Here is a 72,089-nt window from a genome sequence, read left to right as displayed (position 1 = left end):
TTGTGTGTAGATAGATCCGCTAGACAACAATTGGTGCATGCATGGCGAAATATTGCGACGAATTCAACATGAGTGTTCAAATAACCAAACAGTTCCTCTACTCTGAGAGAGTAAACCTATTAAGTCATATCATGGTCTACATGAATTTTTTGATGGTAGCCATCAGGAATAACCTCTTTCCTCAAAACAAATGAGTTAATTTGAGTGCGTCATATTCATGATCTCCGTTTCTTTGGGTACAACCATGACTTAAATGGCCTAATCATTACAACATCAGCTCAATGTTTTGCCTAATTTAATTCCTAGATAACAGCTTGGTCACGTAATACTAGCCTTTATGACATAGAGAGAGGTTACATAGCTTGCCATTGGACATTCAATGGCCATCTCGCCTATAAATAAACAAAATGGTAGAAAGTACAAACTCTTACACTCCTTGTTACTCTCATACTAGCACTTGCTACCCACCTTGGCACCTTGACTCTCCAGGTTACCTTAGTTTACTTAATCGTCAAAAGTCTTTTCCTCCAAGGCCACACCCTAGAGCCTCTAACATTCTTTTGTGATTTTAGGTGGGACCCATAGCTTGTTTCAGCTTCTAAGTTCCTAGTGTACCTTCGTTGCTAAACTCGGTAGCAACACAATGTATTATATATATTATATGCATTAATAATTTTATTTATAGTTTGTCCGATTTTTAAAATTTAGAAAATTAAGCCAAACAAAAAATAAAAATATATATATATACAATTTGAGATTTTCCCATATCAAACCAAAACTATTTTAAGGCCACATAGACCAAACCACCAATTTCAGTTTGGTGGTTTAGAACATATAATGAACACCCTTATCAAATGCACTGGCCATCAAAGCACCCCATAGCGTTGCTTTCTAGCGTAGCATGGCTCTTGATTAGAATTTTTTGTAAGATTTTTGTAAGAGCAGCTCAATGCAACATGCTCAACCGGTGCATGCAATCCCATCTAGGTTGAATCAAGTTGTGTCGAAAACTATGATGGAAGATTTCGGCAACAAGTCAAATCAAAGCGATTGGAAAAAAAAAAAGAGAAAAATAAGATGATATCGAAAGAAATCTTCAAAAATGATAAAACATATATATAATGGGGAAGGTTGCCCCCTATCCTTCAAAGATAAAACAGTCCTTTAATCCTCTTAGCGGATCATATAGGAAGAAGACAGTTGTACAAACTTTCTTGTTTCTTGATTTCTTGATTTCACCACGTGTTCTTGAAGTCAGTTAGAGCACATATGTTAAATAGAAAATATTCGACACTCTTCTTACATTTTATATGGTATCAGAGCACCTCAGGTGTTCAAGATCCCTCGTTTCCTACTATCATTCTTTGTTTTTTTCTTCCAGTTCTTTTCCCGCTTCCCATGGCGCCCGATGCAATTTCCGGCAACTCTGTTGTTGATTCAATGATCCTGCATCACCTTATTATCTTCATCCCTCCGACAATCCTTGTGTTGTTCTTGTTTCATCTCCTCTGAACGATGACAATTACTCCACTGGAAAAGAGCAATGAAGAATGCTCTATACACCAAAAACAAATATGGTTTTGTTGATGGCTCGATAGTGAAACTTGATGAGTCTTTAGTCAATCTGACTGCCTGGCTGAAATTTAACTCGATGGTTAATAAGCCATTAACCCAGAATCGAAGTTCAAATGCGAGCATTGCAAACGCAATGGTCACACCAAGGATCATTGTTTTGAATTGAACGGGTATCCACCCAATTGGCTTGGAAAACGATTTACAAATAATATCAAGGCAACAACCAAAACTAGTGGTGCAAAATCTACTTCTCCAATTATTGGATCAACACTTGAACAATATCAACAGTTATTGGATCTCCTTACACCACCAGCTTCGGCTAATATCGCTGGTATGTATGCTTCATGTTTCCATTTGAATTTGCAGTCCTGGATTTTAGATAGTGGGGCTATAGGCCACATGTCTATGGTTGATTCCTTTAGGACTCAATCTACCAGCAGAATAACTATGTCAAAGGCCAGTTCGATTTCCGAATGGTGATATCTTGTCAGTATCTTCACAATGCATCGTTTCACTAAACCCTGATCTGGAATTACAAGATGTCTTGTGTCTACCTAATTTATTTTACTTGCAATCTCATATCCATTAGAAAGATTACCAAATAGTTGAATTGTGATGCTATTTTCTTTCCTTCTGTCTCCTTCAGGACCTTCAAACGAAGAGGGTGATCTGTTTGGGTGAACAAAGAGGCGATCTATATTACTTTACTATAGTACAAACCTCAACTACTCTACATACAGTAGTTGCAGATTCACAGCTATGGGGCCCTTATCCTTTTACTAGTCTTGGACAATGAACCTGTTACTACTACAAATCCAATCGACTCTTCTTTGGTCCATGACTCTGTGACTAAATCTGGCATAAATCCTACTGTGACTGAATCCATAATACACACAAATGAACTTACTAATCCATCTGACTACTCGGTTTAGACATGAAGTTAGACCTCCTTCCCATTTGAGTGATTACATATGCCCCACCATTAAAACTTCCAGACCCACTTCAAACCCAGGATCAACCTTGTCTTCTACACTCTTGGATCATACTGAACCAAAGAATTATGCTAATGTTGCTGCACATCCACACTGACAAAAGGCTATGAAAGAAGAGCTCTCTGCCCTTGAGCGTCACAACACTTGGGTGCTGACTCCCTTACCTACTGATAAAGAACCCATTGGCTTTAAATGGGTATTCAAGTTAAAGTTGAAGCCTGATGAAACAATAAATAGATACAAAGCCCAATTAGTAGCCAAAGGCTACACACAAGAAGAAGGTATTGACTACCATGAAACATTTTCCCTAGTTGCCAAGCTCACAACTATACAATGTTTGCTCTCTATAGTCGTAGCTCGGCAATGAGATGTTTAGTAAATCGACGTCAACAACGCCTTTCTTCATGGTGATTTACATGAAGTATATATGATTCCACCACCAGGTCTCGTACCAGTTGGTGATAATTGGGTTTGTCATCTATGAAAGCCCTTATACGGTCTTAAGCAGGCCTTGCGCAATTGGTTTGAGAAATTAGCCCAAGCAGTGAGAAACAATGGCTTTCAACAGTCAACGATAGACTCTACACTCTTCACTTCAGCAAGGCCTAATAGTTTTCTTACATGCTTATATATGTTGACGACCTTCTTATTGTTGATAATGATCCAAGTCAAATTGTTGGTCTAAAAGCATACCTCAACAAATGTTTCAACATAAAAGACCTAGGGTCTCTACATTATTTTCTTGGGATGGAGTTCACAAGGTCAGATTCCGGCATATTCATGCATCAGCGCAAGTATATTCTCAAGATCCTTAAAGGTGCTGGTATAATAGGATGTAGACCCAATCCACATTCAGTGACTCAACAACAACACTTGACAACAAATAAGGGACCTACACTTGCACATTCAGATTCCTATGGACGTCTTGTTGGAATACTCATCTATCTAACTGTCACACGCACAGACATTAATTATGTCGTGCATACGTTAAGTCAATTCATGAACAAGCCAATTCAGGCTCATGTGGATGCTACTTTGCACATATTTCTTTATCTTAAGGGAACCTTACATCATGGACTGTTGTTGTTATCCACTAATGACCTCGTGATTAGAGGTTTCTGTAACTCCGATTGGGTTGGCTGTCCACTTACAAGACGGTCCACAATAGGCTACATCACCTGCCTTGGCAATTCACCCTCTCGTGGAAAACAAGAAAGCATTCGATTGTAGTGCGTTCAACTACTGAAGTTAAATACAGGTCAATGACTGCTGTAATCGGTGAACTGATATGGTTAAAACATCTATTCACTGATCTTGGCCTCTATCATACCAGACCAATGCTTCTCTTTTACGACAATAAAGCCGCTCTACATATTGCAGCCAATCCAATCTTTCAAGAGTATACAAAACATATTGACATTGACTGTCATTTTGTGTGCCAACACGTTCAAGTCGGAACTATTTCTACACAGCACATCTCTTCTTTTGCTCAACCAACTGGCTTATTCGCCGAAGCTCTCAGCCGAGACCAATTTCACCACGTGTTCTTAAAGTCAGTTAGAACACATGTGTTCTGCGTTTATCTATACAAGTAAATAGAAACTATTTGACACTCTTCTCACACTTTATAGATCAAATGGAGAACAGAGATTATGCTTCCTCCTCCTCTCAAGGGAATTCGAGCAAGGTAAAAAAATTGCTTTCTGCTTCTTTCATGAAGAAAGTTCTATCGATGATAAATAAGAAGAGAAAGGAGGTGGCCGATTGCCCGGTGAACATGGATGAGAGAAAGAAATTTACCAAGGTGGATGACAGATGGGCTCTTTGTCTCTTTGCAAAGTTCAAAGGGGAACCTGAACCCATCAAGGTCATCACGGAAAAAGCCAAAGACTGGAAAATCAAATGCAAAACTGATATCCAAATAATTGGAAATGAGTATTATCTTCTCACTACACCAAAGACTAATTATGAAGGAGTTCTTAACGATAGTCCATGGATTACAAATGGGAAATATTTCATGATTACTCTATGGAAATTTGGTTTTAATTCGGTCAAAGCAAAGATAGAATTCGTTGATATTTGGATCAAACTTCTAGCTCTTCCCCTAGAGTTCCGGTTCAAAGACAACCTTGAGTTCGTCTTGCGTGATGTTGGCATAGTGTTAAAGCTTGACATAGATACAGTAAAGATGTGTACGATGAGCTACCACTCACCTATGATGGTGAGGAGCAAAACATAAGAGTATTTAATGAAAATGTATTCGACCTTTACACTGAATGTGGTTGGAGGGGTTTCAAAGTGTTCAAATGTGTTAAGTTGGAAAAGAAAATTAATAAGAACGAATAGACCGGTTAGATATGGGAAAATGGAGGGAAAAGAGAGTGTTTGGGAAACAATATATATAAGTGGAATGGATTTAAAATCCATAGATTTGAATGTGCCAGGGGCCTAACCCGAACTCATTTCCTGAATGCAAGCCAGAAACCATCTTCCTAATACAAACAACAGTGGGTTCTAAAGCTTAAATTGGCCAACAACCAATTAAGTGGATGAATTAAATGATGGAGAGAGGAAGGAGAACTCATTGACATATCCAAAGCCTATAGTGGAGTTAACTCGCACTCAGACCTTTTATTTGTTGCATTCTTGAGACTAGAGTTAACCAATGGTTAAGAATATTATTAAATCCTTTTCTTTTTTTCAATGGGTACTTTGTAGTTGATTCTATTGGCTTTTTAGGAGGCTTAGGGATTTTATTGGACGAGAACACTTGTAAAATTTATGTCATTTTGTTAAATGATCGTCTTGTGCATACTCTTATCACTGATTCTGATTTTCTTGGTGATAAAACTTGGTAATGCACCTTTCTTTATGCCGCTCCAAATAAAAAATGAGCAAAAAATATTTAAGACTGGATAAGAAACATTTCTGAAAACACTATTGGAGTGTGGTATTTATTGGGTGACTTTAATGCTACGAGGACAAGTGAAAACAACATAGGTGGAAGAATTGTGCTCCCCTCCCAAACTAGGGATTTTAACAGTCTAATTAGTGCTTGTAATCTTATTGATTTGACCATGACAAGAAACTAATTCACTTGAAAATTTTAATTTACTTGGGAAAATCTCGATTGGGTCCTCATAAATGATGACTGGGGCAGAGAGTTTGCTAATAAAGTTTTGGAGAATCTTCCCTTTCTCTCATCCTATTACTCCCCTATTCTATTAAACATGAATTGCTCTTCCCCTATAGGATCCAAGCCTTTTAGATTCGAGGCCATTTGGTGTGCATGATTCAAAATTTGAGGATCTAGTTTCTCAATCTTGGACCCTTGAGATGTTAGGGGTTCAATAGCAATGCAATTTATAAACAAAAGGAATTGTTTAATCCTAAATATAAGAAAGTGGAATAAGGAGCATTTTGGAAATATTTTTGTAAAAAAGAAAAAACTTGCTTCGTAGAATTAGTGAAGTCCAAAGATAGATTGTAGAAAACCCGAACAATAGAGCTCTTAGGCGGTGTTTGGCATTGATGTCGTTGCTCCAAAAAATGGTGACACATCAGCACCATGTTGGAAAAATTGGTGCTCCAGAGAAAATGATAATATGTTTGGAACCATTTTTCCATAAAAAAAAAATAGTGTTCCAAACCACACATTGAATACCGAGAAGGTGTGGTCTATGGAAACACCGAATTTGACATTTTTTTTCAATTTGGAGCTTGATGGTGCGCAATCTGACTGGTCTTAACTGTCAACGACCTTTCCACCGACTGGAGCAACAAGGAGCCTGAAACGGAGAAGATGAGGAATCTCCGGGGAGGAACCCGGTGAGATTGCTCCGAAGCTCAAGTTAGTATTCTCTTGAAGGCAAGCCAGATGGCGCAAAGTTCACATACCTTGTTCTTGGGGGGGGGGGGGCAGGGAGCCTTTTATAACCACCTCGCACACTCACTCCAAGGCTTCTGTCAGGTCGGGTATGACTACTTCTATGCTTCTATCAGTTCGGGTGTCATCCCCTCTGCTGGGACAGAACCACCACTGCTCCTTGTCGGAGCCATCTCTATAACTGGAAATGGCGGTGACAGGTGGTCGTTGGAATGCGGCTATCAAGCGTCAGATCCCGAGTCAGTCAGGTGCGCCGCCCCTGGATACGGACTCCTTCGGTGTCAGGTACGGTTTGTTCAGTTCGGTGTCTTGGGCGAGGTGCTGGAGTGGTGTGCGAAGCGAAGTCTTGAGTTCGGAGAGAGGTGTGGCTTGAACTGCCATGGGGCAGACTAGTTTGGGTTGTTACCCTTTGTGTTCATAAGGCCTGGGGCCTAAGGGAGAGCTCGAGCTCCATACTGGGAGTTCGGGCCCCTTGCGGAGAGTTCAGACTGCTGGTTCCTCCCTTCGGAGCTTGCGCCTTGGCGAGCTGTTATGCCGAACTGTTGCTTTTGCCACGTGTTGAGTGATTATGAGGTCGGACCAAATCTCCCTTCATCAATTGCCCCCCACTCCCCATGCTAAGGGTCTTTCCTTGGCGCAGAGAGTTCGCGAGGTGGCGGGTGGATTTGTCTCGTACTTCGAATTGGTTGAGTGATAACGCGAGGTGCGTTGCCAGGATTCTTTTGGGTTTCTCAAGTGCCCAAAAGACGGGAGATGTGCTGATCTTCCTACAAATGCTGACTGACGTGACAGTGCGTGCCTTATTTCAAAATTCAAAAAATGTGCCATTGGGAGATGTGACAGTGCGTGCCTTATTTCAAAATTCAAAAAATGTGCCATTGGGAGATGTGACAGCGCGCGCCTTATTTCAAAATTCAAAAAGCGCGCTGTTGGAAAATGTGAGCGGGCGTCTTTTCAAATTTGAAAACTTGTCGCCGCCGCCTTTAATGTGAGGAGACGTGCAGTCAGTTCCGAGAGACGTGTGACGAGTCACGTCTTGGTCTCAGGAGACGTGCGGTCAGTGCGGTTGCAGGCCGTCGAATTGGCTTTGATCTGAGCCGTTGATTCTTGGTTACTACGGGTATAAATAGTGGGGGACCCCAGTTGCTTTTGTCACTTCTGCGTTTTGCTTCTTGAGCTCGTGTCCAAGCTTTTAGTTCGCATTCAAGGTTTTTTGCTCATGCTTCAGTTCCCGTAGTCTGTTCAAGCCTTTTTCCAGGTGAGTACTTTCCTGGAATCCATCTTTTCTCCTTGATGTCTAGCTCGGATAGCTCAGACGGTTCTTCAAGTGGGTCAGATGTAGGTTCTACGAACCGAGTTGCATCCCCTGGTGGTCCTAGCGAACCGGAGGTAGAGCTCGAGGAAGAGTTTGAACCCGTAGGCTGAGTCACCTTGGGTAGTTTGGCGTCCACCTCTCGTCGAGGTTGGATGTTAAACAAGTTTGGTCCCTTGACCATGACACCTGAGGGACTTCAATCCCTTATTACCTATTACAACTTGCCTGGGGAGTATGCCTACTTCGTACCTTCGGGTAGCTTTCCTTGGGAACACGGTCCTGAAGAGATCATGATATTCCGAAAGTAGCTCATTGTGGGGATGCGACTACCTTTCCACTCCCTTCTTGTCGATGTCATGAACCACTTCGGCGTTACTGTCGGCCAGCTTCACCTGAACTTCATTTGTAACTTGGTGGGGACAATCTCCCTATTTTAAGAACAGGGCTTTCCTTTAGACTTGGAGATATTCTCTTCATTTTAATGCTTAAGAAGCAAGCGGGTCCCCTTGCCCGGGTTTTAAGCTCTTACACGAACTTCCCAACAAGGTCCCTGTGTGGAAGCGGGACTACTTCGGGGTGCAAAGTGTACTAGGGTGGCCATTTTAGACCGGGTGGGGAATGGCCGCCCCTAACTCCGGTATTACGCTTGATAAAGAGATGGTGAAGGGCCTCCAGCAATGGGTACCGCTTGGGCTAAAATTCCATCAGTATCTGACGGAGGCCAAGCTCATTGCGGTCAGCCTGAGTTCGGGTAGGTTCCTTGCTCAAAGGTTTCTTGTTTTGCTTTGTTCTTTTTTTTATGCCGAACTCTTTTTTGCAGGTGTGATGGACTTAGAAAGGACTCGTGGTGGGCACCTATTTCAAGGCATGAAGAGGAGGAAGCGAGTCACCAAGCAAACTCGTGCCGAGTTGCCCTAAGACACAGAGCCCGAGGTACCAGACTACCCGTCAGAGGATCCACCCAGGGAGCCCGAGGTGGCTCCTCCATTGCAAGAAACGGCAAGGGCCCCTTATGCCGAGACTACTTACATGGGGGCTCCCACCTACTCTGGGTCCGCTTATACACAAGCTAGGCCCTCAAGCTCGGGAGCCCAAGGGGAATTCAGGAGCATGTTTCCGCGGAACTATGCTCTTCAGAAGAGTAGGGAGGCCACCTTCCTTGAGGAGGTCACGGCGTGGACTGATCTTCCTTTGAACCAGGTGGCCTGTCGTGTTGCCACTCATGCCATGGTGGTGAGTCAGATTTCTTGTCGAGCTCTTTTGCTTTTATCCCTCTTGGTGTCGTTCTTCTGATCACTTGTTCTTTCCTTTTGGTAGGTGAACTCTTCTATCCATGCCTTGGCGGCCCAGGTGGAAAGGAGCTCGAGGCAGGCGTGAGCTGCCGAAGAGGCTCTTCATGCTGACAACACGACATCTCAAGCTACTGAGGTAGCTGCTCACGCTGTTGAGGCGACTGCTCGCGCTGCTGAGGCGGCTGCTCGCGTTGCACAGACCAAGTAGGCGAGGTCTCAGAGAGATGCCGAGGCCATGGGAGTTGTGGTGAAGCACATGGCGGACCTGAGGCTGGATCTGCAGCATCAGGTTGAATGCCTTCATGAGGATATTAGGGAGAGGACGCAGATCTTTTCTAAAGGCACCGGAGATGCCAAGAAGAAGGTCGTCGATGAGTATACCGCCTCGCTGCGCTTTGATGACTTGATGGTGGACTTGTACAAAAGGGGTTTTAAACTGAGCCGGTGGATGATCCATAACACGTACCCCGAGCTTGATATCAGTGCCATATCCACTTCGCACATAACTCAGGAGATGGCCAACGCTGCTGATGGTGAGCCAGAATCCGAGGGCGAGGCAGGACCTTCAGGTATCGTTGAAGTGCCTTCTGATAATGAAGAAGTAGCTCCGGGCTTGTGAAATGTAAATTTTTTTCGAAATGTACACTCCCTTATTTTGAAATGGAATGACTTTTCTTTTGGTTAACTGTTGGTTGTTCTTCCTCCCAAACTGACCGTATTTTCCGAACTGACCAAATGTCCGATCTGTTTCTTGCCCAAGTTACTGCATCGCATGGCCTTTTTTGATGTTTAATACTTAGTCTCTAAGATGTCGATGTCCCTATTAGTTCGTTGTTTTCGCTTCGCCTAAGCCTTTGGCCGACACTTTTCTTTGCTTGCCTATGCCGAGGTTCCTTCATTAGCTCGATATCCAAGTCCTTAGGCTCTGGTAGCAGTTTTGTCTACTTTGCTTGGTGGTATATAGGTAGCTCAACTCTGCTTCAAGGACGGGAGCGACCTCCTCTGCCCCACCGAGAATGCTAGGTCGAGGTAAGTCCTCTATGTACATGGTTCTCATGGTGTTGTGACTCGTGCTGGCTAACTGGGACAGGGCGTCGGCCTCAGTGTTCTCTGACCTCGGGATTTGCCTGATGAAGTGTTACTGGAAGTTGAGTAATGCCTCCTTTACTTTTGCCAAGTATGCGACCATAGAGAGCTCGCGTGCTTTGTATTCGCCTGTAACCTGGTTGACCACGAGCTGGGAATCACTGTAGATAACTATGTACTTTGCTCTAACCTTTTGCGCTAGGTTCAGCCCGACTATCAGTGCCTCGTACTCCGCCTCGTTGTTGGATGCCACGGACTCAAAGCGTAGTGTGTATTACAATTTCGTGCCACCCGGGCCGCATAGGACTATTCTAGCCCCGCTGCCCTACTGGTTCGAGGAGTCATCTACGTGAAGGATCTAGGGCTCCGAATCCCAGTTTGTGTTTGGCCTAACTAGGAGAGATGTCACACTGGCTACTACTTCACGGGGTTCAGGCTCTATTGGCTTGGGAGCTCCGGGCTCACCCAAACTAGGGATCTCGGGCTCAACCGGCCCAGGGGCTTCGAGGCTGAACGTGCACTCGATGATAAAATCCACTAAGGCTTGGGCCTTAATAGCAGTTTGTGGCTTATACTGGAGGTCGTACTCGCTGAGCTCGATGGCCCACTTCGTCAGCCAACCGGAAACCTCGGGCTTGAGTAAGACTTGCCTCAGAGGTTTGTCAGTCAAGACGATGGCAGTGTGAGCCTGGAAATATGGGCGAAGTTTCCAAGCTGCAATTACCAGTGTGTACGCTAGCTTTTCTATCTGCAGGCATCTCATCTCTATTCCCTGTAGAATTTTAATAACATAATAGACGGTTCGCTGGACCCGATCTACTTCTTTTATTAGTACCAAACTGACCACCTCGTTGCTTGCCGAGAGGTACAGTTCTAAGACCACGCCCTCCTCGGGCCTGGCTAAGGTTGGCATAGTAGCGAGGTAGTTCTTTAGCTTGTTGAAAGCGAGCTGGCAGTCTCGGGTCCATTTGAACCCTTTGCCTTTGATCACCTTAAAGAAAGGCAAACAACAGTCTGCCGATTTGGACATGAAGCGGCTCAGAGTGGCTATGCGGCCGTTTAGCCTCTGAACTTCTTTTACTTTTCAGGGTGGTCTCATATCTAGGATGGCCTTTATCTTGTCCGGGCTGGCCTCAATACCGCACTGGTTGACAATGTACCCTAGGGACTTACCCGAGGTGACACCGAAGACACATTTGTTGGGGTTCAGTTTCATGCTAAATTGACGCAGAATTTGGAAGACAGAATCTAAGTCTTGTATTAGTTCATGTGAGAACTGCATCTTGACGACCATGTCGTCTACATAACATTCTATTTTCGTGCCAATTAAGGGCTGAAACAGCTTATTTACAAGTCTTTGGAAGGTTGCCCCAGCATTCTTTAGTCCAAAGGGCATGACCTTGTAGCAGTACAGGCCGAACTTGGTTATGAAGCTGGTTTTTTCCTCATCGGACCGGTCCATCCTAATTTCGTTGTAGCCTGAGTAGGCGTCCAAGAAGCTTAGCAACTCATGTCCCGAGGTCGCGTCCACTAGGCGATCAATTCTAGGGAGGGGGAAGCAGTCTTTTGGGCAAGCTCGGTTCTGGTCGGTGTAATCGATGCACATGCGCCACTTGCCGTTTGCCTTTTTCACCAGTACTGGGTTGGCTACCCAGCTCGGGTAATGAACTTCCCCTATAAAGTCTACTGCGAGGAGCTTTTCAAACTCCTCATCGACCGCCCTCCAGTGCTCTAGGGCTAAGTTGCGTTTCTTCTATCTAATGAGTCTGACTACAGGGTCAGTGTTAAGTTTGTGAGTTATAAGGCCAGGGTCAATACCGGGCATATCGGCCGCAGACCATGCAAAAATATCTAAGTTTTGAAGTAAGAAACTCACCAGTTCGGTTCGTAGAGGCTCCTTGATGGAAGCACCGATCTGTAGCGTTCGAGCCGGATCTGTTGCTGAGATCGGGATCGCGACCGTTTCCTCTATGCGTGAAGCTCGTTCCTCACCCTGCTCCATAGGCGGCTCCAACTCGAGGTCGTCGGCTGCCTTGGTTTTTTCCTTCAGGGCGGTAACATAACACTTGCGGAACTCAAGCTGGTCGCCCCGCGCTATCCCCACACCGAAGTCTATGGGGAACTTCATTCCAGATAGTAGGTGGAGACCACTGCCTGCAAAATATGCGTAATTGGCCGCCCTATTATGGCATTGTATGGGGAGGGGGTCGCGACCACTAGGAAATCGAGGTTGAGTCTGGCCGTGCAAGGCCATGTGCCAACTTCCACATGTATTGTAATCTATCCGAGGGACCTGACTTCCTCCCCATTGAAGCCCACCAGAGGAGTGTTTGCAGGCTTCAACTCGCTTCTCTGCAACTGTAGCTGGTCAAATTCCGGCTTGAAGAAGATGTCTGCCAAACTACCTGAATCCACAAGTACGCGCCTGACTTCGAAGTCGATGATCCTTAGTTTTATGACAAGCGCGTCATCGTGGGGGTAGTGGACACCTCGCACATCGTCTTCCGTGAAGATCGGTTCTTCTGTCTTCGACCTCTTTAGAGGGTTCTGTTCTTCTCGGGCTACCTCGCGAACTGACGTCCGGGCTGCTGTTGAAGTACACCTAGCTACCACCGAACCTCCCACTATCACATGGATGGTTCCCCGAACTGGCCTCTCTTCCGGAGGCTGTCATTGCAACGCTTTGGCTGGTCTGCTACTAGACTCGGGGGCATCCTTTCCATGCTCTCCTTGCTGACCTACCTTATTATTATTATCATTATGCTGTACAAAATTTCTCAAGTATCAGCGACGGATGAGTCCCTCTATCTCATCCTGGAGATTATTACACTGTTTGGTACTATGACCGTGATCTCTATGAAAACTACAATACAGATTTTTATTTCTCTCGTTTGGATTCTCCTTTAGGCGAGGTGGCCACTTTACGTACGAGGCGTCTTTGATCATCATCAAGATCTTGGTCCGCCTCGTGTTTAATAGCGTGTAATCCATCCGAGCTGCTAAGGGAGTTCGGGACGGCTGGCTTGGCTTCGCCTCCCGGGCCGGGTTTCTTCTGTTGCCTGGGTTGGAGGGCTCACCTTCTCTTTTCCTTTTCTTGACCCCGCCTTCGGTCCTTTGGTTTATCTCTTCCTTTGTTCTCATGAACTTGTCCGCAAGCTTGAGGAATTTGGTCACGGTCGCGGGCTGGCTGGCTACCATGTGCCATTTGAACTCCTTGTGCATTACTCTTCTCTTGGCCGCTGCGAGCTATATCACGGGGTCTAATCGCAGTATCTGCAAGCCTGCTTCATTGAACCACTTGATGTAACCCCGGATGGATTCTCCTTCTCTCTGGACTACTCCGAAGATGCTTTCCTTGGTTTTGGGGCACCATTTGCTGGTAATGAAGTGTGCGGTGAAGACCTGCACGAACTGGGTCCAGCTTCTTACTGACCCGAGGGCTAGGTTCCTGTACTAGGTGCGGGCCACCCCCTAAAGGTGGTGGTGAAGGCCACACACATGTATGATTCACTGGCCCTAGCGAGGTGCATTTGGGACTGGAAAGCATCGACGTGGTCGTTGGGGTCAAAGGACCCATCATACTTGTCCAAAGGTGGGAGCTTGAAGTCTCTGGGCATGGGGACTGCCAAGAGTTCTGATGCAAGGGGGGAAGGAACTGAGAGAATTGGGGCAGCTTTTACCTCGTCCGAGCTTGTCTCTTCCTTACCTCCGAGCTCGGGCAGGACACGGGTGGCAGTTCGGCGACTACGTCGGCGCCTTCGTTGTTAAGCGGGCCTGGTACTGGCGTTGCTGGCCTTTGTGTTGCCGAGCTCAATGGGCCCAGAATGTTGGTAGTCTGTGCTAGGGTATTGAATCGGTTCTCTATGAGCGGGAACTCAGGCTTGGAACACCGAGGTGCTGACTTTGCGGGCGAGGTTCCCGACCCACCTGCGAGCTACGAGGCGGGGGTGATTCTCCTTTCCCTTTGGCCTGGGGATGAGGCCTAGCTGTTAGGGGGGTTCTAGAGTTGGGAGGCTTCTCCTTGGCGAGGGTGTCCACCCTAAGGGGAGGCCTTAACCGGCTTCGGAGCAGGGTGCCGAGGTGGAAGCAGTGACTGGTTCAGGGGTAGTTGGGGGAACTGCTACTGATAGTGATGTTGAGAGAGACGGTGTAGTACTTGGTGCTACTGGAGTTGATGTTGCTGGAATTGTTGCATTTGGGCTTGCATTTCCCGCATGCATTGCATCAAGTCGTCAAACTGGTTCTAGCGGGTCGCTAGGGGGACAACAGTTGGTTTACCAAAGTTGTTTCGATAGGGAGTGGAAGAGGGACGTTCATGGCAGGAAGGTTTACGGGCACCACTGTTTATGGCGCATTCAAGCTGGGGATCCCATCCACCGGAAGGGGGATGGTGAACTGTCTGATGCACACCACGGGGACTTGGAGTTGTTCCCTGGTGGTGTTCATCTCTGTGCCACGTCCGGCATTGCTAGAAGAAGCCATGAGTGTTGGAGTTTTTGAAAGAAGAGGAGGTTATGAGAGTTTTAGAGGGAGGCTTTTAGAAGTGTATTTCCCACAGACGGCGCCAACTAATGGTGTGCAATCCGGCTGGTCTTAACTGTCAACGACCTTGCCTCTGACTAGAGCAACAGGGAGCCTGAAACGGAGAAGATGAGGAATCTCCGAGGAGGAACCCTGTGAGATTGCTCCAAAGCTCAAGTTAGTATTCTCTTGAAGGCAAGATAAACCAGATGGAGCAAAGTTCACATACCTTGTTCTTGGGGGGGCAGAGAGCCTTTTATAACCACCTTGCGCACTCACTCCAAGGCTTCTGTCAGGTCGGGTATGATTACTTCTATGCTTCTGCCAGTTCGGGTGTCATCCCCTCTGCTGGGACAAAACCACCACTGCTCCTTGTAAGAGTCGTCTCTGTAACTGGAAATGGCGGGGTCAGGTGGCGGTGGTAGGTGGCCGTTGGAATGCGGCTGTCAAGCGTCAGATCCTGAGTCATTCAGGTGCACCGCCCCTGGATATGGACTCCTTCGGTGTCAGGTACGATTTGTTCAGTTCGATGTCTTGGGCGAGGTGCTGGAGTGGTGTGCGAGGCGAAGTCTTGAGTTCGGAGAGAGGTGTGGCCTGAACTGCCATGGGGCAGGCCAGTTCGAGTTGTTCCCTTTGTGTTCATAAGGCACGGGGCCTAAGGGAGAGCTTGGGCTCCGTACTGGGAGTTCGGGCCCCTTGCGAAGAGTTAGGACTGCTGGTTCCTCCCTTCGGAGCTCACGCCTTGGCGAGCTGTTGCTTTTGCCACGTGTTGAGTGATTATGAGGTCGGGCCAAATCTCCCTTCATCAGAGCTCATTGCTGCCAACAAGAACATGATGTGGCAGTGCCGTGGACTTCCTATAATGTGTACCAATGCAGAAACAGATATGGAGAATTGTTACCAAACAGAAGGTATTGTTGTTGCCCCTAGAAATGTCTTACATGACAATAACATTTTGAAACAAAAAAAGACACCGTTTTCTTAGAAAACGGTGCTTCCAACTCACACATATACAACACCATAGAAAATGGTGGTGCTGTATATGCAGCATCAATGCCAAACATATACTTAGTAATCTTGATTGTGCTCTCCAAATCCAGCTAGACACTATCTTCAAAAGAGGAGTTTTTTTATAATAATTTTTTCAAAGTACAGTGTCAGTTAGAAGAAGAAAGAATAAAGTTTACAGAATTTAAAAGGATGATGGGGTATGGATTTCCTTGCAAACAAATTTGAGGAGAAATTCAAATCCGAAGGTGTCTTAGGGGTTGAAGATTGTATACAAAACATAACTCCTTGCATTATGGATGATCAAAATAAGATTATCTACAAAATAAGATGATCAAAATAAGATTATCTCACAAATAAGGAGATTTGAGAGGCTGTCAAATCTATGAAGGATTTGAAGGCTTCCGGTTTAGACAGACTTAATGTTCAATGCTTTAAAAACTATTGGAATATCATTGGGGACTTTGTATGCAATGATGTGAAAGCCTCTTTTGTTTTGGAAAAATTAAATAAGACTAATAATGAAACTTTTATCACTTTGATCCCCCAAAGTTAAAAACTTGGAGTTTGTTAATAATTGCAAATCTATAAGCATCTGCAATGTCATATATAAAATTTTAACAAAATAAAATCTTTTCTCAGTTCTATCATCTTCCCTTTCCAAAGTGCCTTTGTCCCCAATTGACAAATCAATGATAATATTTTGATTGATCATGAGATGTTGTGCACTATGAAAAAGAAAAAGGGAAGCTCAGAAATGACAACCTATAAAATAGATATGGAGAAAGTATATGATAGGCTTGAATGGAAGTTCATTGAAAAAGTGGTCAGTAAATTTGGATTTCCCCAAAAAAATGGACTAATTGGGTCATGATATGTATTAAATCAATCTCTTACCAAATTTTAGTCAATGGGTTTCCTATAAGCAAATTTGAACCTTTTAGGGGTAAATTAAGTGCTGACCAGAAATTTTGTGGAGGAAGCAAACAAATCCAGGAGTCCCATTGGTTGTAGAACCTCAAAAGGTGGACCTTGTGTTCCTATTCTTTAATTTGCCGATGATTGCCTAACTTTTGCTAAAATAACCATTCCTACTTGCTTGAGAATCGAAGAAATTTTATTAGAGTTTGCTAAAGACTCATGTCAAAGCCCAAATTTTGCCAAATACTCTTTGACGTTCTCTAAGGATATTCCAAATAGACTTCAAAAGATTATATCGAGATTGATGAGAATAGCTCTAGGAAAAAGAACGACTCCTTTTTATGGGCTCCAATTATTAATTGTCGAGTTTCTAGAAATTAGTCACTCTCGGATGGAAAATATTAAACGAGAAGAAAAATCTTTGAGTTCAGGTAGTGACCCAAAATACCTAAGAAAGGATAAATTTTGGAATACTACTCCAAAAAATAGTATTTCTTGGGCTTGGAGAGACATTCTCAGTGCTAGGCCTTTACTTGGTAGAGGGGTAAGGTGGAAAAAGGAAACGGTAGAAATGTCAAATTTTGGAAGGAAAAATGGATTGACTTGGACCCCATTAAGGAGTTAATGTACAGAGATCTCACCAACGAGGAAAATGAACTCTTTATGTTTGATTTCATTGATCATGAGAGAAAAAGTTCGGAAAGAGGATATGGTTTGTAGCCTTGTGCTGAACCATGTTTGGGACAACATTAGATCTATATTCCTCCAATCCTCCCTTATAGCTCATGCAAGGATAAACTAATTTGGAGGTATGATCCCAAAGGAATTTCACTATTAAGTCTGCAGACAAGGAAGCTAGTGTGATGTCAAAGAAGGTTGGGAGGGCCAACTAATGTGCTTAGCAAGATTTTGAATCTCAAAATCCCCCCAAAGATAAAAACTTTTCTCTACCTTCTCCTAAATGCCTAGCTTCCATTAAAATCTCTTCTTATCTCTCATGGGATTGTTATTGATGGAACCTATAGAATGGAGAATGGGACTTGTTCGATTACTTGCATTGCTAGGGACTATTTAGGCAATGTCTTAGATGCTAAAGCTTACGCTATTAGAAGGGCTTCTACAAATGTTGCCGAGGCTTGGGTGGCTTGGGAAGCCCATAACATTGCTCTTAATTTCAAGAACCACCTCGTTTGTATTGAAGGTGATTCTCTTCTTGTCATTTCCTGCCTCAAAGAAAAGATCGAGATCCCTTGGAAGTTGAAGACTATCATTCGTGAATGCTCAAGGCTGGCTTACGTTGTGGATTGTGAAGTCTCCTACTTCCACTCCTTCGGAGAATCAAATCAAGCTATAGACTGGATGGCATATCAAGCTCTACCTCCCATCCCCCCTTCCTTTTGTATCTCAGACCTCCCTTGTGCTCTATTGTATATTTGTAGTAGTGATGCTTGAGGAAGAGCTACCCCCTTGGCTTTTGTAGCTCCTCTTGATCTTACCAAAAAAAAGAAAGAAAGATATTTTTGTAATGTTTATTTTGTACTTGTGTTTTTGTAATTTATAAATAAAAAAATAAAATTGTATTTTTATGAACATGTCATTTCTTGTCGAGCCATAAACAAGGCTAGGCCTATCAATGATACCTGAAAATCCGTGGCTCGATCTGACATCTGATTCGATTATTCTCAGATCTAGATGATGTATTTATGTAATCGGATCGAATTTAGATTTGACTCTATTTGATTCGATTATATTATAATATTTATTGATTTTAATATATATATATATATATGTATATAATTTTTATGTAAATATATTTAAAAAATTATAATATATATATATATATATATATATATATATATATATTATTATATGAATTTACATATAAATAAATTCAGCATGCTATATTTAAATTAATTTATTATATATAAAATTTGAAAATGGGGTAAGCATGTTCAAATAAACATCTCAAAAAACCATTTTGGATGTCAATTTCTGGTTCTAATGATCCAACCATTCAGTTAGGAGTGTCAATTGGACCGGGTTCAGTCCAATCAAATCTGGTCCAATATGAGTCCATTACAGATGAACCAAGTCTAATCCAATCCGATGAATACTCAGAACCATTTTGGATCAGTCCAATTCAATGGTTTGACCGTACAACCTGTTTAAATTAGTTTTAATTTAGATTCGTTTCAACCCTAACCTGTTCCATTGACACTTGTATTCTTATCTTCTATGGACCAGATATTGGTTCAATCTGACTCAATACAATATAAATCCATTATAGATAAACCATGCCCAATCTAATCCAACAAATACTTTGGATCATCAATAAATATGTCTTATTGATCTCCATCAAATGCATCCAAATCTATTTTGATTTGGATGAGTACAACCCAAAACCAATCCATTAACACCCTACATCTAATGCAGTCTAACTAAAATTTGATTGGCAAGTAATAAAAGTGGTCGTCAAATACCTTTTCTCAATTCAAGGATCCTATGAATATTTTTGGTTTGATAGAAAAGAGAGTCATATTAGTGGAAGAATGTATACTTGTAATGCAATAAATCTCAATATCAATTAATCATGTCTAAAATCTTTTTTTTATTGATTTATATTTGCAAGATGTACTTATCAATTACAATGTCAACTATATCATTCACTTTATCACCAATTCATCTCTTTTACTTCACAGTGCACCATAGTATTTGCTTAGAAAATAATAGAAAAATAAAAAAAAAGAGAGAAAAAGCTTTTAACAAAATTTGTGAAATTCGTTAGGCTGGTTTTGATTGCAGTGTAAATGTGAATTAACGTAAAATTCCATTATCGGTTTGCATTTATATGTGTTTGTTTTCAGTAAAAAAATGGACCAATGTAAAACTCCACACCGGATCCACTTTTTCAGCTGTTTGTTTCTAATTTAAAATTTAAATAAAAAATTGATATAAACCACTTATTTGACTCACTTTTTCATTGTAAATTGATGTAAATGTACATAAAAGATTTTTTTCACTGCAATCAAATTCAGCCTTATGAATCATCCCTCAACTTTCTCTCTTCCATTTTATATCCAAAAACAGCACAGGGTAATTTTTATTTCATGGGATACGAAATCTGCGGCCCTTTTTTTTTTTTTTAAGCCCAGACGGCCTAGTTTTGGCTCGGAATATAAGGGCCTTTGGGTACTCTGAGGTCTTAACCCTAACATTTCCTTCATTAAAACTGGGCCTTTCGGGCTTTTGGGCTTCACCATAAAACTGGACTCAGGAGTTCTTGTCACATATTTATGGAAGGTATGGACCGAGTCAAAATTACAACTAGTACACTATTCCACCTCCATCTCCATGCCCTATTTTTCTCAAAGCTTTTGCATCTTCTCTCTCAGTCTCAGCCAAAATAATTCTGCCCAAGAGGAGGAGAATCATTCAAAGTCAGGAAGCTGAAGTTTAAGAAATTTTCTCGCTTCTTAGGGTTAAGTTTTCCTTTTTCCCTCTCTTGTTTGAAGAACTTTTTCCTATTGTTTCAAGGATAGAAAGCAGTTCCTTATCTTCTTGTTTCACAGATCAAAACTATCAAAAGCGGATCTTACCAAAACCATAGCCATAAAGGTTATCTTAGGAGGTGTTCAAATACTCATCAGCATTTTCTTAGTTTGATTTAAAACCATACCATAAAGGTTATCTTAGGAGGTGTTTACCACTATATATGATCTTAATTTCAATACAAAGTTGAAGGCCACATCAGCAAAAATGATATAATTTTGCTGACGTGGCTATTGTTTTTTCGTTTTTGAAAAACAAAAGCATACATATTGACAAACATGAAACACCCCCCTTAATTTATCAAGAATGGAAAACATATGTTTCACATAAAATAACAATTGCCTTCTTATTTCACTCCAAAAGCATGTATCATCTATGTGTAGAAAGGGTCCTTCTGGGAGGACATAACTCCATCGAATAAACAAGAAAATATAAATGATGTAATGTTCGTAATAATCATTATGATGTAGACTTATACCAAGAGAATTATGATGCAGAAATACTCATCCATATTGAAAACCCACTCAATCCAATTAACCATCAGCTAATTACCAATCAAAATTGTTCATCACCCAATTTCACTGCCAAATTCCCTGTTTAGAACCAAGGCAATCTAAAGGATGAGCATTTTCAACAGATTTTCAATCAACCCCCAATGGTTCTTATGTTCTTTAATACCAACCTATCTGTTAATTTATTATATTGTCACTGCACAATTATAAAGAGCTAAAGTAAATCTAACACAACCTATCTGTTGCTTCAAAATTTTAGAGTTTTGAGCAACTTAGGATTTCAAAATTTTAGAGTTTTGAGCAACTTAGGATTTCAATTTTCTTTATGCAACCAACTAGGGTTCTGATCTGATGTTGAGTAATAGGCTAATAGCCAGGGATTTTTAGCTGGGTGAGAGGAATTGGCACTAAAATCCACCATAAGTGTTGGTTGGGTTGAATTACGACAACCCACATGCTGAATAGATTGCTCAGATTGTTCTCTGGTTTGGTAGAACCACTGGAAAATGATGAGCATGAAAGGGTTGGATCTAGAATGAATTATGTTGATTAACAGGCCCTTACCCAATCAATCTGGGTTCTGGGGTGGTGTTAGAGGGCAATCCAGGTCGAAGGGGCCACTCTCAGACAGTCAGACTCAAACCCACATTCTCATTCTTGTCAATCTGCATCTGAGATTTTGCCATGGCACAAAGCATTGCTGTGTCATATGATCTGATAAACTTTCTGGGTCCTAGTTATTTGAAGATTATGAGGGGCTGAATGATCTAATTGGCTGGTTAACCAGTGAAATCGTGACCCCATGAGACAGCACTGGTACAAAGCAATGAGTCAATGACCTTTGGAATGGATCAACTGATCTAAATTCACATGAACAAACTGGAAAGACTCCAAAATTATGGGTGGAGAATGGAGATCAATATCACACCTCTGATCTAAACGTATCTGATCCATGAACCAAAATGTATTTGGGTTGGTTAAATATAATTCTTGAGTTTGTTTCCATTCCTTCTAGGCTTCTATCATGCATGTGTGAGAAAAATATTTTTCAACCAAAATGCGGATCCTAAGTCGTGCGGGTCCAATTCTGATGCAGAGACAAATCAAGTCTACGTAGCAGAATCAATTCTAATCTCCATGGCAGACCACAAATCCAACCTGATCTGATCTTAGGATCCAACTCATCTTGAAGGCCAACATAAGGGTCGTTTGATAACAGATGAAGCGGCTGAACTGAACACTTATCGCCTTGTCTTTTAGTGGATAGAGTAGCTAATTAAATAATAAAATATTGGAGGGTATAGTAAGTAATCCAACTTCAGCTTCAGGCTTCAGTCATTAAGGAGCTCACAACCGCCTTACAAGGTTATTAACTAAATGACAAAGTAATAAGTCATTCAGTTCAGCCACTTCAGCTATTTTCCGACAGTTACAAAAATGACTAGAATTCAGACATGAACCATATGGTTTCTAATAACTTCATCAACCTTTATCTACTCAACAATAATTCAACCTTTTGTCTCCAAAGGGCTATCGACATTCTTGGTTGTTCTTTTGGTATCAGGTACATAAATTCTACCCTCCATTTACACATTTGAATTTTAAAAAGAATTGTCTTATTCTGACCCACCACCTCATCTTTTGCTTTCAGTCACAGTCTTTGTAGGCTCCATATGAAGGGTTGAGAGATCCATCACATGGACGCCCAAAGATTGCGGAATAAGGGGCGAATTTCAAATATTTTTCTCTCCCTTCAACTGCGAATCACATTCCCTATTTAGAAAATCATATTTTCAAGGATAAATCTTGAACCTTAAACTGAACCAGATCTGAACCAAAAGGAATGGGAGAGAATGATACCTGATACGGAGAAGCAATATCTCCCAACGAAGGTGTTCACGCCCAAGGAAGGATCCAAAGACTGCTCCCACTGAAAATGGCGCAGTGCAGGATGAAGCAGAATCAGTAGTGTTCTTCCCCAAGAACTCTGTCCTTTGCAAGAAACAGCAGAATGGAACGTGAGCACAGCTCCCTTTTCAATCATTTCTCAAAGAATTGATGTCAAGATCCAATCTTGACTTCTCCCACAGCTAGAGATCGAACTGGCAAACAGGGCGGCAAGAGCAGGGAGGCGGCAAGAGAGTATTCGCAGGGTGCAGAATTCTCTCTTCTTGATTTCAGCACTAAAGAGGATCTGATGTGTTTCTTGGTCTCTCTCAAGACTGCCGCCCCCTCCTTCCTTTTGTTAACTTGAAAAGATCAGCTCCTAATCCCATTAGGAGGTGCTTATCCAAATCATATTTGGATCAGCCTTCTCTTCTAATGATAAGGATAAACCCTTATCTTATCTGCAGATTAGATTAGCTTTATCCTAATCTTATTAGGAGGTTTCTAGATCTGAATCACATTCAAATCTGGACTCTCTGAGTGGATAGAATTAAGACCCTATCCTAACTGCTAATCCATCTCAGAATTCGCCCCTTTAATTAACTAAATTAATAGCCCAGTTCAAAATGGGCTTTAGGCCCATTAAGCTTATGTGCTCACTTAACCTTCCTAACTGCTGCCCAGTTGGGCTTCCTTGTATGGCGTGGGACCCAAGCATTGATCTACACATCAGCCACATGGGTTCGGCCCAGCCTTTGTTACAAGGCCTGGTCGAATACACTGTTAAAGACAGTGCACCCCCTGAAACCCATCAAATGGGCTCTATGGGCCCAACACTTACCCTAAGTGGTCCCTGGGCCAAGCCACCTTGTAACACCCAGGGACTGTGGGTAGATGCAAGATTAGCCCATCAGGTATTATCCTCAATGGTCTTACACTTAACCTCTCAGCCCATAATGATCATACACTGCCCGACAAGAGAGGACCTCTCCCTCGGCTGCAAGGAACAGTGTTGCACTCTCCACTTGTATGGATCCCGGGAATTAAAACCCTTTTGCAAACATTTTAGAAACCATAATATATATACTTTTATATCTCATATAAAAAATATATTTTGCAAAACAAATTTCAACGGTTGAAATCGGCTGCCGACAATCTTGGTTTCCAACAGTGAGAGTGCATCCCCGATCATTACCTTTGTCCGACGAAGGGGCTGATCCTGTCACTATGATCACCCACTCAGATGAATTCTCGAATTGTCCCAACATACCTAGGTTTTGACCCCCGCTAAGGATCTCACTGATTGATACATCAAAGACAGCCCGATCCGACACCTAGTGCAGTATCATAATCGAGTCTAGGGGTCGGGTGTAACTTTCCAGTTTTGCCCATCAATCTCCAAGGTCCAGGGCAATACTGGAAATCTGGTCCAGTTCAAAGATTCAATTAATCCCACACTGTATGTGCCTAGGGTCTCACCCCGGTAGCTGAGACAAGCCACCCCAACCGGCTTGGTGGCACCACAGTGTCAGCCTTGTCAGGATAGGTCTTCCCAAACCAACCCACTGGCTGTGAACATTCAAAACTAACACGAGTCTCAATAAGTGTCTAGTTTAAGGGTAATACACAGAAACATACCAAGGGAACATGAATCAAATATGTACTTTTATTCATTTACAATAAACTCATAAAGTACATCAATTTTGATTGAAGCTAAGGGCATACAAAACTGTCTAACAGCTCCCACTTGCACTTAGGTCCAATCAGGTACTAGCCGGAGTCCCATGCTTTCCACGTGTTTCTCAAACACTTTCTGTGATAGTGGCTTTGTCAATGGGTCTGCTACATTATCCGCTGACGCTACCTTCTGAATCAGGACGTCCCCTCTACCAACAATCTCCCGCAATACGTGGTACTTCCTCTCAATGTGCTTCAACTTCGAGTGGGCTCGTGGCTCCTTAGCCTGAGCAATGGCTCCATTGTTGTCACACAACAATGGGATGGGTGATGTGTCGGACGGAACTACTCCCAACTCATGAATGAACATCTTCATCCATACGGCTTCTTTGGCAGCCTCACTTGCGGCAATGTACTCGGCCTCGGTCGTGGAGTCTACAGTGGACCCCTGTTTGCTGTTTTTCCAGCAAACAGCACACGATCCTATCGTGAAAACATATCCAGATGTAGACTTTCTATCATCTGGGTCTGACTAGAAATTGGCATCTGTATACCCTTGGATCTGTAGTGAGCTACCGTCGAATACTAGACAAAACTCTTTTGTCCTTCGAAGGTACTTAAGTATGTTTTTCACAGCAGTCCAATGCTCCTGCCCTGGGTTGGCCTGAAATCTGCTTACTACACTCACTGCCTGAGCTATGTCAGGATGAGTGCACAGCATGGCATACATGATGCTCCCTACGGCAGAGGCATAGGGAACGTCTTTCATGCCACCAATCTCCTCAGAAGTCTTGGGAGACATTTTCTTGGAGAGAGTGACTCCGTGCCTGAAAGGAACATTTCCTTTCTTGGAGTTTTCCATACTGTATCTTTTGACTATTTTGTCAATGTAGGCAGATTGGGATAATCCTATTATCCGCTTCGATCTATCTCTATAGAGTCGAAGACCCAGTATATAGGAGGCTTCTCCAAGATCTTTCATGGAGAATTGCTGTGATAACCATACTTTCACCGTAGTTAACATACCTACATCATTCCCAATGAGTAGAATGTCATCTACATACAGAACCAAGAAGGTAACCTTATCTCCACTATACTTCCTGTAGACACAGGGTTCATCTGGATTCTGCTCGAAGTCAAACGATTTGACGGCAGAGTCAAAACGGATGTTCCAACTTCTAGAAGCTTGCTTAAGTCCATAAATGGATCTATTAAGTTTACATACCATGTTTTCCTGACCTGCAGCAATGAAGCCTTGCGGCTGCTGTATATAGATATCTTCAGTAAGATCTCCATTTAGGAATGCAGTTTTGACATCCATTTGCCAAATCTCATAATTATGGTATGCTGCTACAGCTAGCAGGATCCTAATGAATTTAAGCATGGCCACAGGCGAAAAGGTTTCCTCATAATCGATGCCCTCTTTCTGAGTGTACCCTTTCGCCACCAGACGAGCCTTGAAGGTCTCAACCTTACCATCGGGGCCCTTCTTCCTCTTGTAAATCCATTTGCAACCGATTGCTTTTACCCCGGAGGGCGGATCTACTAGAGTCCAGACTCCATTGGTCACCATTGAGTCCATCTCTGCTCTCATGGCCTCCACCCACTTCTGGGAATCTATGTCCAACATAGCTTCCGTGTAAGTCACGGGATCCTCCTCACTAGTCAAGGTTTCCACTAGGTAACTATCCTGGTCATAACCATAACGGACTGGTGGCCTGGATACCCGAGTGGATCTTCTAGGTTGGTCACTACCTGGAACTTGTGGGACATCTCCCATTGCTCCTGAGCTCTCCTCATCAAGAACAACTTCCTGACGATGGGTGTCCAGGATATAGTCGGTTTCCAAGAATTGCGCATTACGACTGCAGAACACTTTCTGCTCACTTGGGTCATAGAATAGGTAACCTACAGAGCCTTTTGGGTAGCCTACAAATAGGCAACGGCTGGTCTTGGATTCCAATTTGTCTGCACTCGTTCTCTTAACATGTGCTGGACAACCCCAAATCTTCAAGTGTTTGACACTTGGTTTCTTTCCGGTCCAAAGTTCATATGGAGTATTCAGAACCGATTTGGTGGGAACCCGATTCAGCACATAAATCACAGTCTCTAATGCGTAACCCCAAAAGGATGTGGGTAACTCTGAGTGTATGAGAAGCGACCGGACCATATCCAATAAGGTCCTATTCCTCCTCTCCGAAACACCGTTAAGTTGTGGTGTAGCAGGAGGAGCTAATTGTGATACTATCCCATTGTCCTTTAAGTAGTCCCTGAATTCGTCAGAGAGATACTCGCCACCTCGATCTGATCGAAGGGCCTTAATTTCTCTCCCTAACTGTTTCTCGACCTCTTGTCTAAACTCTTTGAACATTTCAAAGGATTCAGACTTGTGTCTCATTAGGTACACGTAACCATATCGTGAAAAATCATCTATGAAGGTGATGAAATACACGTGTTGATTTCATGTCCTAACACTCAGGGGACCACATACATCAGTATGTATTAGGTCAAGTGTGCCCGTAGATCTTTCAGGCTTACTGTTAAATGGCCATTTCGTCATCTTGCCTTGTAGGCAAGGCTCACAAGTGGGAAGATCTTCTACAGTTAGAAAATCCAAAGGACCATCCTTTGCCAACCTTGTGATTCGGTCAACACCGATGTGGCCAAGTCGATAATGCCACAGACACGTGGGATTAACTGTATCACGAGCTCTCTTCTTAGGGATTTCAGCCGACGTAGTTTCGGTTATGTTAGTTTCTAGAAAAGGATGTAGAACATAGAGACCGTTCTCCAGTTCCCCATATTCGATGAATCTGTTGTTTCTTTTAACAGTAATCGTATTACTAAAGAAGACAAAATAACCATCTGCACACAGTTTTCAGACAGAAATCAAATTTCTCCTTAAATTTTGTACATAAAGACAGTCTTTCAGTACAATTATTCCTTCTCTAAAAATTAATTCCACGGTTCCTATGGCCACGGCTGCAACAGTTGCAGTAGTCCCCAAGAAGAGTGTGACTTCTCCTTCACTCAGCCTTCTGCTTACCTTGAACCCCTGCAGTGAGTTACAAGCATGAGTCGAAGCCCCGGAGTCAATACACCAGGAAGCAGAAGCTACCAACAAATTGGTTTCTATAACACAAGTTTCGAAGTTACCTTTCTTGGGTTCCAGGTAGGCAGGACAATTCCTTTTCCAGTGGCCGGTCTTCTTGCAGAATTGACAGGCATCCGATGCTTTGTCTTTCTTCTGCTTCTTGCTCTTAGTGGCTTTCTTCTGAAGCTTCTTTGCCTTCCTCTTTCTCTTGCCTGTCTTGCTAGCTTCAACAAGCATGGCTATAGGCTCATCCTTTCTAATCAGTTCCTAGCTCTTTGCAACATATTGCTGAGCTCTTGTAAGCTGACATTCAGCTTGTTCATGTTATAGTTCATGATGAACGGATTAAAGGAATGAGGCAAAGAGTTAAGGATAGCATCTATCTGGGTAGCAAGGTCCAGCCCGGATCCAAGAGCCTCCAGTTCGTTGATGTATCCCATCATCCGAAGACAATGGTCGTGAACTTGTTGACCCTTGGACATTTGTGCGGTCATGAACTGTTTCAAGACCTTTTGTCGAGTAGAACGATTCTGCTCTTCATACATTGTCCTTGAGACTATCCAATATGTCTTTAGCAAGTTCGATCTGATCGAACTGCCTCTGTATCAGGTTGTCTAAGGAGGCAATGATGTAACACCGGGCAAGGGAGTTTTTCTCCTCCCATTCTTGATAGTCTCTCCTTCGGGCCTCAGAAGCCCTATCACCCGGACGCTCCGGGGCAGGATTCTTTGCCACTTTGTCCAGCTTTTCAGAAGCTAGGACCAGCATAAGGTTCCTGTACCAATCAGCATAGTTTGGGCCCTTCAACTTGTTGTCATCAAGTAGTTTTGCAAAAGATCCGTTTGCCTTTTTCTGATAAAAGAGCAAACATCAGTCCACAACCTAATTTGATTCATGTTCATTTCATAGATATGGATTTTAATCTATGATCCATTTCCATTTATTCGTCTCTGAGATTTCCCTCCTCTCTCAGTGACGGAGACTACGGGTTGTCTCTGGAAATGTGGGAAATCACATAGGGTGCATGGAGCCAACTGTTTCAGCTGCATAACCCCACCACCTTTCTGTGAAGGATCACATCCACTCATCATATGAGTTTTCCCTTTGGCCTCTGTCAGACAAGGTTCAGAGCCATTTTCAGGTAAACCTTTCTATCCAGTGAGTGCTTACCCATCATATTCGTGAACGCCAAGGTACCGTGAGAGAGTTCCCATTTTCTGGTGAAGCCCCTCCTACATCGGTCTATGACGCCCCTATCATCTTATGAAACACTCAGACAAGCCCAACAGCAAATGGATAGCCCATTTTCTGGTGTGTTTCCTCATTACTGAAGGACCCATCCTCATGCTAATGATGGAAGGCCTTTAGAGAGTTCATCATATGAATCTCCCTATCACACGCACTCATATTAGCTAGAGGGAACAAAAGTACGCCCTAGTTTCATTTAGGTCAAACCAAAGTGGCTCCTACTGACTTTCATAAAGCCAGATTTCGGTGGGCCTTAAATCGGCTAGGGTTCCGCACGCAACCTCTTGATGAGGTGTGGGGCCCACCACTGAGGGAAGTCATCCAATGACCAAAAGGGACACCATGGCAATGATGTGCATTCAGCCATGGTGTGCGCAAGAGCCACTGTCGAATGAGCATGGGCCAAGTACTTATGGCCCATGTACGCAGCACATCACACATCCATACATCACATGCAGGGATAAATTGATCCAATCAATTAATTATTTGTAAGGCCCGTTGGAAGCCCGTTAAAATTCCATAATATTAACCATTAATATTATCTAGGTATATGGGCTGAATTAGGGTTACCCAGTTCAGCCCATATAGCTTTATCCTTTGAAATGGGCTTTTGCAGTTTTAACTATTTAAAACTGGGCCTTTACAGGCTGGGCCGAATTAACCATTTAATTAAATATCAATCCTTAGGTCCATTAGTGGGAAATTAGGGCTGACATTCAGCCTTGATTAAACCCTAGAATTGGTCCAAACAGTTTTGAACCAATCTTGGTTCGAATGGATCTAGTGTTTGATTTTTAATTAAATCCTTAATTCAAGAAAATAATCTGAAATTAAATACTGATAAAAGGAAAAACAAGAATCAGTCAAACAGGGCTGTTCGCACAATCCTTCCTGCAAAACAGATGTTAGATCACAGAATGCAGTTTCACAAACTGCAAATCGCAGATAGCATTTCTCTTATCTGCGAAATCCCCTTCTCTGCGCCGCCACCTTCGATCCAAAATAAAAATAAATAGAAATCCTATTTTTATTAACAATTACATCAGATCGAATACCTATACATTGAGTCTAGGAAAAAAAATTATTTACAGACCCAAAATAAATCAAGAACTGCAAAAACGCAGATTCCCTACGCAAACCAAGAATTCGATCTCCTCTTGTACGAACAGCCCATAAATCAAGAAAATTATAAAGAACAATTCTAAATAATAATCAGATTTATTTAAAATTAATTTCAGATTATTTGCCCATCTGATTTGGGAACAAATTTCCCAAAACCAAATCTGTGCAAATTGGGTAGAATGCCTCCTCCCTAATTGCGTAGGTTCAGATCTGAAATAGAATGGTTCAAGATTTGAACCTGGCTCTGATACCATTGAAGGGTTGAGAGATCCATCACATGGACGCCCAAAGATTGCGGAATAATGGGCGAATTTCAAAAATTTTTCTCTCCCTTCAACTAGGAATCACATTCCCTATTTAGAAAATCATATTTTCAAGGATAAATCTTGAACCTTAAACTGAACCAAATCTGAACCAAAAGGAATGGGAGAGAATGATACCTAATACGGAGAAGCAATATCTCCCAACGAAGGTGTTCACACCCAAGGAAGGATCCAAAGACTACTTCCACTGAAAATGGCGTAGTGCAGGATGGAGTAGAATCAACAGTGTTCTTCCCCAAGAACTCTGTCCTTCACAAGAAACAGCGGGATGGAACGTGAGCACAGCTTCCTTTTCAATCATTTCTCAAAGAATTGATGTCAAGATCCAATCTTGACTTCTCCCACAGTTGGAGATCGAACTGGCAAACAGGGCGGCAAAAGCAAGGAGGCGGCAAGAGATTATTCGTTGGGTGCAGAATTCTCTCTTCTTGATTTCAGCACTAAAGAGGATCTGATGTGTTTCTTGGTCTCTCTCAAGGCTACCGCCCCCTCCTTCCTTTTGTTAACTTGAAAAGATCAGCTCCTAATCCCATTAGGAGGTGCTTATCCAAATCATATTTGGATCAGCCTTCTCTTCTAATGATAAGGATAAACCCTTATCTTATCTGCAGATTAGATTAGCTTTATCCTAATCTTATTAGGAGGTTTCTAGATCTGAATCACATTCAGATCTGGACTCTCTGAGTGGATAGAATTAAGACCCTATCCTAACTGCTAATCCATCTCAGAATTCGCCCCTTTAATTAACTAAATTAATAGCCCAGTTCAAAATGGGCTTTAGGCCCATTAAGCTTATGTGCTCACTTAACCTTCCTAACTACTGCCCAATTGGGCTTCCTTGTATGGCGTGGAACCCAAGCATTGATCTACACATCAGCCACATGGGTTCGGCCCAGCCTTTGTTACAAGGCCTGGTCGAATACACTGTTAAAGACAGTGCACCCCCTGAAACCCATCAAATGGGCTCTATGGGCCCAACACTTACCCTAAGTGGTCCCTGGGCCAAGCCACCTTGTAACACCCAGGGACTGTGGGCAGATGCAAGATTAGCCCATCAGGTATTATCCTCAATGGTCTTACACTTAACCTCTCAGCCCATAATGATCATACACTGCCCGACAAGAGAGGACCTCTCCCTCGGCTGCAAGGAACAGTGTTGCACTCTCCACTTATATGGATCCCGGGAATTAAAACCCTTTTGCAAACATTTTAGAAACCATAATATATATACTTTTATATCTCATATAAAAAATATATTTTGCAAAACAAATTTCAACGGTTGAAATCGGCTGCCGGCAATCTTGGTTTCCAACAGTGAGAGTTCATCCCCGATCATTACCTTTGTCCGACGAAGGGGCTGATCCTGTCACTATGATCACCCACTCAGATGAATTCTCGAATTGTCCCAACATACCCAGGTTTTGACCCCCGCTAAGGATCTCACTGATTGATACATCAAAGACAGCCCGATCCGACACCTAGTGCAGTATCATAATCGAGTCTAGGGGTCAGGTGTAACTTTCCAGTTTTGCCCATCAATCTCCAAGGTCCAGGGCAATATTGGAAATCTGGTCCAGTTCAAAGATTCAATTAATCCCACACTGTATGTGCCTAGGGTCTCACTCCGGTAGCTGAGACAAGCCACCCCAACCGGCTTGGTGGCACCACAGTGTCAGCCTTGTCAGGATAGGTCTCCCCAGACCGACCCACTGACTGTGAACATTCAAAACTAACACGAGTCTCAATAAGTGTCCAATTTAAGGGTAATACACAGAAACATACCAAGGGAACATGAATCAAATATGTACTTTTATTCATTTACAATAAACTCATAAAGTACATCAATTTTGATTGAAGCTAAGGGCATACAAAACTGTCTAACACCATAAACATAATCATTTCAATGTAAAGTCTATTCTTCTTCAACAAAAGGACCCTAAGGGAGCAAATAACCTTTTGGACTGTTAAAAATTCACAGATAGGCACTGGGCCATGACAAATAAGATGTACTAATTAGCATAAACCTTCTAAGCTTCCTTTGTCAATTCACCTAGAGACTGTAACATCCTTCCATTTCCATGTCCCACCCTTCTAACAGCTGAGGTCCTGTTGGGTTTGGCAACACCCTCTTTGCTATCTTTGTCGATTCATCAATTTCGGTTTAGATTTAGATTTAGATTCTTCTTCAACCAATTCATGGTGGTATGGGAATCACGTTGCTATACTATTTCATTGATTATTAAGGCCTGTGTCCTGCAATGCATGGTCAGTGTTCTGCTGATGTACAGCAAGCCTGTACTAGCCTCGTTGCAGTTTGTATCTGTTGAAAGTGACTCTCATCTTAACCATATATCTCTGAGCATAACTATCTACAGACATGATTTGGGCTTCATTTAACGACAAGAGAGCACTTATCCCTCCATATCAGAAAGATTTACAACATTCAGAAGAACAGGAGATCACCCAAGTGGATAGAGATACTCTCTTCTTCACCTGCAAAAGGTAACAGAGAAACCTTGAAGGTACCATTGTTGCCATTCCAGATATTTCAACAGAGGCAAGCTGGCTGAGTCTTGAGAACCAGCAATTCATGGCCCACTTAGCCAATCCTATTGTTCTTTCTGCGTTGTATGAATAAAAATGGCGGGGTTCATTCTGGGTTCATATACTCAATCCAAACCGTTCTTCAGTCTTTACAAATCTTCATCTTTCTGCAACATCATCACCCCAACCAATCATTCTCTGCAAGAGCATCCCTATTCCCCTACCAGAGTAAATGATCATAAACATATAGAGGTTTTATGTCTTGATCATATCCCATTCATTCAAACCATCCTCTTAAAAGTGGATGAAATCATGTCCATCCTACAACCATCTCCATTAATGGGGTTAAAGGTCTTATATCTAAGACCCATTATTTTCAGTGTTGCAGGTTAATTTAAACAGATCCAATCTAGTCCATCTAGTTTCAAAAACAGAAGCACCTCAGATCAAACCCAAATTAAGACCCATTTTCTGTCATCTCCAATGAGATAACTCCTTGCCATACAAACTATTCACATTTACTTTTCATTTATACATATACATTATATTTATACTGCAAAAAGATAAGATCTCTGGAAGTAAAAAATAAGATGTGACAAACGTTCCAGCATTTGTTTTCACTAATCTCAATATAATAAAAAAAACACACACAATCTTAAGGAGCGGTACTGGTAAATTCACCTGCATTGGTGGCAGATGAGTGGATATATCCTTCAGTTGCTCCAATTTAATAAGAGAGCAATTGATGAGCCACCCTTAATTATAGCAAATATAACAGAGCGAAGTGATGGGTCAGGTAATTGGCAAACATACAAATAATAAATGAAGAAGATCTATTAGACGGCCCGTATAGATCCTATTCCCCACACCACCAACCCTTTTGACTGGTAGCCAACCTCCATTGAACCTTGCCAACTTGGGTGAAGATTACCTGTGAAAACTCAAAATCAGGCCAAATCATTCTCATTGGACAAAACCATCCCATAGAAAAGGAAACCATCCAACCATCCGGAGAAAGTGGGTCTGAATATAAACCAATCAATTAGGTAGAGAATACAGAACAGGGGAAAACCATATATTTGATTTTGAGTCATTGCCTTCCACACTCTCACCGAATCAAACGCCCGTTTTCTCTGACAACAAAACAAAAGGAAATGAATTAATGGGAAGAAAGAGAAAATAAAGAAAAGAGAGAGAAAGAGGAAGGAAAAGAAAAGACTTGCACCATCCACTCTCTCTCTCTCTCTCTCTCTATACACATTTCCCTCTCTAACTTTCTCTCAAACGGTTCCCACCATGGGAGACAGAAGCCAGTGACAGAGATTGCGGAAAAATAAACAAAACGGCCATTTTTGTATTTCAGAGAGTCTTAATTTCAGGGTATGGGTTTAAGTTTATATTCGTTTCTTGTTTTCCTTAATGAAGAAAATGATGGGTCTTGCCCTACCTTCTGTAATGTGCTTGTGATCTGATCTCTGTACTGTTCTTACTCCCTTTTTTATTTTTATTTTTGGTTCTTGTAGCAACCATTCCTGCAATTCGTGATCGATTTTTTTTGGCATTGTTAATGGCGGAATTTACGTAATTGTTTCTAATTTTTCTTTTGGAGATCTGTATTTTCGCCGTTAAATGATATTTGAGTTGTTGTTGATGCTGCAGATGGTGGATGGATTGAATTACAGGGGCCGGAGCTTACTGTTGTGAGCTCTGCCTCTACGTGTTTCGCCCTCCTATATTGAACCAGTAGACAATTCGATGGAGAAGAACTAAACTTCAATCTTCTCGGGCAGAGGAGGATGAGGAGGAGCTGGAATTAAAAAGCAGAGGGGGAGTTCTTCGACATTTGCATTATTTGTGGCCTCAGGTACATTAATTTGCGATCTCTTCATATGTGATTAATGTGGTGGATAATTTGTTTTATATGCTAACTGCATCATCTCATTAATATATGTATCCTACATATTGGGTCGAATTACTGCAATTTGGTTTCCTAAGCGTGGGAGCTTAAAACTTGTGGTTGTAGGCAAGAAATTGGATCTGGACGTCGTTGTAGCTTGGAAAATTTGAACTGGGTTTTCTGGGTTATGTTACAATCTTATTGAATTTTGTCAGTTTGAGTGGAAGTAGATATTTTTTGTCCTTTTTAATGTTTAATACTTAATTTGTTTCTTCCTTTGCTGATTTTCCTTTTTTTTTTTTTTCATTTTTAGGGGGACTGGGTGGGGGTCGTGAGACTTAAGAATTGGTTGTTGACATTGTTATTTCATCCTTCGAGTTGTTTAATGCCTTTGATGTGCAGGCGGCCACAGCAAGAGCTAGATTTGACAATTCATGCAAATATCAAAGTCTCCCTCCCTGAACCCCAAGAGCTCATATCCTCATTTACTTCTCTGCCTAGGTTTGTATTTCTCCCATCACTTGATCTCTTAGTCTATACTAACAGTGAATGGTTCTGACACCAGAATGTGTTCTTAGGGATTAACTAATGATTGTAATTTCTAGTTGGTCTCAAGATCGAACCGCATTCTGATCAAATTATTACCAAAAGAATTGTTTGAAGTCTTTCAATTGGTTAATCTAATACATTGTTTTTAAGTTGTTGCAAGTAACTCTGGAACTCCCTTGACAATTTGTGGACTGATTTTGATATCTTATACTACTAAATGATTACTCTTGCTGAGGGATTCCCTGTTGTTTTTTTTTTTTTTTTCTCAGGGAAACAACTGGAATTACGAGAATGGATGATCCAAAATCTACAATGTCTACTACTGCTCATTTCATTGAGCAGCTACATGCCGATATGTCCTCACCACATGAAAAAGAGCTTATTACAACACGTTTGCTGGGCATTGCTAGAGCAAGAAAGGAGGCAAGAACATTTATCGGTTCCCACTCACAGGCCATGCCATTGTTTATATCCATCCTCAGGAATGGTACGCGTGTGGCTAAAACGAATGTTGCTGCAACTCTGAGTGCTCTCTGCAAGGAAGAAGACTTACGGGTGAAGGTGCTGCTTGGAGGGTGTATACCACCATTACTCTCGCTTCTGCAGTCTGAATCAACTGAGAGCAGGAGGGCAGCTGCAGAGGCAATCTATGAAGTTTCCTGTGGTGGGTTATCGGATGATCACGTGGGTATGAAAATATTTGTCACAGAAGGTGTGGTTCCAACCCTGTGGGATCAGCTCAATCCAAAAATCAAACAGGACAAAGTGGTAGAGGGTTTTATCACTGGAGCCTTGAGGAACCTTTGTGGAGACAAGGATGGGCATTGGAAGGCTACACTTGAGGCAGGAGGAGTAGATATTATTGTTGGACTTCTTTCTTCTGATAATGCTGTTGCTCAGTCCAATGCAGCCTCTCTCCTGGCTCGTTTGATGTTTACTTTTAGTGATTGTATCCCCAAAGTTATAGATGCTAGTGCTGTTGAAGTATTGCTTCGACTGGTGAGTAAGGAAAATGATATTTCGGTTCGTGCAAGTGCTACCGATGCTTTGGAGGCTCTTTCATCTGATTCAACAAGGGGTAAGACGGCTATGGTGGATGCAGGCGGCATACCTGTTCTTATTGGAGCTGTAGTTGCTCCTTCTAAGGAGCGTATGCAGGGGGAGTGCGCACAGGCTTTGCAGGGACATGCCATTCGTGCTTTAGCAAATATCTGTGGTGGGATGTCTTCTCTGATACTTTATCTCGGAGAACTGTCCCAAGCACCTCGATTGGCTGCTCCAGTTGCTGATATAATTGGAACGCTAGCATATTCACTGATGATCTTTGAACAGACATCTAGCACTGAAGAAGAACCATTTGATGAAACACAGATAGAAGATATTCTAGTAATGCTCTTAAAGCCTCGAGATAATAAGCCGGTTCAGCACCGTGTCCTTGAGGCTTTGGCCTGCCTCTATGGAAACACTTATCTATCGAGATGGCTCAATCATGCAGATGCAAAGAGCGTCCTCATCGGACTGATAACCATGGCATCAGCTGATGTTCAAGAATATCTGATTCTCTCTTTTATCAGCTTATGCTGCGATGGGGTGGATCCATGGGAGGCTCTTGGAAAGAAAGAGGGCGTTCAGTTATTAATATCTTTTCTGGGTTTATCTAGTGAACAACATCAAGAGTATGCTGTTGCGATGCTTGTAATCTTAACAGATCATGCCGATGACAGCAAATGGGCTATCACTGCTGCCGGTGGCATTCCTCCACTGGTACAGTTATTAGAGGTGGGTTCTCAGAGGGCAAGGGAAGATGCCGCACATGTGTTGTGGAATTTATGTTGCCACAGTGAAGACATATGTGCCTGTGTTGAAAGTGCCGGAGCCATCCCAGCATTACTATGGCTTCTAAAAAGTGGGAGCCCTAAAGGACAAGAAGCTTCAGCAAGGGCACTTAGAAAGCTTATACGATTGGTTGATTCAGATACCATTGATCAGCTTTTGGCGTTGCTTCTAGGAGATACTCCACAGTCAAAGGAACACATTATTAGGGTGTTGGGTCATGCACTCACCATGGCCCCCCAAGAAGACCTTGTGCAGAAGGGTACTCCTGCTAATAAAGTCCTTACATCTCTTGTCCAGTTTCTCAACTCCTCAAATAAGGAAACTCAAGAGTATGCAACTTCAGTTCTTGCTGATCTATTTAACAGTAGACAAGATATTTGTGATAGTCTTGCAGCTGATAATATTGTTCTCCCTTGTAAGAAAATATTGACCAACGAAAAAGAAACTCAGGTTGCAAAGCAATCAACTCCGGCCCAGGGCGAATTGTCCTGTCCAACCAAGGCTAAGGCTAAGACCACGAACAAGATGCCTTGCATTGCTGAAAGAGATGTCAAGGCACTAATCAAGCTGGCGAAAACAGCTTCCATCGATGCTGCTGAGACTGCACTAACTGCACTGGCCGATCTTCTCTCTGATCCTCAGATAGCTGCTGAAGCTCTGGAAGAAGATGTCGTCTCAGCTTTGACAAGAGTACTCGGAGAAGGGAGCTTAGAAGGTAAGAAGAATGCATCGCGCGCGCTTCATCAGTTATTAAATCATTTCCCAGTAGAAGATGTTCTTACGGGAGACGCACAGTGCCGTTTTCTGGTTCTTGCACTTGTTAATTCCTTGACTGAATTGGACATGGATGGGACTGGTTCCACTCATGCTCTAGAAGCAGTTGCAATTTTGGCTAGGACAAAACAGAGTGTGAACTTCACTAAACCCCCATGGGCTGCACTACTTGAAGTTCCCTCCAGTTTAGAGCCACTTGTACACTGTTTAGCTGATGGGCTTCCTCGAGCACAAGACAAGGTAATAGAAATTCTGTGTAGGTTATGTGGTGATCAACCTGTTGTTCTTGGTGATCTATTAGTTGCAAACCCAAGAGCAATCGTTTCGCTAGCTAATAGAATAATGAACTCATCCAGTCTACAAGTGAGAGTTGGAGGGGCTGCACTACTCACTTGTGCTGCCAAGGAACACAAACAGAAATCAATGGATGCACTTGCAGCATCAGGTTTTATAAAGCCACTCATTTATGCTCTTGTTGATATGATGAAGCATGATTCTAGCTGCCGCTCTCTAGAAATTAAAGTAAGAAAACCTAGGGATTATATGGAAAGGACTCATTTATGGGAGGGAAACAAATTTGATGTTCCTGATCCAGCCACTGTCTTGGGTGGAACGGTTCCTTTGTGGTTGCTAGCAATAATTTCTTCATTTAATGCAAAGAACAAAATCATTGTCAAGGAAGCTGGAGGATTGGAAGCTCTGTCTGATAAGCTTGCAAGTTATACTGCCAATCCACAGGTAGGTTTTTTCTCTTTTTCTTCTTTCTTAAACCCCCTTGCCACCTATCTTTGAGGTAGTTACATCTTTTTAAGTCGGGTTCTTTTGTATTCATCTAAATATGGATCTGGTTTATTTTATTAACATTTTTACATTTTTTTTACTTCTATGTATCTGAATGAAAAAGATTGTTTCATTACAGGCAAAATTTGAGGATACAGAAGGCATATGGATTAGTGCCCTACTTCTGGCTATTTTGTTTCAGGATGCAAATGTTGTTCTTTCTCCTGCAACCATGAGGATCATACCTTTACTTGCTCTTCTGCTCAAATCTGATAAAGCGATTGATAGATACTTTGCCACTCAGGCAATGGCTAGTCTTGTCAGTAGTGGAAATAAGGGTATACAACTTGGGATTGCAAATTCAGGTGCAGTTGCAAGGTTACTGGCTTTAATTGGTTACATTGAACTAGATATGCCAAAGCTGGTCACTCTATCTGAAGAATTTTCTTTACTACAAAATCCTGATCAAGTTGTTCTGGATCACCTTTTTAGAATCAAAGATGTAAGAACTGGCTCTATTGCACTTAATTTAATACCTTTGCTAGTGGATCTCTTGAGACCAATGCCAGATAGGCCAGGTGCCCCTTCAATTGCTGTTCATCTTTTGACGCATATTGCTGGTGGAAAGGATGCCCACAAACTTGCAATGGCTGAAGCTGGAGCTCTTGATGCTTTAGCAAAATACCTGTCTCTGAGTCCTAAAGACACAACTGAGACTACCATATCTGAACTATTAAGAATCTTGTATAGCAACCCCGATGTTGTTCGCCATGAAGCTTCTCTTAGTTCTTTGAATCAACTCATAGCTGTCTTGCATTTGGGGTCAAGAAGTGCTAGGCTTAGTGCTGTTGGGGCTCTGCAAGAACTTTTTGATTATGAGAACATCAGAGATACTGAATTAGCCAGACAAGCCATTCAACCTTTAGTTGAAATGCTTAATACTGGATCGGAAAGAGAGCAACAGGAAATTCTTGTTGCCCTAATAAAATTGACATCAGGAAGTGCTTCAAAGGCATCATATTTAGCAGATGTAGAAGGAGATCCACTTGAGATGTTGTACAAGATTTTAGCATCTTCTTCATCATTAGAATTGAAGAAAAATGCTGCACAACTGTGTTTCGTTCTGTTTGGTAACCCAAAAGTGCGGGCAATGCCAATTGCCACTGAATGTATACAGTTTCTCATATCACTCATGCAATCAGATACAAGTGCAGCCGTGGAATCTGGTGTATGCGCCTTTGAGAGGTTATTGGATGATGAACAACAAGTTGAATTTGCAGCAGCACATAATGTTGTAGATCTTCTTGTTGGCTTGGTTGCTAAGTCAAATAACCAAATTACTGAGGCTAGCATCAATGCTCTCATAAAGTTGGGGAAAGACCATACTCCTTGCAAGTTGGATATGGTCAAAGCCGGCATTATCGATAGATGTCTTGAGTTACTCCCTTCTGCACCTGGTTCACTGTGTTCCTCAATTGCTAAGTTGTTTCGCGTCTTAACAAATAATAGTGGGATTGCAAAAAGCTCAGCTGCTATAAAAATGCTTGAGCCTCTATTCATGGCTTTACAACGTCAAGATATCAGCATATCGGGACAGCATAGTGCCTTGCAAACACTTGTAAATATTTTGGAGAAACCAGAAAACCTTGCAACTTTGAAACTTACTCCTAGCCAAGTAATTAAACATCTAATTATACTTTTGAAATCCCCATCTCAAACCATCCAGCAATTAGGCACTGAGTTGTTGTCTCATCTTCTAGCAGTGGAGAATTTCCAAGAGGATATTACAACACAAAATGCAATTGCGCCTATCGTTCAGCTTGCAGGAACTGGAAAACTGAACGTGCAGCAAACTGCTATAAAGGCATTAGAGAGTATCTCCACAGTCTGGCCAAAGGCTGTAGCTGATGCTGGGGGTATTTTCGAGCTCTCCAAGGTTATTATTCAAGATGATCCTCAACCACCAGAAGAATTGTTGGAATCAGCTTCATTGGTCCTATCAAATATTTTAAAAATAGACACCGAGTATTATTACAAAGTTTCTCTAGAGGTGCTGGTGAAAATGTTGCACTCAGTATTGGAGAGCACTGTTACAGTTGCTCTTAATGCCTTGATTGTTCTAGAGAGGAGTAATCCTTCCAGTGCTGAACTGATGGTTGATGCCGGTGCAATTGATCTGTTGATGGACCTTCTAACATCTCATCAGTGTGAAGAGGCATCTGGAAGACTACTTGAAGCATTATTTAACAATGAAAGGGTACGAAAAAAGAAGGTTTGCAGATATGCAATAGCTCCTTTGTCTCAGTATCTTTTGGATCCACAAACCAAATCAGAGACAGGTAAGTTCCTTGCAGCTATTGCTCTTGGTGACCTCTCCCAGTATGAAGTACTTGCTAGGGCTAGTGATTCTACATCTGCATGTCATGCTCTGATAAGCTTGCTTGAAGACCAACCAAATGAAGATATGAAAACGGTGGTCATTTGTGCATTGCAAAACTTTGTTGTCCATAGTAGGACAAATAGGCGAGTAGTTGCAGAAGCAGGTGGCATATTGGTACTTGAGGAACTACTACTTTCTCCCAATCCAGACATTGCTGCTCAAACAGCGTTGCTGATCAAGTTACTATTTTCGAATCACACGCTTCAAGAGTACGTATCAAATGAGCTCATCGGATCTTTGACAGGTAAGTCATTTCTGAAAGACCATAACCGTTACCTCTCTTGTCAACCATTTCCATGAATCCTCCTTATAGTTTGCAGATCATCTTCCCTTGTTAATAACTTAATATCATGTTTATGTAGAGTCAGCCATAGACTATAGTTTTACATAATTGCATATTTATATCAACCTATAGTTTATAATCTACTTAATTTTTCCTAACCCTTCAGACTGTTGGTTATATTCTAAATATAATTTAGTCAGAATGGTGAAATAGGGGGATTGCAATTGCTATGTAAGTTCTTTTTTTGGCTGTTTCAAATAAAAGAAAAAGCGATTACAACCTAGAGAGGTGTTGAGGGAACACCTCCAAACAAAACTAAGGACCACGGACCGACAATATCCCAAACACTTTCTTTGAAAACTTTACACCCAAAACCATCACATCAACCACACAAAACTCTTACTAAACCAAACACCCCAAAAGAAAACATAAAACGAAACCCAAAATGAAACTTTCGCATTAACATGCAAACAAAATCCAGGATCCAAAAAAAATAACAACCACAGCTACGCAATCCCCCTCCCCTTTCACCCACAACTTGAACCTCTGAGAAGATGCACTGCTGCTTGAAGGCAACAAAACAAAAGAGAACTCCCTCCTCCCCCGTCAAACCCGAGCCTTCTACATTCTCAAACAGAACCTCCTTCCCCAACTGCTACTTAGTGGACAACCCATTATTTTTCATCCACTATTCCTTTCTCTCCCCCTTCACCTTCCTCCCAGGCCTCACCCCCTTCCTCCCACACTCCTCAAGTTGTTCAGCTCTTCCCTTCGGTTTCTTTCAAACTGTTCAATTTATTTCCTGACTACCGCTCCCCACCCCCACCCCCCAAAGGAGAATAATCCAAGAAATTTCCCGATTTTGACCTGTCTGTCCACTAATCTATCGATGCCCACTTTTTCCTTCTCGGGGATAGCTTCCTTAGAAGACTCTTCGAATCCACCTCTCCCTAATTTCCTTCCCCCCTCTTTCCTGTCATTTTGTTGCTCGGACTGTAAATCTGCGGCTACTCTATTATCCTCCACTTCCATTCTAGCCTCACCATATTAGCTACATATGTCCATGATTTTATTTGGACGACACTTACCATTCTTAGGCCTATCTTTATAAATAAGCTCATTATGGTCCACCTCTTAGTTCCTCCAACCAACCAAATAGCCACTATTAATCAGATATTTGGAAATAGAAAATTTCTAACTAAAAACATTAAAGTCTCAACTTCATAGCGAAGGCCTTACTTTTACAAAAAAACAAAAGGTCAAGATTAATACACATGTCACTAAATATGCAGCAGTAAGGATGCACTCTACCCAGAAATCAAGAGAAAGGCCTAATTGGAAATGGAGAGCACATGCCACGTTAAGTAGGTGGTGGTGCTTCCGCTCCACAACACCATTTTGCTGGGGATTGAAGACACAAATATGGTGATGAATAATGCCATTTGCATATAAGAAAGACTGCATGGGATGTGAAAAAAAAAATCTTTACCATTATCGGTACGTAAGATTTTAATGGAAAGGGTAAATTGGGTCTTTACATACGAATGGAAGTATTGTAAAATGTGCAAAATCTCTTATTTGAATTGCATTAAGAAGACCCACGTACATATGGTGAAATCATCCACAATGGAAAGAAAGTAGCTTACCCCAGAAAAGGAGGACCCCATATGTCACAATGCATTATAGAGAAGGGTGCATCAGTAGTGATTGAACTCTTCATAAATGGTATGCGTGTTTCTTTGCAAGAGGACAAACATCACTACGTATGGATGGACAAGAAGTAGAATTAACACCAAGAAAGCTAGATTTAAATTTATTCAAGGGCCCAGATGATGGATGATCAAGTCGCCAGTGCCATAGGTCAAAGCTCAGTTAGGTAAAAGTGAGTGTGATGTTGGTGGTGTGTCATGAAGAAAATAATATATCCAGCCATGTTCTTTACCTAGTCCAATTACTTTCTTCGTCGAAAGGTCCTTAAATACACAATGATCAGGGTAAAATGTCACAGTCAACTTACTAACATAAAGAAGATTAAAACGAAAACTCAGCAATAATCTTTGTTAAGTGAAGCACAACCAACAGATGCAACAGGTGTAACACGGTCACCTGGTAGAGTAATAGGGCTTAGGGATTTGTCATGTTTAGTGGTGGAGGAGAGAAAGTTAGGGTTCCCCACCGTTAGGGTTCCCCACCATGTGTTCACTAGCACCTATGTCAATGACCCAATTGATGCTATTCAATGACTAAGAAATTAGGCAAGATGACAAATCAGCTAAATTAGCAGGAGAGCTTTATCTTATTCAATAGCTTAATGATCAGTTGGCTACTGTTCAGTCATGATCTGAGTGCTGGGCTGCTGGCAATTCATGAGGGATTCGAGCTGCCATCTGGATTATCATCTTTTGATGGGCGTGGATTACTTGTGTTATTAATGCGGCACTTGAAACGTGGAGGGTATTCATTAAGTTTGTAGCACACGTCCCGAGTGTGTCCAATAATATTACAGTAGGTGCACCGTTCTTTCAACTTTGGTGGGTATGATGCATTGCCTATACCAGGGGTGTTTTGGTAGCAATGTCTGTGCAAGTTGCAGTTTCCAATATCGTACCAAGTGCAGCACTGTCAGGAATGAGATTGGATAGCTCTGTGTGTTTAATCTTGCAAAACTAGAGAATAGGCCATCCCATTGGTGGGCAAGGGATCCATTAAGTGAATCTAAGAACGAACAATAGAGTAGCCATCATTTAGACCCATAAAAAAATTGCATTAGTTGCTGACGTTGAAAATTAAGTACTTATCTCTTTGGAGCCTGAGTAGGAACAAGAACCATGAACGGAGAGGTGCGTAAGTCATAAGTTCATCACACTGGCCTTCCAAGTTGTTATAATAAGCTGCCACGGAAGAATTGTTTTTCTGGAGCGTTGCAGTTGACCACTGGAGTTGATAAATTCTTGGTCCATTACTGACAGAGAATTGCTCCTTAGATCTTTCCACACTTGGGGCAAGGTCTCTATGCATGGTGCTTAGTATCCACAGAAGAACCATATTATTTGCTTGCTGCCACACTGAAAATTTTGCCTCAGACATCTCAGGTTTTGTGATACTTCAATCAATGAAGCCAGGTTTATTCTTGGCTGAAAGTGCCATGGTCAAGGCTCTGCTCCAAGTGGCATAAGTCTCACCAGTAAGTAGGCTGGTTACTAGAACTGTGCCCCTCTATGCTGGTAGTATGACTGTAGATTCTTCCATCGCAATGATTGACCTGGGTTAGGAGATGCTCTAATATCATGATAAATTTCTGAAAGAGTTCAAGGAGAAAAAGAAGGATAAAAAAGATAAATACAGAGTTGGATAATGACAACATGGAATGATGGAGATAAGATGATGTTAATGCTCGATAGGGAAGTGGTAGTGTTCTGTTGGAACACGCCAAGGCATGCAACGTGTAAGTCTAATAATGGAATAATGGATTTTTAACCTAGGGACTAAAATTGGGTCCAATCATAATCCAGCCTAATGTTTGTGGACCTGGGCCCTACTAATCTAGGCCATTACATTGGCTTTATGATAATCATGAACCCCTTGAACCCCCCCCCCCACCCCACCCCACCCAGTCTGGATCTAGTAACAAGGGATATCATTGGAAAGAAAAGGAGTTATTTCTTATAAAAAATGTGTTTGAAATTTTGAATTTTAGGGAAATAAGTTTTTGTATAATGAAAATAACCAAGTGAGTGTTTGGTATGATGTTCTAAGTCTCAGTATTTGTACTTGATTTTTGGCATTGGATTTCTATCAAGGTTCTAAATGTTGACTTTGGAACATGCTTTATATTTTTTCAGATTTTTTTTTCAAACCTGTTCAGGGGGTCGGTATAAGGCCTGTATACCCCCACAATAGGTTAAACCCCCAAAACACCAAGTATTTCACATATTAATGATCCATCAACACCAATGCAATATATATCGGCTGATACAGGCTGATATATTACGAAATTTTGATCCTTGATTTTCAGAGCTGGAGATGTTTTACCACATAATACAGTGTATAATAATTTATTATTGTTTTAAACACCTAGATAATCTAGGCACCAAATAGGACATCCGAAGTGGAAATGCTCCTGTTGGGGGAAACAACTTTATGATGCTTTCCCCCACCACCTCCATGCACATTACTGTATGCAGTGAGTAGTGCAAAAACTTGTACTTGATTTTGTCCAACCAAACAGGATTTTTGGAAGGTAAAGTTAAAACACCTACAATGGTGCTTAGCTGGACTTTAAACAGAAATGGAACACCAAGGTTCCAAAGACCCCCTACACGAAATTGGACCATGGTAGATCATCTACCATAATCTGTAAATTAAGAGTCAGGATCCACTTTTTTGGACATATATAATAGTAGTAGGAATGTTATTATCCATTGAAATCAGATATTTGGAAATTGGTTACAGCTTCTATCTGGAGCAGTATAAAAATCGAACTGATTTTATCAAACAGAGTCCGGGATTGAGCCCAATATAAAGTTTCTTTTTGCTCCAAAGTGAGGCAACATATTTGAGCACAATTTCCATCAAGAAAACATCAAATGGGCACTTGGAATATTTTTCTTTTCTTTTTATCTGCACGCAAGGGTGGTCAGGATTCATCATGTTCATATCAGATTGACTACAGGTTTTCATGCCAGCTGCCAACCGGACACAACCCTCATCTTTTATCTGGGCTTGGGGTCAGCAATGTAAGACAAGCCAACACTGGAGAAGTTGGTTGTCATTTTGCAGCGAAGTTTTTGTTTATTTTATGCACTCTTTTTTGCAAGCAAATGTTTCTTTTGATATAAAAAACATATCTGTATATTATTATTTGTGCATGTCTTTACTAATTTGGATCCTATCAACATGCCATGCAGCGACATTGGAGAAAGAGTGGTCCACGCCAATTGTCTATGAGGAGGTTCTGAGAACAATACATGTGATGTTCAGCAACTTCTCGAAGCTTCATAATTCTGAGGCAGCTACACTGTGCATCCCACATTTGATAGGACTACTCAAGGCTGGCAGTGAGGCAGCTCAGGAATCTGTACTGGACATATTGTGCTTGTTGAGACTGTCATGGTCAATTTTGCCAGTAGATATTGTTAAAACACAAGCTAAAATTGCTAGTGAAGCTATTCCAGTTTTGCAGACGATGATGAAATGCCCACCGAGATTCCATGAGAAAGCAGAAAGCCTATTGCATTGCTTACCTGGATGTTTGACTGTCACTATTAAGCGTGGTAACAACTTGAAGAATACAGTGGGAAACATGAGTGCCTTCTGTCGATTGACTATTGGAAATTGTCCTCCACGTCATACAAAGGTAAATCTCCCCTATGCAGCTGCTTCTCACAATACTGGCTTCATTTGCAACCAATTTAGCTCCACTCCTGTCCATGAAGGCGATGCGGTTATCCACCTAATTTAAGCTTTCTCTTGGATCTTCTGCCTGATTATATAGACTAGTCTGCTAGTCAAGGACCATTTTGGGAAGTCTAATTGAGCCATGAGTCTTGCATGCAGCAACGTTCTGTGGGGTCGGATAGGAACATTCTCATCCTTTATTTATAGGGTAAATTTCATCCTTAAAAACCTTGCCACGTGTTCAAGGTGAGAACCTTTTACCTGGAAATATTGCATTTCTGGATGGTTGTTGTTACTACATCAACACTTGGAAATGAGTAAGGTCATATAGCAGCTTCCTGACACGACCTAGCATGTCTTTGTTACTTGTAGGAATTGTGTGCTGATCCAAACCAGCCATTAACTGCATAGGATAACCTTTTGGATTGGCCACATCCCCATCCCCCATATCAATGGAGTCATATCCAGTTTTAGTTTATTATTTAGAACAAAAAAAAAAACGAATATATATACAAATAGTGTAGCAAGGGCTTTGATCTGAAACTTGCCGGAGAGAGAGAACATAAATATTTATTAAGGCTAGAAAATAAATATCAAGAAAATAGTAAACCTCATTATCATAGAAGAGACAAAATGATGAAAGCTAACATTTCTGGAAGTTTTCACTGATAATGAAGTATATTGCAAATTAAGTTTGGCAATTTCTTGGAAGAAATTCCGAAGCAATGTTTTAAAAATCAATCTGGAGGTAGTTCAATTTGTTTTTTTGCCTCTGGGTCATAGGTCCTCGGTTCCACCAAATCATGATACATCAGCATAAATGTATGTATATATGTAGGTATGTAGGTAGGTTGGTATTATTTCATGTTTAAATTATATTTTTTATTTCAGTTTTTTATTTTTTATTTGTAAAAACGTTAAAAATTAGGATTTTTGGCAAAAGACATGTTTTTTGTTGAAAATAGTAGGGCAAAACACCCTCAGCTCCTTAGATCTTGAAAATTTATCTAAAATAAAAAATAATAATAATAAAAGATCATCTCAATCGAGTAATCAAGTACAAAGCTATGACCTCTTCATGTTTGTATATATATTTAGTGTGCAACCTGTGACCCAGTGATCAGGTCAAATGGGTCAATTACTCAACCAGACCTTGGGTTTTAGGAAATGGGACCCAGAATTATGATCGAGTGATGGTTCAAACAGTTAGACCAACCGAATCAACAGGTTGAAAACATTGTTCTAAGTATTTAATCATGAAAGATGTTTCGTCTTATTCGCTCTAACCTATTTCCTTTAATTTATAGGTGATATTTTATGAAAGGTTCAATATATTACCATCGTGTTAGTAGTGACTAGATATTAATTTTCCGCTCAGTATTTTCATTTGTGGCTGACACTAAAACAATTGATCATCATAATTAGGTAGTGAGCCACACTACAAGTCCAGAATGGCAAGAAGAGTTTACTTGGGCATTTGATGTGCCTCCAAAAGGACAAATGCTTCACATCGCTTGCAAAAACAAAAATACATTCGGGCAGGTATGTGGGTATTCCGTTGCATGCTTTTACTTTCCAGTCCTACAGAACTTCATTGTGACAGGTTGGTAATTGTGCTCCTTGCAGACAACTCTTGGCACAGTGACAATCCAGATAGACAAAGTTGTTTTTCAGGGGGAATACAGTGGGATTTTCAGCCTTAACCAGAATGGCAACAAGAAGGAGGAGGAGAAGGACAAGGACGGATCTTCTCGTACATTAGAAATTGATATCACCTGGTCAAATAAGATGACAAATGAGAAAGCATCTGAATGAGCAGTCGGCATCTAAACTTGTACACCTGTACACAAGAAATTAATTGGCTAAATATTTCCATCCCAATATATATATTGTAAGTCGGTCGGTTGCAAGTACTATTCCTGCTACTCTGCTAGTCCAGTTTTGCATCAATTAAAAATCACACTGCTGAGGTTAAATGTAAATATGCTTACAAGCTGCCAAGGCTAAACGTCTAACAGTTCCCAGAACGCCATCATTCAACAGCAGATGTTAACCCTTGCTTGGGTTTCAGCCCTTTGGTTTTTCTCTTATATTGCCTTTTCTATTCAGAGTCGTAGAGGGTTGCTGTACAGAGTCTAGGAGCCCACAACTTAGAATAGGTATTAAGATAATTTTTTGGTAAGAAAGGTATTAAGATATCAGAACCAATAAGGTGAATTTATAATATTTACTATATGCTAAATTAAAATTTCAACCAACACCTAAAAAAAAAAAACACCATATGGCCTATTTATTTTTCATTGTTTCAAGTTACATAATGTACTTTTATGTGATAAGATGTACCATTAAAGACTTGTTAAAAATGTTAATGTATTAAAGTCGTTCAAGTGATTATATCATAATACATATACAGTTATACAGTAGAATATGTTGTCAGTGTCGAATCAATGTGAAGCCAAATCTCTGGGTTTTTCCCAAGGGTACAGTTAAAACTGTTGAAGCCAATGAGAGCAGACATCAAACTCCACATTCTACTCCAAGTCATAACAGATTCAACTCCACTGCATCTGATTTTCACGGGTACAAGTGTAGAACTATAGAATTATAACTTTAAAATAAAGGTTGAGAAGATTTTATAAAATCATTCATAATATTTGGAGTGGAAAGACGTACAAAACCACCCATTTTCAAGAGAGTCCCCATCCTACATCCTCATGATATTACCACGTCTCCATGAGAAAGTCTTACATGGAAGTGCTTTTGTTAAATAATAGAAACAGAGGAAAACAACCACCATGCTATTTGGATGAGGCAAGATGCAACTCAGTAGGTGGCTCAACACTCATCAAGAGAGAAGAAATGCATTGTATCATAGTAGTTGATCACCCAATCCTGTCAAAGAAAGGTTTGCATTACAATCTTTACATCCTAGACTTCATGTTTCAGTAACCTTGACAGCACCATCCGACAGGCCTAGAGTTTAAATCATATGAAAAAGGCACAATCAGACCCATCTGCTAGTTTGTAGTCAGGGCGAGGAAGTAAGCATAAGAAAAGCACAGGTAAAAGCGTGGCAAGGATATCAATGCACCTGAATCAAAGACATGGCTACTTTGCAGCAGCAACCAGAGCAGATCGAGCCCTGGTAAAAGAGGCTATTAGTGATCCAAGTTGCAATTTATCATTGCACCCAAAACTCAACCTATACCTGCACATCAAAAACCAGCCAGATGATACAATACAGTTCAATCCTCAAATGTTGGTGGCAAAATCATTTGTCAAAAGTGCATGGGGGTGGGGGGCTGAAACAGTCTTTAACATTTTGGTCCATGAGAAGTCATAAGAACCCAAACCTCTATCACCATCCCAACCTATGAGGCATTAACAAAACCTACTACAACTCCACAAATGGAGGGGATGACCAGGATAGGCACACATAACTTGATTTTATGGTTATGTTGCTGAGAATCTTAATTATGTTCATTGGTGGAAGCTGTTCATTGGCTTTATTGTTGACCGTAAATATGGTTCCATCCACTCTCTGCCACCCAATAATCTTGAATATAGTCAAAACAAAACAGTTATTTATAAAGTTGCACCAATGTGGTTATGGTGCAGATTGCCAACCAATTGAGCTTTAGCATGAACCCAAGATTGTCATAGTTAACACCTTTAGAATGAAACAGGTCAATCTCTTCCATCACATGGTGTAACACTCAGAATAATCAGTAGCACTATCTATCATACTGAAGACCTAAAAAGATGAATGAAATAAAGAGAAAGAAAACTTATCAATGCATCTGTATGCATGAATATAAACTCTAAACATTGCATACATGCACTAGGTATATTATGTTACCACTAATGTTTGCATTTCTTGTAAAATTGAACCAAATGGGAAAATGAACGTTTTTCTAGTATTATGGCTCCATTTGGTTGCATGTAAAAATAATGATTCCAGAAATTGTTGTTGTATAGTTTTTTTTTTAAGAAAAAAAAAAGGCCATTGAAAAAATGTCTTCCAAAAAAAGTGAAATAAAGTTATCCTTCTAATTTTTTACTAGTCATTTTCCAACAGAGACCTCTATACATATCTTGCAACATTCCCATATTTCTAAGCCATGCAGATTTGTTTCCAAGTTAAGCAAAACACCAGGAAAATTAGGAATATGATTCATTTTCCCATTGAATGACAATTTTTTTTTGATGAACGGAAGATGCCATTTGTCATTCCAATATTTCATTTACACATGTTCCAGAAATAATCAGAACGGCAGCAGCAAAATAAACAAAACAATCTACAGATAAGAACATGAAGGAGCCTGGAAAAAGGCAGTAAGAAGACTCCAATAACTTATCATTCCTTATCTTTATCCTTTATTTTTTTCCCTCTCTCTTTGAATGAAGAAGACTCCAACAACTTATCATTGAATGTCATTTTTCAAGGAAATCAATTGGTTTCCTTCATTAAAGGTGCAACCAAATGCAGATTATATAGAACAAGGAGTAACACAAATACATACTCTATGTCAGCCAAATCATTAATCAACTGCACACGAACATTGGATGGCATTTTGATCTTAAAGATGAACCTGTTAAAAACAATCATACAATGATAACCAGGAAATGCAAAGGTTCACAATGACAAAGAAAATCAGTGAATGGAAAGAATTATGCATTTAACTTACATGGTAACCTCTCTCACAATGTCTACCAAGGCTAATCCTTTCTTCATCTTCATCTCAGAGATACCTTTGCATAGCTAAGTAGACAATACAAAAAGCTACAGTTTCTTGCATAGACACAAAAGAAAGAAACCAATCAAAGAATCACACTTTAAGATAACCTAAGTTTCTGGATACATCTGTAACTAGTTGCAAATGATTCATTGAGAAGCCAAAAAGATATCTGCTCAATGTCTTTGGGCATTGGATTTCCAGTACATAGGTAGACAGCCTCTTCAGTTATATGCTGAGAAGCCATATGCGTCGACTGTGCACATTGACAACAGGATCAACAACATAATCCTAAATTTCATTCACATGATAAAAAGAACTAACAGAACAAGAAAACAGTATCTAACATCCAAAGTTAATAATCTGCACCTAGCAAAAAGTTTCACTAGAACATTGAAGGCAATAATTTAACAAAAAAACTCCATCTCAGCACTTTTATAATGAACCATGACATTAAATATTTTAGGGTAGCTCATAAAAACAAAACCAATGCTCTTTTTTTCCTTTCACTTGTTTAGGGTTGTGTTGGCACCGTGGTAGTCTTCTCGGGAAAGCAGTTGTACTAGATTGACACATTAGAAATCAAAAGAGCTGTTGGGTTGTGTGCATAACCCAAAGCTCATTTGTTACTTGTTGCTTATTCTAGTTAGGTGCCATTAGGCACCACATAGGATATGAAGCTGAAAATGTTCCCTTGGAGCAAGAAACACAAAAAAAGACGTTTTCACTTGAGGTTGAGGTTACTTTCATCAAACCCAAGACACAAGTACAACCATTTTGTTTAAAACAACCCAACCAAACAAAAAAAATAACATTAGGTAAGGTTGAAATGGCTACATGGCACTAATGTGGAATAAAAGTACAAATGGTTCCTGAGAAAACTACCACAGTGCCAAACACCACATAAGTCTCTACTAAATGCTACAACACTGACATGGAGTGAATGCCACCCATACTCTTAGAGGGTCCTTATTAGTATATACATGACAAACCATAATAGCTAGAAGCCAGGACATGCTTGTGTCACAGATTCGGGCACTATAGAAACTGTGCTAGAGGACACTCAAATAGGTGACCACGGTGCACTCACATTGCACCACAAGCCTCCCCCCCCCCCCCAGTGCACAAGAAGAACTGCACTGGAAGGATTTCAAATACAGCCACAGCACCTATATTATAGCATAGTCTGGAAACCTCTACAGAGCAATCCCACAAATAGCAACTCTCAAGCCAAAATGAACACTTCACAATTGTGATGTAAAATACTAAATTACAATTACAGAACAGAGCACAACCAGTGTTGTTTCAAGAACCTCGATATTGTCCTGCGATTTGGTACATCATTGCAGCAGTTCTCTACGCTATGATGACACCCTACATAGGTGTTGCATCACAACAGTGTAATCTGCCCACAGCAAGTCTGCGATGACAATTGGTATGTGGACTCTCTCAAAAACTGTCTAAGTCACAAGAGCCTTCTAAAAGTGGGGTTGTAGCTACACTCGTGCTCACATGCAGATCCGGAGGAGAAAGTCTGGAACCCAGACTCCAGGATTAAGGATCTCTGTATTGACAAGTGGCAAAACCCAATTTGCAACCGCTCTTGATCCAAATCTAACCGAATAACAAACCTTCCTACTTTAGGGAAAGTTTCCTTTCTTCTTACATGATTTCATCTATAAATAAAGGAGGCTTGAAGCCCTCCTCACCTACGGCTTATCACTCTTGTGTGTAAGCTCTGCTAGATTGTGCTCTTAGCCTCCATTAGAGCCTTTCCTGCAACTTTTCTCCCTCCTTCCTCACCTTCACAAAGCCATCTACCATCTTTCAGTTAGATCTCCTCGGTTGCCTTACCTTCCCCGTTCACAGCTTGATGTGCCCATGTTGACATGATAGAATACCAATGCCAATACAAACACCAGATATTACATTAGTTTATTTTTTATGTGTCCTACAAGTGAAAGTTGGTACTATTAAAATTTAGGTAGCTTAAAAACTAGAAGCATGGCATCAGCATATTGGGTAGGACTCTCCTATCAGTATCCATGTCAAATGTTTCAAAAAATAATTAGTCTCTGTCCACATTTCCTGCATAAGCTTCCAAATACATATTCATACATAAACATTCCAAGTAAAGAAAGGAAACATATTTGATGCATAGAAAAGGGTGATCCACATCCGACATTTCATAAAATGTAGATCTCTAAAACTATGGGCCAATGAATAATTTATCTTACTATTGATCAAAAAAAAATAATTTATCTTACCTATTAGTGAAAGCACACTAAATATCAACCTCATATGATTTATACACTTAAAATGCATAACCAGAGGTTCTTGACCAGGTCTATACAATGAAAAGCAGCAGGTACATGCCAATGAAAAGAACAATATACCCAAAGGCATGGAACCATGGTGGTTGAATGCCATAAAAGGTCAGTGTGTTGGTGCTACTTCCAAATTCTGTAGAATCTAAATGAATAGAAATCTGTCCCTTGTCGACCTTCACTCTGGGATAAAGGATTTTACCATGCAAGGAAAAAGGAATCACATATGGATACAGAAATATGATTAAATAGGCAAAGATTTTTTAGGATGACTATTACATTCCATCATGCAGACTTCTATGGGCTAATGTTAGTTTCTACCACTCACCAACGCCCTAGTTTTTTTTTTTTTTTTGAGTAAAGGCAAAGTGTAGAATTTCATTCAAAATATGAAGCCCCTGTATAACAAGTGGCTATGATAGAAAATCAAATACAAAAATGAGTTATAACTACATCCTTGAAATATTTGTGAACAGCTAACCCATGAATACGTTTTTCCTATAATTTTCTGTACCAATGTGTCTGGTTCACTGTGCTTATCTTGGAAAATCCTCCAATTTCTTTCCTGCCAAATACCCCAGAACACATTAGCAGGCATCATGTTCATGCCATCTTGCCCTTCTTGCTTAAACAATCCACCCTCTACCCCTTCAAGAAGTCCACCACAGAAACTGGTTTGCATTCTCTTGCCACAAAAATGGCCAACATCTTACTGCAAATGTAGCTTGCAACACTGCAGTTGAGATATAGATGATTCACAGATTCCACACAACCTCCACCCTTTGCCCGTAGTTCTTTTCTTTTCTTCTTTGTTTCTTTTTTTCAATAAGCAAGGCCCTAGATTGTTTTCTTTACTCTGATAGTCCAGTATCCTATATCCCAATTTCATGAACTGCCTTTTTGAACTTAATAGCCAAAATCCCGATTTCAGAAGGATCTTTCTACCTAGAAGCATCATAGTAGGAACTATGATAGGTTATCATATTTGATCTATGTCAGCTATTCAGATAAGAGATTAGAACCTGTAAAATGTTCAAAGCTTTTCGCATGTCACCACTGCTTAGCTGTACTAGTGCTGCTAAGCCGCCCTCAGATACATCAAGCCTGGTTCAAGGAATGTTACATGGCATGAGTTAATAAAGACAAAGGATTTATAGCTAGATTTAAGCAATCAATATATGCATATAGATATTGATTAATATAAAAATAGTGTATACATATAATTTTCCTTTTTTGACAGAAGGAAAAAAAAAATGTATACATATAGATATTGATAAATATAAAAATAAAATAAACCCTTGACCAACTACCCGGTAATAAAACACTGGTACACAATCTTGGTCTAACAGCATAATAGGTTTGTTCAATAATCCTTTTTGATAATCAAAAACGAATCTATTAAGAGTAAGAGAAAGAAATCAGGGAAAAGGAGTAAGACATACTGAATATGTACCTAGATGTATCTTTTGATGGTTAACATGAACTTTATTAAATGGTAAAAAGAATGAGTTAGTTACACATAGTACAAAGAATGCCAAGAATCCTTCTAGTGAGGTAGATAGCACCTCCCTATTGCCTTACAAATAAAGTACCTTATTACAAAGTGCCCCAATATAGTTGCCCCCTATTTACCTCTTGTCTGGCCATGGCATTGACCAAGGAGTTGCTGATCTATAAGCCCACTGAAACTTTGCTTTCAATTCTGTTGCTAAAGATCTTGATCTTTCAAGTAATTCCAATGTTGTCATGCTCCTTGGTTGTTGTATTTCAGCCAGCAAACTACCACCTTCGAATCTCTTTCAACAACTAATTTCCTTACATTTAGGTTTCTTGCCAATATTAGGCCTTGTAATATTGCTAGCAATTCTACCCTAGTGGGATTCCCATTTTCTATGGGTCCCTACTTCCAAGTACATTACCAATATATGCCCATTGTGATCACTAAACTAACACAGGCAGATAAAACATACCACTTAACTGATTTTATCTTAAATGTGCTTTGGCTATTCAAGCATAAAGGTAGTGAAGGGGTTGCAACAATTAGGCTATGTCCAGGGGCCGAAGAGCCATTGCCCTCAAGAGACAATAATTGTACTATAGATAAAAAGACCTACATATTTAAGATGATATGCCAATATGACCTCACCTAGTCTGATGGTCCAAGATCAACTTGTTCCAGGGGAAGCAAGAAACCTATTCAATGTATTGCCAGTAACCCCATCTCCATAAGAAAATGGTAATAGCATGTTGTAGGCTTGTAGCAGAGCACATGCACATTTCTTGGACTAGCACAAATGTGTTCATCGTCCTCTGTTATTCATAGTCCATGATGTTGCTAGATTGTAGAAAATCATTATATAATACAAAACAAAAGATAAGACACTGAAACGTTGTAAATATTTAAATATATTTATTAAACATAAATGCATTTAACAGTAAGCTCAGCAACAACGTCAGACTGCTTCTAAATAGGAAATCAAAGTATCGTTTTTTTCCCAATTTATCAATGTCAAGAAGCTCAGGATCACCTATTCCATATTTCAGATCGTTTCCCCTCTTATAACACAATACAGGTTCTCAGCAACTTAGTTGTTTTGCCCCTTGTAAATTAGCATTTCTTTTTAACCTTTCTAATCTCTAACACCTGTAAAATGAAAATTTACAGGTGCAAGGTTGCTAAGATTTTGTGCCATTATAGAATATTTTTTTTCTTTTCCTCATTCTTTTTCCTTCCTTTTTTCTGAAGAATAAAAGGAAAAGTTTATTAAAAGGAAAAAAAATTACAGCAGGAAGATGATAAGATATCATCCGAAAGGAGAGAATAACTACAAAACCCCTTGAACAACACCTAAAGAACAAACACACAATTTACATGCCAACGAATCATGCTAAACTGGATTCAATCTAAAAACCTTGAAACATCTGGTACAAATGCTCAATCTTCATCCACAATCTCATCCTCCTGAAGTCCTAATCTGAAACTTCCTTGTCCCAAGCTTCACCTCCTTTCAACAGAGCTTTTTTTCTTTAACATCTCTTCCCTTTTTATCCTTTCAAATCCCTTGAAAGCCCTCCTAGCAAACTCTTCACCACCCAAAAAACAGAGACCCAAACTTTTTCCAATCGTCACTCTCTATCTACCAACTTTTGAAGAGTCGCACCGCCCAAATTATTACCCTTAAACTCATCACTTTGCAGCTTGGTGCACGCACCAAAAACAGAACCCTCACCGCCCTCCTTAATGGCTTGAACATCCTTCCCCAAAAGATAATCCAGTGGTTGCTCCTCAATCATTGTTCCTTTAGACTCAGCTCCAGAGGACAAATTGCCTCTCTTCTTCTCTTGTATACCATTTGTAGTCTTTTGTGGGTCCTGCTCCTTTCAGACCGAGCTTCAACCTAGAGAAGATTTTTCGTCACATGCACTACATTAGAGTTTCTTAGACTGCGTTGTTCCTTACTCATCATGGAAATGGTTTTTTGGTAGGGATAGGAAAATCTGACCTCTCCAAAGGGCACTTGTAATCTATGTAAATTTCTGTTAATATTTAATTCAAACTTCTACTATCTATCAATAAAAAAGAAGAAAATATAGGTTCTCTTTTTTTTATCAATAACATGTAACTTCATTAAAAATTAGGGAAAATACATAGAAGCAGAGGGAGGTAAACTGTCTTAACTCCCCCGCAAACAAAACAAAACAAAAAAAAATAAAAAACAAGATTAGAAATGAGCCCAAAACAAAGAATCCCTATTCACCCCTTGCTTAGCTAGTCCATCAGCAAATGAGTTAGCAGTTCTCTTCACCCAGCTGCATTTTATCTCAATGTCCTTAGCCAGCTATTTGAATTTTTTCCTTTCATTGTTACAGTTTCACATTCCAGTTTTGTCTTCTTATAACCAGCTTACCACCACCTCTGAATCACCTTCAATTACCAGCCTCCTAATGGTCAATTCTCTTGCTCTTTGGATTCCTTCCAAGGCTGCAAATATCTCAGCCCCGAGAGAGTACCCTCTCCAATTGGGCCTGAGTAAATGGCTAAAACATTCCCTTCGTCATTCCTGAAAACTCCCCCAATACCTAACAACCCTGGATTCCCTATGATACTGATACTTCCATCGAAATTCAGTTTCATGAAGCCAGAGAGGGGTGATATCCAAGAAAGACTTGGGACCCTCTTAATCTGGGCAGAACTTGCTGTCTTTTTCCAATTTCTCAACAGGTCATCCAAGGTAAAATCGGTGAATAAGTCCAAGGATTTCAGCCATTGTGCCACCCTTATATGGATCAACTCTATTAAGTTCTCAATGTTTCTCTCCTTTTCTGAAAAAAAAAATTCTTGAAAAGATAGGTTTAGTAATATACTAAAATGGTGTTGTAATTCTTTCCAATAAGAGATAATAAACATGTGATTATTTCTTGAGCTCTTTGGATTACCTGCAATCTTTCAAATTCTCATAAAATTCACATTTCTGTATACCTAATGCTATTAAAACATATTAATTTATAAAGCAGAATTTTTTTTAAGAGTGTATGTAAACACATTTAAAAGGCAATCCCCAAATTTCCAAAAGACATTTTATCATCTTCACATTGTTATTAGAGTTCCAATAAACCATAACAAGTTAAAGTATCCTACCCTTCAGCCTCTATCACATATTTAAGACGATCCATGACATGAGAAGCATCAAGAGGGGCGAAGCGAAATCGAGTACATCTTGACTGCAATGCCGGAATAATTTTGTTGACATGATTACAGATAAGTGTAAATCTAGTATTCTTTGTGTATTTCTCAATCACTGCATATCACAGAGCATAGAACCATTTATGTTGAGCATAAATACAAGGCTTCCAGTAAGAATTAGTAAAAATAAGTAGATGAAAAGGCAAACCTCTGCGCAAGGCAAATTGTGCGTCTTTTGTCATGGCATCAGCCTCATCCAATAGGACCAATTTCACAGATGATTTTGCACTAAGAACAACAAAGAATGGTTAAGTCAATGGATGCATCAAATAATATCTTATAAAGAACAAAGATAACTAGCTTTCATCTTTGTCAAACTACACAATGCTTCATCTTTGTCAAACTAAGATCAGCTTAACCTATGAGTATCTGAATCTAAATCAAGGGAGAGTGAAAACATTCAAGAATCAGGGTAGGGAGAGGCATTCAGTGATGGATTGAATATCTCTTCGGAGTTTGGACTGCTTGAGAAACTTTAAAGTATTGTTTTGTTAATTATTTTTACATTATTTATGTGCAAATGTTTTCTTAAATGGAAACTAATAATAGCAATTAGTACCCAAAAATATGCCAAACATTAGGCCCATACCCAACCTACCCCTCCCAAGACCCTAGATAGCTGTGACTATCATTGGGTTGAGAGAGCCTTGGATGAGGATGATGTGTAGGCAATAAACAAGTTAGGATCTAGAGTTCTATATAGTAGACAAGGTGTCTGTCCTACATGGGAACAGCCAAAGAGAGGCTAAGTACATATGACATCTCTAAAATATAGTCATTGTATGGTTGACAATTAGCTCTGTTGCATATAATAAATGAGCCCAATTTCAAACCACAATTTATATGCACTTCTGCTCCATAGCATGAAAGTTCAGATTAAGGTAGGAACACTACCCAGATTAGACATTCTTGTGAGTACGGGGGGTGAAGGCAAGCCATTACTTGAAATCCGAACCAAAAGGATCCACAAAGACTCTAGGAGGAGTTCAAAACCTAAAAGCCCATCAAAGAGCCTCATATGTGTACAGTGGCTTTAGAGATTCTAAAGAATTGTAGACAAATAAATTACTTAAAGGAAAGAACATCTTTCTTGAGACTCAGTTGCTTTCTATTCTGCTCTATTCTAACTATTGACCACTAACCACTGAACGAACCATTACCAAAGCAAAAAACTAGTTCGTGCTCTTAAGTTGATGCTAATGATATTTTGATATCTAGGTCTCCTAAACGCACAAATGGGGGCCAAACATTGTTAAAGTTGAGAGTGTGACAGAGAGAAGAAGAAACACCCAATTACTACCAATACTCAAGTGTTGTATAAATAACTACAAGCGAGTGAAGCTTGTCAATTAGGGCAAATGCAACAACAAACTACAAGCTCTGTAACAACATCACACGCATCAATGCGAGTACCATAATTCTTGTCTTGTTTAATCAAAACAAACTAAAAATGCAAAACAACTACGATACAAGTAGATTTTATTTAAGCATCAACTAGATACAGAAATGGAGGCTACAGAAATTTACCCAAAGGAGAAACTTTGGGTGCTTGCGAAGTCTTGAATCTGCTGCCGCACGACATCAATGCCCCTATCATCGGACGCGTTCAACTCTAAGATCATGTTATGGAACTGAGTTCCATAGAGCTTGCGAGCGACAGCAAGAATGGTCGAAGTCTTGCCGGTTCCGGGAGGCCCGTAGAGGAGGAGATGTGGCAGTTTGTTCTCGTTTGTAAGCCTATCAATCGTGTCGACGATGTCTCTGTGAGCTGCCACATCGGCTAGGGATTGCGGCCGGTACTTCTCGACCCAAGGCGTCGCCTTGCCGTCCGTCGGGACGGCGATGACGTTTTTTCCCTTGTTGGACTTCGCCCGGTTATCGGCACCGTCGATTTCCATCGGCGAGGCGGTCTCTGCCATCTCCGCAGTACCTCTCTCCGCCTGAGAGCGCGTTAACACTGTGTTTTGTGGCGCCAAAATGCTTTTTAGGCGGGGAAGAAGGCAAAGCCCGTACCGTAGCACGGTAGCGGCATACGCCACACGGTATGAACTACGGTGACGGTCTACGGACTACAAAAGATGGTTCGTCCGGTCGATTTGTCCGGTTTACGCGTTTCAGAATTAACCCAACCCTAGACAGTCCGCTTAGAGAAACCCGACTGACCCCTGGGTTAATTCTCTAACCAAGTCCGACTTGACCCCTGGGCTTCCGGTACGAGAGATTACCAAGATTATGCTATGGTGCCGGATTATAAATCAATAATACAATACACGTCCAATCATGCATATCGACACCGCATTTGTGTGTATCCATGTGAATCGCACCGTATCGCTGATACACGCTGATACATTTTATTAATTCTATCATTAACATGAACCCAAACAAATACAAAATACTATAAATTATATGTTTGTTTAATAATTCTAACTTAAAATAAATAAATAATATTAAAAACTACACATTAATGAAGTAAACAATCTATCAAATTTACATTTATATCAAAATTTATTTTTTATTTTCAATAAATTTATATAAATAAAAATATTAATAATAGATAATTATTTTAATACTTAAATTTCATAAATTTGTACATTATATATATCTTTAAATTCTATATAATTATTTACAAATTATTCATTGATATTTTAATTTAGACTAAAAATAATATATTTATTCTTTACAAAAATAAAAATTTTTTTACAAAATATTCAAGAATATAATATTAAATTGAATTCATCAAATCCATTAATTTAAATTTGTATAAAAAATGATTTGTTATTTCAGAAAGAAACTATAGGAAATAAAAATGTTAATAAAGGAATCGTTACTTTAATAATTAAAAATTATGAATTTCTTATGATATGTATCTTAAAAACTTTAATAATTTTGATATACTTTTAGTTAAGATTAAAAGTAAAAATATGATAATAATATATGCATCTTAGAAAAATTATAAATTTCATATGATAGTAATTTTGATATTATCAAACATTTCAAAATTTAATATTTGATTGAAATTTTTGTTAATGTTGAAAGGTAAAAGTATAAAATAATTATTATAGTAATTAAAATATAATAATTGCATATATTTTGTGTCTTGGACTTTATAGAATTTAACATAATAATGGTTTTGTACATGTTTTACTTTGTAAAAACTATATAATATGAGTCTTGGACTCTTGATTGTTGGATTATCAATAGAATTGTAAGATGCTTATGTATCTTGTTATATTAGTAATATATTTTTTTATGTATTTATTCTTTATTTGTGGTTATTTTGATTTTTAAAATTAGTATAATTGATGTATTTACAAATTTATATCATTTTCGTAGTGTATCCATGGGTTTTCATATCTTTCGTCTATATCCATACGTTTTTAAAGCATATTTATATTCGTATCCAAACTATCCGATACAATACTTGATACCGATACTTTGATCCTTAATTGACAAGTAGATTGGGTGAACAAGATTCAAATAATCAAAGGGTCCCTGCAGGTTATGGACCTTCACTTGGAGCTTCACCTGACGAGAAAGCCCGTAGGTGGAAGGGAAGATGTTAGATGAGCAAGGGATTTGCTTAGGAGCAGATAGATGTGGGGCTCATTCAAAGCTTGGAATTACGATGGCAGGAGAATCCTCACTCAGGCATGTGAACGATCCCAATGAGCATGCCAATCAGAGCGGGTTTTGCAGAAAGAGTTTGTTTCAAGAGGCTGAGGGTGCAAAACCGGGAAGCTGCAACTTATTTCAACAGGAAGGTATTTTCACGGTTTTTGTGTCGTTGGGAAAGCCAAGACGGCAGCCGGTGACGGAGAAGACAGAATGTAATTACGAAGACGTGATAACTGACAGGGGGGTAGCTCGAGAGGTGGAGTTCTGCAGATCACAGCCCGAGTGGCAGTGGGCCCACAGGAGTCGGGATCGAGAACAGATGGCTGATGTGGAACTTAATACAAGGGTAAAGGACTATAATGGAGCCTACTAAAAAGTAAATATTAGTGGAGCCTCTTGTATTGCAGTTTCATCTCCTCTTGAAGCCGAGACACATGCTTTCCTCGTCGATGCTCATTTTTCCCAGGAATTGGATTTATTTAATGTCATTTTAGAGAGGGATTCTCAAATTTTAGTTAATGTCCTATTGGATTGTTGTTGAAACCTGCAAGGGAGGCTACGTCATGTAGTAGCCGAGTGCAGGATTGTAATTTCTTCCATTGATCATTGTTCAGTCTCTTAGTATCCTAGGGCCTGTAATTCAGTTTCTAACTGTTTGGCACATCCATCTCACACACCTACACATAGGCAGTGACTCATTCTTTACTTTCAGCCTCATTCTTTGTAGTATAAGAAATGGGCTTGTATCAAAATATTAGGAAAGCCCACAACACAAAAAATAATCATGCTTTGAGCAAAATCTTCATTTCCCTTGTTAGTAGGATACTTTCTTGCACCATAGCATCTTTATTTCTGGTATTGGGATTTACAACTTGTGGTCTCTCTTGCATGATGATTTGCTAGCATTTGTTATTTAGTCTTGCTACCAGTTTCTTTATTCTTCAAACTTTGGCAACTATGGTTATTTATGTTTGGTTAAAATTTTTCTTCAAGGAATCACTATTTAAAAATGAGTTCATCATTCTCATCATCCATGCCTTATCCTAACTATTAGCGGGGCCCATGCAATGGAAAAGAAAATCCGATATCTAATATGGTGATAAAAGGGATAAAATGAAATATAAATCATTACATCATTTCCCTAAAAAATAATGGAAGAAAATATAATTTAATGCAAGTCAGAATATATTGATGTTGAAGGATAACCATGACATGTTCTTTAAGCCATAACCCCCTAACCCTTATGGCTATAGGACTTGATCTTAGTTTTTTTCTACAAGCAACCAAAGAATCTAACTGAGCCACCATCACTTAGTTTTTTCGTGTTTTTCAAGATATTATATGTTTTTATAAAAATAAATTTCTAATCTAATGAGTAAAATATTTAATTAGTATATTCAATATTGTGAAGTATTTATATATTGTACTTTCATATGTTTTAAATTAATTAATATATTCAATACTTTATACTACTCAATATTTTCTTAATCATTATATTTTTAAAATAATTATTATAATCAATATTTTAAAATATTCAATATTGAATTAACAGTATTTAAATTTGGAGAGAACAAATACTTTAAACTTATTTATATTATTAATATCATAATCAATTGAACTTAAATTTAGTTGTTTTAAGGGAAAATTCCAGATTAGTACCCTGTACTTTGGGTCTAGTGCCACTTTGGTCCCCAAACTTTAAAATGTGACAATTTAATACCCAAACTTTCAACACATGCCAATCTAGCACCTACGATTAACCAGCCGTTAAGTGCCATTTGAAAAGACACAAATACCCTTCAAGTGTCATATAATTATCTTTATCAACCATCCAAAAGTTGACAAAAAATGAATTGTCCCAAATCCTAGCCTCTTTTGTTCAAGAAAGTTGGAGTCACCAGAATGCCCACTAAGACATAACCCCCAACTTTTTTGAATAAAAGAGGCAATGATTTGAAACTATTCATTTTTTATCAATATCTGTATGGTTGATAAAGAAAATTGAATGACACTGAAAGGGCATTTGTGTCTTTTAAAATGTCACTTAATGGTTGGTTAATGAATTGGTTAATGACAAGTATTGGATTGACACATTTTAAAAGTTCGAATACTGAATTGTCACATTTTAAAGTTCAGGGTCCAAAGTGACACTAGACCCAAAGTACAAGGTATTAATTTGGAATTTTCCCTTGTTTTAACTCATCTATAAATTAATTTATTGATATAATTGTTTACTTATTTTCAAATTATAATACATACAACCATATATTATCTTTTAGCTTTTAGATTAAAATAATACATAATTTTAATTTATATTGGTGTTTCAATTTAAACATTGCTATTATAATACATATAATCATATATTAGTAACTATATTTACTTGATTTTTTAACTCAGACCACAAATAGCAAACATATACCATTATGGCCAAGATTAATAGCTATGACCAATCCATTATCCAAGTTCCTAAAGTGAGTAGCAAGGAAATTAATAAATAAATCTAGTGTCAATTTGATTACCATGGAAGATGTTAAACAACATGGGAAATGAAAAAAAAAAATTCAAGATGCAAATATTGCTCATGATTTAAATAACAATTAGCTAGTGTAATATGGCCCAATCTATTGGTTATTCGGTTTAACTCAGTTCGGTTTTATCAAGTCCACCATAAATGTTTTCCTCTTGTTTTACCAAACTAATGGAAGCACCTAATGCTTAAGGGGGAAAAAGAAAAAATAAATATTCCTTAGTTCCTACAACTATTTGGATTTGCAACAAACAGAACATATGACATAACCTCTTTCTTTAATTTACTGTTTTTGAGCACCAACCAACCAACCCTAAGCCTATGCCTATCTTCCCCTATTCTTACTTCCATGACCCCTCCATTCCCTCCACCTCTTCCAACTTCTTTGACAATCCCGTTTGCATTCTCTAGTCCCTATGCATCACATAATAGGTAAAACCTAGATGTACCTACTATTAACCCTATGCGTTTTGATGATGACAAACTCATTGAAAGTATTAATAAATGATGCTAAGTGTGCAACTGTATCAAATTAATCCAATTGTGCTAAAGTGGTTGACAAATTTACTATGAAGAACCAAGCTTAAAATGAAATGCTTTGGGTAGTTGTTAATCAACTTGTGACTCTCCATAGAAGTTTGCTACCAAGAGCTGAAAGGAAAAGAGCATCAAGTTCAAGTATTCTACATTGTGTGTCATGCTTTTAGGACTCAATGTAAATCACTTGCATGAGATGCACTCTATGGGCTTAAAACTTTACCAAACTTGGTTGACCTAACCATAAAGACCAATGACCAGTAGTAGATCTGGTTCTTTGGTGCTATTGGACTTGAAAAATGACTTAATCTAAGTTTAGAAGCCTAAGAAAATGATTTTTGGATCATTGAAGCCAATATCTCTAAGTTTCTAAAGTTGTGAATAATGAATAGTTGACTATCTATGACAACTAAGGTCAGTGTTGCTTAGACAATACTCATTAGTTGACTACAAAAAAATCATGGATCGATTATTTCTCATAGTCAAGACTAGACATAAGTTTGTAGTCAACTATCAGGGAGAAGTAGCCAATAACTAAAGAAAAAAAATGCTTCCCTATGACTGGTAGTTGACTATTAACTTGTTTTAGTTGACTACTCATAGAAAAATTTGACCATTTAAGGGCATAATTAATATCTATTACCTCTTATGGTATGCCTTTTATCATGTTGGAAACTTACTATGAACATTTCCAAATATGGATTAATCCATTCCTAATGGATCTATTGATGGAGAATGATTTGACCCGACCCCTTGAGACAATGACACATGGACCTGATTCAGCATGAGCAACAACTCAGCACCACAGCCTGACTACGACTAAGTAACGAGCCTACAGGACAGCTCGCTACGTCATAGCTCGCTATAGGGGGAGCTCGCTACAATGCGAGCTCGAGGTCCCCCGAGCTACTGAAAGGGAATACTCCAAGACTATCCCAACTCGTGAGCTAGGGTAACCAGCTTGCTCCAACACTTAGGCAGAAAAGACTGCCCCAAAGACAATCTCAATGAGGGTCACCTCGAAGTACCCTTGGGAGCTCGCTACGAAGTAGCTCGCGACAAGATAGCTCGCTGCGCGACAAGGTAGCTCGCGACTAAGCAACGTGATGCTCTCAAGAAGCTTCTATCTAACAAGACCGTACCCGTTAGACTGCGCCACATCTCTTGACTGATGGCGTAGTCCATGCCCATTCGACAGACTGTACCCACGTCTCTCGACAGATGGTGGCGTGCCTATCCTCCCGGGACGTGTCACCCATCCAATTGGGTAGTACCCTGCAACAGTCACCTGCGCAGCCCTTGCAGGTAATGGTTGCGACAGAAGCTCAGTGGCAGTTACGCCCGATTTGACAAGAATGCCCCTATAAAAGCCCCTTAGTTGAAGGGGAGAGGGACCTCTGTTCGAATATGATTTTGAATCATCTTACTTGCTCTCGAGCTAATCTTGAGAACTCAGTGATCTAGCATGACCTACACTCTTTACTTTCTCCCTAGCATTCTAACTTAAGCTTCGGATTATTCCCGTCAGGCAAATCCCCCGGGAGTCCTTCACCTTCTTCTTCTCAGGTGTCGTCCATTGCCAGCTAGGAGCCAGTCAGTGGCACCCGCCCCCTCTCTATGGACGGAATTCCCAATTTGAATGTGCCTCTCACAGTGGCACCCACGGTCACTCCACTCCCTTCCACAGTTGGAGCAACCTTTGTTGAACCCTTGGTTGTGCCCTCAGCGGCTAACCCGAACTAGTTAGAGGACTTAATGTAGTGCATGCGAGCCATGCAAGCTCAAATACAACAATTTCAACAATTCCAACTCTATCAACAACAAGTGTTGCACCAGGTTTCCCAATACTAGTATCAGCAGCAGTTTCCCTCTTTGCCTCAGGCCCAGCCGTCGCTTCACCCTCGGCATCTAGCCATGAAGCAGACCAAGCCCTCCTATCGAAGTGAACGACCTCACTAGGGAGAAGCCTCCCAAACCCAGGATCCCGCCAAGAGTCAAGCCTCTTTCTATAGCCAGAAGGAGAGGCCGGCCGCCCCCGTCTCACAGCCTGTGGGCAAGTCGTGGTTCGAGCTCCCGCTCGTAGAGAATCTGTTCGAGGTCCTGGCCACAGACTATAGGCAGGGGCCCTTTGGTTCAGAGCCACCACCAGTAGTCTAAGCCCGTCGAGCTTAGTGACACTAAAGAATCAAGCACCAATGCTGAGCCAACAAAGCAGCAGCGAAGACGCCGTTGAGCTTGTCGAACTGCTACCCGAGTCTCTCCCAAGCTCAAAGGAAAAGAGGAGGTATGCTCAAGTGAAGTGAAAGCTACCCTCTCCTCTTAGTTTCTTCCCCCATTATCTCCAGAACTCCTTGTTGTCCCCATGCCAAGGGACTTCAAGCTCCCTCCACTGGACAAGCATGACAGATCCTTCGATCCAAATGATCATGTGAATGCCTTACAGTCCCAGATGCACCTAGTAAGAGCCAATGAATCCTGCATGTGTGTGGCCTTTTCCGCCACCTTCAAAGGGGTATCTCGCACATGGTACCATAACCTCGTGCCTGGTTCGATAAGAAGCTGGGCGCAATTCATGCAAGTTTTCACCTCCCACTTCATCACCAGCAAAAGGTGCTTGAGAACTCAGGAAAGCCTCCTCGGCATAGTTCAAAAGGAAGGGGAGTCCATTCGGAGTCACATCAAGCGGTTCAATGACGCTTGTTTATAGATACCCGACCTGGATCCCACAGTTCGCCTCACCGCAGCCAAGCGAGGTATTACTCACAAAGAGTTCAAGTGGCACATAGTTGTCAATCAATCCAAGATCGTGACCGAGTTCCTCAAGCTCGCAGATCGGTTCATAGGGACGGAGGAGGAAATCAACCGGAAGGGCGAGCAGACCCTTGAGAAAAGGAAGAGGGAACCAGAGCCCCCAGCTCAAAGCGACAACAGAAAGAAGAAGGACCAAGCTTGGGGGGCAAAGCCAAATCAGCCTTTCTGAGCTCCAACAACAGAAAGGGACTATACACCCCTCAACACGAAGCGGGCCAAGATCCTCATGACGATAAAGGATGCCACGCACGTGAAGTGGCCACCTCGGCTGAACGCGGACCCTAATGTTAGAAATAAAAATCTGTATTGTAGCTTTCATAAAGATCACGATCATAGCACCGAAAGTTGTAAAAATCTCCGCGATGAGATAGAAAAACTCATCCGTCACAGACATCTAAGAAATTTTGTACAAAGTAATAATAATAATAATAAAGCAGGTCGGCAAGGGGAGCAGAGTAGGGACGCTCCCGAATCCAACAGGCAAGTGGAATAGCCGCAGAAGCAGCCCCTCAAAGAGAGACCAGTTCGGGGGACCATCCACATCATAGTTGGAGGCTCGATTGTGGCGGGTTGTACCTCAGTTGCAGCTCGCGCATCAGCTCGCGAAGCCGCCAGGGAAGAGCAGAACCCCCCAAAGCGGCCAAGGTTGGAAGATTTCATCTTCTTCACAGAAGATGATGCGCACGGGGTCCACTACCCCCATGATGACATGCTCATCATAAAGGTGAAGATCAACGACTTCGAAGTCAGGCGTGTCCTCGTCGACTCAAGCAGCTCAGCGGACATCCTCTTCAAAGCAGCCTTCGACCAACTACAGCTCTAGAAGAGCGACCTAAAGCCTGCGAACACTCCCTTGGTAGGCTTCAGCGGAGAGGAAGTCAGGCCCCTGGGAAGGATTACAGTACCCGTGGCACTCGGCCGATTACCCATGCCTTACGGGCTGTGGTGTCCACTTACTACTTGGCCACGAAGTTCCCCACGGACTTCAGAATCGGGATAGAACGAGGTGACCAGCTTGAGTCTCGCAAGTGCTACGTCGCCGCCCTTAAAGGGAAAGCCAAGGCGGCTGATGACCTCGAGTTGGAGCGACCTACGAAGCAGAGTGAGGAGCGAGCTGTGCCCACAGAAGAGACCGTCTCCATCCCAGCCTCGACGGAGGACCCAGCCCGAACTCTTCAGATCAGTGCTTCCATTGAAGAGCCTTTGCGATCTAAACTGGTACGCTTTTTGCTTGAAAATTTAGATGTTTTTGCATGGTCTACGGTAGAAATGCCCGACATAGACCCAACCATCATAACTCATAAGCTTAATACTAATCATGTAGTTAGGTCCGTCAGATAGAAGAAACGCAACCTAGCCCCAGAGCGATGGAGGATAGTCGACGAGGAGGTCAGGAAGCTCCTTGCAGCTGATTTTATCAGGGAAGTCCATTACCCGAGCTGGGTGGCCAACCCCATTCTGGTGAAAAAGGGTAACGGTAAATGGCGCATGTGCGTCGACTACACCGACCTGAACCGAGCTTGCCCAAAGGACTGCTTCCCACTCCCCAGGATCGAACGTCTAGTGGAAACAACCTCGGGGCATGAGTTGCTGAGCTTTTAGACGCCTATTCGTGCTACAACCAGATCAGGATGGACCCAACAGATGAAGAAAAGACTGCCTTCATAACCGAGCTTGGCCTGTACTGCTACAAGGTCATGCCCTTTAGGCTAAAAAATGTCGGGGCAACCTTTCAAAGACTTGTAAATAAACTGTTTGAGCCATTGATTGACCAAAAAGTAGAATGTTATGTAGACGACATGGTTGTCAAAACCCAGTTCTCATGTGACTTAATACAAGACTTGAATTTAGTTTTTGAAATCTTGCGTAGATTCAATATGAAGTAAACCCGAATAAGTGTGTCTTTGGTGTCACATCAGGTAAATTTCTAGGGTACATTGTAAACTAGCGCGACATTGAAGCCAACTCGGACAAAATAAAGGCCATCTTAGATATGAGACCACCCTGAAAAGTGAAGGAGGTTTAGAGGCAGAACGACCGAATAGCCGCTCTAAGCCGCTTCATGTCCAAGTCGGCAGATCGTTGCCTACCTTTCTTTAAAGCAATTAAAAGCAAAGGGTTTGAATGGACCCAAGATTGTTAGCTCGCGTTTGACGAGCTCAAAAAGTACCTCGCTAGCATACCGGTCTTAACCAAGCCCGAAGAGGGCAATGTTTTAGAGATGTACCTCTCGGCAAGTGACGAACTGGTCAACTCAGCACTAATAAAAGAGGTAGATCAGGTCCAACGACCTATCTACTATGTTAGTAAAGTGTTGTAGGGAGCAGAGACAAGATACCCGGAGATAGAAAAATTGGCCTATGCACTGGTTATTGCAACCCGAAAGCTCCGTCCGTACTTTCAAGCTCATATTGTTATCGTCCTCACCAATAAACCTCTGAGGCAAGTCCTACTCAAGCCCGAGGTCTCTGGTTGACTAATGAAGTGGGCCGTTGAGCTTAGCGAGTATGATCTCCAACACAAGCCACGAACTGCTATTAAGGCCCAAGCCTTAGTAGACTTTGTCGCGGAGTGCACTTTCAACTCCGAAGTCCCCAGGCTGGTTGAGCACGAGGCCCCCAGTTTGGGTGAGCCCGAAGCTCCCAGGCCAGTCGAGTCTGAGCACCGTGAGGTAGCAGCCAGTGTGGCATCTCTCCCAATTAAGCCAAGCACGAACTGGGATGAGGAGCCATGGATCCTTCACGTAGATGACTCCTCGAACCAACAGGGCAGCGGAGCTGAAATAGTTCTGCACGACCCAATTAGCACAAAACTGGAGTACGCACTACGCTTCGAGTTCGCGGCATCCAACAATGAGGCAGAGTATGAAGCGTTGATAGCCGGGATAGCTCTAGCCAAAGAAGTGAAAGCCAAGCATATCATCATCTGCAGTGATTCCCAGCTCGTGGTCAATCAAGTCACAGGCGAATACGAAGCTCGCAAACCAACTATGATTGCCTACTTAACCAAAGTAAGAGAGGCTTTGCTCAACTTCTAGTCACACTTCATCAGGCAAGTCCCGAGGTCGGAGAACGTTGAGGCCGACGCCCTGTCTCCGTTAGCCAGCACCAGTGATAACACCATGGGAACCGTGTACATAGAGAATCTACCTCTACCTAGCATTCTCGGGGGGGTAGAGGAGGTCGCTCCTATTGTTCAAGCAAAGCCGAGCTGGATTGACCCGCTCGCGAGCTTCCTGCTACACGGGACCCTCCATGCAGATCGCGATGCCGCCAGAAGGGTAGAGCATCAAGCAGCCAAATACGTCATGATAGACGATCGGTTGTACCGAATATCCTACACGCTCCCCTACCTACGCTGCTTGTGACCTTCCGAAGCTGAACTCGTACTCCACGACACTCATGAGGGCCTGTGCGGCAAACACTTGGGGGGCAAGGCCCTAGGCCAAAAAGCACTACAATAGGGATACTACTGGCCAACAATGAAAGCAGACGCTATTGAGCTCACTAGAAAGTGTGACAAGTGCCAAAAGCATGCCAATATCCACCATCAGCCCGCTACCAATCTCAAGTATCTCACCAGCCCATGGCCTTTCGCGCAATGGGGCATCGATATACTTGGACCGTTTCCACCAACGATAGGCTAGAGGAAGTTTCTAGTGGTAGCAGTGGATTATTTCACCAAGTGGGTAGAAGCTGAACCTCTTGTAATGATCACAACTTGAAACGTCCATAACTTCTTTTGGAAGAACATAGTGTGCCGCTTCGGGTTACCTCGGGTATTGATTTCTGATAACTGTAAGCAGTTCGAGGACATCAAATTTCAGAACTGGTGCCAAGACATGGGGATCCGACAGAACTTCACTTCGGTTGCACACCCTCAAGCAAACGGTCAAGCAGAGGTCATGAACAGAGATATCCTCCACGGATTGAAGGCACGGTTAGGCCGAGCTAAAGAACTATGGGCAGACGAACTACCTAGTGTTCTGTGGGCTTACCGAACCACAGAGAAGACCACAATAGGAGAGACTCCCTTCAACCTCACCTACGGCATCGAGGCAATCACCCCAGCTGAGATCGAGGTTCCTTCACTACGACTGGAAGCATATGACGACAAGGCAAATGAAGACGAGCTACGTACCAACCTCGACCTACTCAACGAGGTAATGGACCTCACATATATCGGGACTACAGTTTACCAGCAAAGAGTAGCTCGGTACTATAACGCCAGGGTCAAGAAGCGGAACATCCGCATCGGCGACCTAGTCCTTCGTAAAGTTATGGT

General features: G+C 41.0%; 2 protein-coding genes across 4 annotated transcripts; one reads left to right on the top strand and one right to left on the bottom strand.

The window, feature by feature from the left end:
• The first annotated feature begins 33,733 nt into the window (after nt 1–33,733).
• On the top strand, nt 33,734–48,490 carry LOC148851938 (protein CELLULOSE SYNTHASE INTERACTIVE 3-like). Of its 2 annotated transcripts, none has more exons than XM_088944588.1 (8): nt 33,734–33,932; nt 34,212–34,416; nt 34,852–34,950; nt 35,268–38,346; nt 38,528–41,072; nt 46,019–46,467; nt 47,934–48,050; nt 48,135–48,490. In XM_088944588.1, exons 4-8 carry the CDS (start codon nt 35,290–35,292, stop codon nt 48,321–48,323), a joined length of 6,357 nt encoding a protein of 2,118 aa, XP_088800714.1. In that variant the 5' UTR covers nt 33,734–33,932; nt 34,212–34,416; nt 34,852–34,950; nt 35,268–35,289; the 3' UTR covers nt 48,324–48,490. The 2 variants fall into 2 exon arrangements, with proteins under 2 accessions (XP_088800714.1, XP_088800716.1); XM_088944590.1 differs by having other exon boundaries at nt 33,932–34,029.
• A 627-nt stretch (nt 48,491–49,117) lies between these two features.
• Nucleotides 49,118–60,353, bottom strand: LOC148851937 (replication factor C subunit 3). Of its 2 annotated transcripts, none has more exons than XM_088944591.1 (9): nt 59,843–60,353; nt 58,464–58,543; nt 58,211–58,370; nt 54,594–54,675; nt 51,371–51,500; nt 51,197–51,260; nt 51,032–51,100; nt 49,600–49,716; nt 49,118–49,481 (listed from the first exon to the last, which is right to left on the bottom strand). In XM_088944591.1, the coding sequence occupies exons 1-8, from the start codon at nt 60,232–60,234 to the stop codon at nt 49,617–49,619; spliced, it is 1,077 nt and encodes a 358-aa protein (XP_088800717.1). In that variant the 5' UTR covers nt 60,235–60,353; the 3' UTR covers nt 49,118–49,481; nt 49,600–49,616. The 2 variants fall into 2 exon arrangements, with proteins under 2 accessions (XP_088800717.1, XP_088800718.1); XM_088944592.1 differs by having other exon boundaries at nt 49,118–49,400; nt 59,843–60,284.
• Between the last annotated feature and the right edge of the window lie 11,736 nt (nt 60,354–72,089).

Source organism: Nelumbo lutea, chromosome 5 (assembly GCF_056320005.1).
Source record: "Nelumbo lutea isolate HS-2025 chromosome 5, American lotus-T2T, whole genome shotgun sequence".
Taxonomy (NCBI): Eukaryota; Viridiplantae; Streptophyta; class Magnoliopsida; order Proteales; family Nelumbonaceae; genus Nelumbo; species Nelumbo lutea.
The sequence above is the reverse complement of the archived record's forward strand: the minus strand, read 5'-3'. Positions and strand labels throughout refer to the sequence as shown.

Excerpts from the sequence above, each read along its gene's own strand:
- LOC148851938 (XM_088944588.1), top strand. The coding sequence starts at position 35,290 with ATGGATGATCCAAAATCTACAATGTCTACTACTGCTCATTTCATTGAG. Across the intron at positions 41,073-46,018 it reads GCTCATCGGATCTTTGACAG|CGACATTGGAGAAAGAGTGG; the intron begins GTAAGTCATTTC and ends CATGCCATGCAG. Across the intron at positions 46,468-47,933 it reads GTCCTCCACGTCATACAAAG|GTAGTGAGCCACACTACAAG; the intron begins GTAAATCTCCCC and ends CATCATAATTAG.
- LOC148851937 (XM_088944591.1), bottom strand. The coding sequence starts at position 60,234 with ATGGCAGAGACCGCCTCGCCGATGGAAATCGACGGTGCCGATAACCGG. Across the intron at positions 54,676-58,210 it reads TATGTGATAGAGGCTGAAGG|GCTTGATGTATCTGAGGGCG; the intron begins GTAGGATACTTT and ends TCCTTGAACCAG. Across the intron at positions 51,261-51,370 it reads ATTTGCAACTAGTTACAGAT|GTATCTCTGAGATGAAGATG; the intron begins GTATCCAGAAAC and ends AGCTATGCAAAG.